This window comes from Oncorhynchus clarkii, chromosome 2 (assembly GCF_045791955.1).
Source record: "Oncorhynchus clarkii lewisi isolate Uvic-CL-2024 chromosome 2, UVic_Ocla_1.0, whole genome shotgun sequence".
Lineage (NCBI taxonomy): Eukaryota > Metazoa > Chordata > Actinopteri > Salmoniformes > Salmonidae > Oncorhynchus > Oncorhynchus clarkii.
In genome coordinates this window covers 27,869,616-27,941,704 of record NC_092148.1, presented here as the reverse complement: position 1 = coordinate 27,941,704, position 72,089 = coordinate 27,869,616, and the positions used below count along the sequence as shown (strand labels likewise).

At 41.9% G+C, this 72,089-nt stretch overlaps 2 protein-coding genes across 3 annotated transcripts in view; both read left to right on the top strand.

The window, feature by feature from the left end:
- Positions 1-13,278: 13,278 nt before the first annotated feature.
- LOC139380681 (diacylglycerol kinase, beta) lies at positions 13,279-64,243 on the top strand. Its single transcript, XM_071123615.1, has 25 exons — positions 13,279-13,351; positions 17,571-17,696; positions 20,034-20,110; positions 20,482-20,502; positions 20,611-20,758; positions 21,432-21,581; positions 24,916-24,965; positions 26,237-26,311; positions 26,502-26,621; positions 28,494-28,611; positions 28,833-28,921; positions 29,212-29,328; positions 29,797-29,895; positions 30,093-30,197; positions 31,145-31,218; positions 31,872-31,946; positions 33,552-33,637; positions 34,863-34,952; positions 35,256-35,416; positions 40,319-40,383; positions 50,389-50,479; positions 51,530-51,725; positions 57,847-57,967; positions 58,156-58,216; positions 62,198-64,243. The coding sequence occupies exons 2-25, from the start codon at positions 17,627-17,629 to the stop codon at positions 62,303-62,305; spliced, it is 2,367 nt and encodes a 788-aa protein (XP_070979716.1). The 5' UTR covers positions 13,279-13,351; positions 17,571-17,626; the 3' UTR covers positions 62,306-64,243.
- A 3,788-nt stretch (positions 64,244-68,031) lies between these two features.
- Positions 68,032-72,089, top strand: part of LOC139380671 (ETS variant transcription factor 1) — a 17,926-nt gene continuing 13,868 nt past the window's right edge. Inside the window, exons 1-4 of one of the 2 annotated variants that reach the window (XM_071123592.1) lie at positions 68,032-68,143; positions 68,582-68,672; positions 69,001-69,048; positions 69,748-69,813. In XM_071123592.1, the coding sequence (XP_070979693.1) occupies positions 68,099-68,143; positions 68,582-68,672; positions 69,001-69,048; positions 69,748-69,813 (250 nt within the window). In that variant the 5' untranslated portion in view covers positions 68,032-68,098. Of the gene's footprint in view, positions 68,144-68,581; positions 68,673-69,000; positions 69,049-69,747; positions 69,814-72,089 lie in introns of those variants that run through there. The other variant, XM_071123601.1, reaches the window with a different exon arrangement.

Below are 72,089 nucleotides of genomic sequence, written 5' to 3'. Positions count from 1 at the left end.
GTCTTCTTTGGTATGACACTACGAGCTTGGCACATCTGTATTTGGGGAGTTTCTCCCATTCTTCTCTGCAGATCCTCTCAAGCTCTGTCAGGTTGGATGTCTTGACTGTGTGCTTAGGGTCGTTGTCCTGTTGGAAGGTGAATCTTCGCACCAATCTGAGAACCTGCTCCAGAACCTGATCTCTCTGTACTTTGCTCCGTTCATCATTCCCTCGATCCTGACTAGTCTCCCAGTCCCTGCTTCTGAAAAACATCCCCACAGCATGATGCTGCCACCACTATGCTTCACTAGGGTTGGTGCCAGGTTTCCTCCATGCGTGACGCTTGGCATTCAGGACAAAGAGTTCAATCTTGGTTTTATCAGACCAGAGAATATTGTTTCTCGTTGTCTGAGAGTCCTTAGGTGCCTTTTGGCAAACTCCAAGTGGGCTGTCATGTGTCTTTTACTCAGGAGTGGCTTCCATCTGGCCACTCTACCATGAAGGCCTGATTGGTGGAGTGCTGCAGAGACGGTTGTCCTTCTGGAAGGTTCTTTCATCTTCACAGAGAAACTTTGGAGCTATATCAGAGTGATCATCGGGTGTTTGGTCACCTCCCTGACCAAGGCCCTTCTCCCCATGATGGCTCAGTTTAGCTGGGCGGCCAGCTCTAGGAAGAGTCTTTGTGGTTCCAAACTTTTTCCATTTAAGAATGACGGAGGCCGCTGTGCTCTTGGGGACCTTCAATGCTGTAGAAATTTTTTGGTACCCTTTCCCAGATCTCTGCCTCGACCCAATCCTGTCTCGGAGCTCTACAGACAGTTCCTATGACCTTTATGGTTTTGTTTTTGCTCTGACATGCACTGTCAACTGTGGGACCTTATATAGACAGGTGTGTGCCTTTCCAAATCATGTCCAATCAATTTAATTTACCACAGGTGGACAATCAAGTTGTAGAAACTTCCCAAGGAGGATCAATGGAAACAGGATGCACCTGAGCTGAATTTTGAGTCTCATAGCAAAAGGTCGAAATACTTATGTAAGTAAAGTATTTCTGTTTTTTATATTTAATACATGTTTGCTTTGTCATTATGGGGTATTATGTGTAGATTGATCAGGAAAAATGTATTTTAATCCATTTTAGAATAAGGCTGTAACGTCATTTTGGGGGGGATAAGTCAAGGGGCCTGAATACCTTTCGAATGCACTGTATGCATGCATGCATATGCGTGTGTGCGCTCATGTGTGTATCCCTGCCTGCGATTGAGGGAGTATGTGTTTGTGTGTGTCTAAGAATCTCTTAGCCCTGTTATGCAGATGTTTGAGTATTGCATCTCTCTCTCCTAATGTGGACTGTAGGCAGGCTAGCCATATGGATGGGAGGGGAGCTCTGGAAACATCCCATTACAAGTCATATATCACACTCCTGACAGCACCCATTCTGCGCTGTTTTCATTTCAATCATGAGTGCAGCTGCATGGGAGAACTCAGGGCTCCACCATGTTAACCCCCTACTGCCCAGGACAGCCACAGGTACCCCAATGTAGGGAGGTGGGGAGTCAAAGGTATAAGAAGAAAGGCTACCCTCTCACCTTGTGGCAGCTTTCTTGACTATTCAATATCTCACTTTATTTATAGTCAATGCAGTCTCAACGGTACTGTAGAAGTGTATCCTCCTTGCTCAGAAAGGTAGAACATTATGTTCTATGTCTTGATTTGGACACAAGTTAACGGAAACTACTCAAAAATAAAGATCTACCACATGCATTTCTATTTGTCCTGCTCTGAGCCCATTTGTTTAACTCATATTGGTCCTCTAATGAACTACCCTCTCTTGAAATCAAAACAAAGTGAGTGAGAGTGGATTTGTTGAGATTCCTACTTGGTGAACCAGTGTTTTCTGCTCATATTGCCTATTTACAGACGATCAAACCCCCGCTTCCGCATGTAATCTATTCCACGTGCATTATTTTCCCAGAGAAGTCTATTAAAATGTTGCGTAGTAAGGCCAACAGAGAGATGGGAGCAGAATAAATACAGTACCCCCGGTCGATCCAACATACAGCCCGGCCTTTTATGTGATTTGTGGGGTACTCCTGGGGCCTTGCTTCACTTTCGATCACAATCCATCTCAGGGATGGGTACAGCTCACATCACAACCTCATGTCTCTGTAAAGTGCTGCAGTGTAAAAACGTATGTCCAACCTAGACGTTGTGACTTTGGTCTCAGGCCCAGGTTGCCTCCCTCTCCTTCTTTTCTTCAGCCCCCCCCCCCCCCCCCCCTCCTTCCTTCCTTCCTTCCCTCCCTCCTCCATCCTCTCCTTCCCTCAGTGGGGAACCTGTTGCCAGGACAGGTAGTGAGGGGCGGAAAAGCGGGGGGACATTCCAGGCCCTGTTGTGCTCTCTCACTCCCTCCCACTCTCCCTCCCCTCTCGGAGGAAAACAGCTGTGGCGTCCAGAGGAAACGCTGCCTTTTTTCCCATCAGGCCGTTGCTTGTGATGGACAGGGGCCTGGTTTGGCTTGCGCTGCGAGGTAGGATGCAGTTTATGGGCCAGAACAGAGGGAAAGGGGGTCAGGGGAGGAGGGACAGGCGCCACAGGACAGCTTTTGGCCGAAATCTCTGGCATATTCCCCCGTGGCGTCCGACTTCTTGACCCCAACATGAGAGCATCATGGGAGATGACTTTGCCGTACTCCTGCCAGTCCTTATATATCCCGTGCTAATATGTTCTGGGTCGCAGTCTTTCTGTGTTTTCTTTCAATCAGGTATTAAGTGAAAGTTGATGCTGTGTTATTTCCTTTATCAATTGTGGGATGGATATAATATCTATCCTTCCTTAATATCCTATGTATCTAGCTCTGTCAATCTGACCATCAATCATGTCCAGTGCACATAAATACATACAATGGTGCACCAAAAAATGAGGGTAAGCGAATGAAGCAAATCAAATCTACTTAGAAGCAAACCAGAGTACTTTGGAAACATAGCTAAAAACAATGTAACGTTTGTTTGGGGTAAGTGCTCAAGAACAGCATCCAGTCACAACAAGATGTAGGTGTAAAATGAGTCAGTCAGTACTCACAGACACCTAATAAAGTATAGAGCACATTGGCCTAACTCCTCTCTCTCTCTCTCTCGCTCTCTCTCTTTCTCTCTGTCTCTCTCTCTGTCTCTTTCTCCGTCTCTCTCCGTCTCTCTCTGTCTCTCTCTGTAAGGCCTTTGTCTCCATCTCCCTGCTGTACTGGGGCCTGCAGACATTCAGCCAATTGATTGCAGTCAAGAAGAAGACAACATGAGATTGTCAGGTCCCATTGGCTTACTGTACCTGGCTTCACCAAATGTTCGAAGGACTTTAGCCATGACTTTAGGTAGCCACACTTTACCATGTATTAACCAACTTACAAGCTTCTATGAATCAAAGATGATATATAATGAGCATATCTTGCCTCATAACAATATTTGTTAGTGTTTTTAATCGGACAAGCATATTATGTATGAACGGCCATAGGCCACTATACCTACCGTTCATAGTGTTTCTATGCTTTATCTTATGGGAAGGCAGCTTTTCTGATTTTGTTTAAATTATACTGTTATATGCTGCTATTGATTGACTGATTGATTACAACCAATACAATACATTCCAGTATAGTGAGCCATTAATAATATTATGAATGACTTTTAAAACTTAACCTACACCTTTACCTGTACAACAAATACCTCCTAAAACTGCAGGATAACTTTTCCTAGGATCTCTTTTTTCATGAAATATAATACTTCTTAACTCTATATTTTTCAGTTCCATTTTTGACTAAACAGTTTTCTGTTACCAGTTTCACTCATCAATTTCAGAAATAAACGCTGTATTAGATATTCATGTATTTTATATAACTAAAACTGTGATTAATTTGTATTATGGTATCTGAATAAGTAACACTACTCTACTTCACTACCATGGGCTGGAAAATAGTTTCAGGATTCTGCACCAGGTGGCACTATTGTTGCCTTAAGACTGCATTCATTTTATAGATAAGGTTGCCCCTCGACTCTGGTCTTGGGTCAGTTTTGTATTTTCCCAAATAATAGTTACGGTAAGGATTGGAGAAGGAAGATCTGTACCTGGGGTTGCCTAATACAGGTAAGATGACAAAATATTAGAAACACTTGAGTAAACGAGGGACTCAAAGTATATTGAAAACAGGTGCTTCCACACAGGTGTGGTTCCTTAGTTAATTAAGCAATTAACATCCCATCATGCTTAGGGTCATGTATAAAAATGCTGGGCTGACCATTATTTTTGGCTTCCATGGCTATGCCCCCATAGGATGACAATGCCCCCATCCACAGGGCAAGAGTGGTCACTGGAGCGGTTCTGGGATGACACCAGAGACAGAGTTTTCCACCATCATCAACAAAACACCAAATGATGGAATTTCTCATGGAAGAATGGTTTTGCCTCACTCCAACAGAGTTCCAGAATAAATGCCAAGATGCATTGAAGCTGTTCTGGCTTTGTGGTGGCCCAATGTCCTATTAAGACACTTCATGTTGGTGTTTCCTTTATTTTGGTAGTTACCTGTACATCAGACCGTGGGCAGCTGGCCTGGTCATAGAATAAAACAAACAAAAACAGTGTAGGAAACATTAAGAAAACACCTGCTCTTTCCATGGCATAGACTGACCAGGTCAATCCAGGTGAAAGCTATGATCCCTTATTGATGTCATTAAATCCACTTCAATCAGTGTAGATGAAGGGGAGGAAACAGGTTCAAGAAAGATCTTTAAGCCTTGAGACAATTGAGACCTGGATTGTGTATGTGTGCCATTCAGAGGGTGAATAGGCAAGAAGTGCCTTTGAACAGGGTATGGTAGTAGGTGCCAAGAACTGCAACGCTGCTGGCGTTTTTCACGCTCAACAGTTTCCCGTATGTATCAAGAATGGTCCACCACCCAAAGGATATCCAGCCAACCTGACACAACTGTGGGAAGCATTGAAGAAGTCATGATTCCGCATCCCTGTTGAATGCTTTTGACACCTTTTGGGGTGGAGGATGGGTGGGGGGGAAATTCAATATTGCGAAGGTGTTCCTAATGTTTGGTATACTCAGTCTACGCACGTCCACAAAGACACACACATATACATTCATGCTATACACACATCACAACTGCTACTACCAGACTCTTACTAGGACTGCTAAATACTGCACAATTTAAACCCTTTTTCCCCCAATCCCCCCTTCCCTGAAACACGTGTAAATATTGGACTATAAATTGTGCCTTCCTGTATTATACTTAAGCTAAAATGTTTATTCAATTCTACTGAGCCATTTACTTTATGTACGTGTTCTTATACTTTATTATTTCTTATCGTTGCGTTGTTGTGTTCGTATCCTGTACACACGACTAATCAAATTTGAAACAATGTCTCTGCAGACATGACCATGGTAGGTAGAGAAGTGTATCAGAGTCACTAGCTGAGCCCTGGTCTTCTGATGCTACTGTTTGTTCTGTTGTTGTTGTGTGAAAACACTGTGAAGGATTCAAAACAAACAGGAGAGTCAGATGGCTTCTGTCTCACATATTCCCTCAGCACTGTTTGATATTGCACTGTCGCTTTCCAAAATGCCAGTATGTTACACAGCATATGCCAAATAAAGCTACACGAAAGACTTGTTCCATTCAGTCAGTAGTATTTACTGCAGGTTATTTTGGTGTAGGAAAGGATATCACATGCACTGTTACTTGGAGATACACAGTTAACAGGATTTTGCCTCTTACCTGTAAAGGTAGGCTTCGCCCAACATGCACTGTTATGGAGTGTAGGCGAGCCTCCTCCTCTGTACGTCCGAGGACTTTATTTGTTATGCAAATGTTGGCCCTGTGTTTTGGTTGATCATGTCACTCGACCTGGATTTTAACCTTTGATTTTAAGCCTTTTCCAGAAATGATAATTACACAAAAGATGTAAGCAATTGTCATAGGATGGTGCTGAACCATCTGATCCAGGTCATGTGACAGAGGTAAACTGGCTCTGGCAGCCAAAACAGCCAAATACTACATTTAAATGTGAATTGATTCTCATTGAGATACGGTTCTAGAAACATAAAACCCTTTACTTTCATTTCACAAATGCAAAATAAACAGTTACTGTACACGTTTAACTCTGTTTTAACAGTATTTATCAGTTACAAAACTTTTCTGACGTCTTTCCATTACACACAGGTGTTCGGAGGTTCTAGATATCTCATAAGAATAGCTGGTCGTCTCTGCTTTCGTAAACAAGAGCTGTAGCATGGACATATGGCCGTGTGGGGACCCGAACCATATAAAGGTGTGTAATAATTTAACATTTCGTTTATTGAAAATGATTTCTTGCCGATATGAAAGTATCAACGTTTAGACAGAGCATTTGAGCAGCGTCAGACCCCCCCCCAGCATATAGGTACTTGAAACATCAATGTAGTCAACAATGGACCCGGGCCCACCCACTGGGGAGCAAGGCCCATCCAATCAGATTGAGTAAATGAAGGTTAAACATTGGAGTAAATGTTTTGGGTTCTGATGGGGTACACTTATTGAACTAAACTCATGAGGCATTTCTAAGTTATATTCTTCAAGAATCAGTTGGTACATAATTAATTTATGAGTCCAAAAATAGATTTAGTATAACCGGTGTCAGTGTGCTGGCTTAGCATGTAGAGCTGCCTCACTGAACTTGAACCAGGGCCCTCTAACTCGCCAACACACATGACCACCCGCTTGACAACGTACGAGCCGTTTGAGCTATATAAAAGTTAGCTGTGGAGTGACTTGCACTTGCACCTGCAAGTTTCCGGACATTTCTGGGGGGAATGGCCCTAACCCTCACCCACCGATCCAACAGGTCCCAAACGTGCTCAATGGGATTGAGATCCGGGCTCTTCGCTGGCCATGGCAGAACACTGACATTCCTGTCTTGCAGGAAATCACGCACAGAATGAGCTGTATGGCTAGTGGTATTGTCATGCTGGAGGGTCATGTCAGGATGAGCCTGCAGGAAGGGTACCATATGAGGGAGGAGGATGTCTCCCTGTAACGCACAGCGTTGAGATTGCCTGCAATGACAACAAGCTCAGTCCGATGATGCTGTGACACACCACTCCAGACCATGACGGACCATCCACCCCCAAAATCGATCCTGCTCCAGAGTACATGTCTCGGTGTAACGCTCATTCCTTCAACGATAAACGCGAATCCGACCGTCACCCCTGGTGAGACAAAACTATGACTCGTCAGTGAAGAGCACTCTTTGCCAGTCCTGTCTGGTCCAGCGACGGTGGGTTTGTGCTCATAGGCGACGTTGTTGCCAGTGATGTCTGGTGAGGACCTGCCTTACAACAGGCCTACAAGCCCTCAGTCCAGCCTCTCTCAGCTTACCTGTCGCGCAGGTGTGATGTTCGGATGTACCGATCCTGTGCAGGTGTTGTTACACGTGGTCTGCCACTGTGAGGATGATCAGCTGTCCGTCCTGTCTCCCTGTAGGGCTGTCTTAGGCGCCTCACAGTACGGACATTGCAATGCATTGCCCTGGCCACATCTGCAGTCCTCATGCCTCCTTGCAGCATGCCTAAGGCACGTTCACACAGATGAGCAGGGACCCTGGGCATCGTTCTTCTGGTGTTTTTCAGAGTCTGTAGAAAGGCCTCTTTAGTGTTCTAAGTTTTCATAACTGTGACCTTAATTGCCTACCGTCTGTAAGCTGTTGCGTCTTAACAACCGTTCCACAGGTGCATGTTCATTAATTGTTTATGGTTCATTGAACAAGCATGGGAAACAGTGTTTAAACCCTTTATTAAATACTTAACAGTTGTCATAAGAAGATAGCTGGATCTGTGAAGTTATTTGGATTTTTTTAAAAGACAGGGTCCTGAAAAAGGGATGTCTTTTTTTTCTGAGTTTATATCTGAAATTGAATCCTAACTGTAGGTAGCTGTAGTAGAATTGGGCTTGTTGCATCTCTACACATAGTATTGTTAGGGGCGGCAGCGTAGCCGTCATTGAAAATAAGAATTCGCTCTTAACTGACTTGCCTAGTTAAATAAAGGTTAGAAATAATGTGGCGGCAGGTAGCCTAGTGGTTAGAGCGTTGGACTAGTAAGTTAAAGTTTGCAAGATCGAATCCCCAAGCTGACAAGGTAAAAATCTGTTGTTCTGCCCCTGAACAAGGCAGTTAACCCACTGTTCCTAGGCCATCGATGAAAATAAGAATTTGTTCTTGTTCCTAGTTAAATAAAGTAAAAATAAATCAGGGTGTGGGAGAATTCTCCCCCTGGGTTTACCCTAATGAAAAAGGAATGCAATGCCATTAGGAACAGTCCTTTTCCCCTACAAACATAATGAAGCCTCAGTATCTGTTTTCCTCCACTTCCACTCGTTTTGTCTCCGTCTTAATACTTCTGTACTAAATCATAAATGAATGCAATAAGACTGCATGAATGTCCACTTCACTGCATGGCACACCATGTGCCTCCGTCCCCTAGTCCCAGAATATCAAGTAGTGACATCAAAAATGAAGGATGCCCATAGGTGTCAAACCTAGTACACAACACCAATATTTGTGAGATTTCCTGTATGAGATACTATACAGTATTTGTACTGTACCGAAATTGTTTTGTTTTGGCCTCTTCAATAGCTGCACTGAGAGACAGCATACCTGTAAGTGATATCAACATCACAGTGTTTGGTGTTATGACAGCGTCATTTTGTCAGTTATCACACGTTGATATCTTCTTATGACATCTGTCATCTAATATGACACGTAGCTTTTATGATCGAAATTTACAAAAAGCCTTTTCTCTGACTATAGAAAACATTTGTTTCCTCTCTATCTCAGTCTAAAACGATCCAAACAGTTCCATGATATCATCCGACAAATTAATGTCTTCTACAGGCCCACGTGTATCACTTGCAGACAGAGTTATTGGGTGAGTAAAGCATCTCTGCAATCTCCCGCGGGGAACACCAAGCCTTCAACACAAGATCTCAGGCAGACATCAATAAGAATGCATAGACACTAATGCCTATTTACTGTCATAATGTCTTCCAAGAATGAATCCTTATTCGTCGGAACGCTTGATTCAATCTCTGTTCTATTCTTGTCTTAAACGTCCCCCACTGAAAAATACTACAGGATGAATTCTGAGTGAACGCCTATAGTATGGACATGGATGGCAGAGTATATTGTAATATACACTTTATGTACAAAGTATGTGGACACCCCATCAAATTAGTGGCTATTTCATCCTCACCCATTGCTGACAGGTGTATAAAATCGAGCACTCAGCCATGTCATCTCCATAGACAAACATTGGCAGTAGAATGGCCCTTACTGAAGAGCTCAAATACTTATTTTCCACCATAATTTGCAAATAAATTCATAAAAAATTATACAATGTGATTTTCTGGATTTTTTTCCCTCATTTTGTCTGTCATAGTTGAAGTGTACCTATGATGAAAATTACAGGCCTCTCTCATCTTTTTAAGTGGGAGAACTTGCACAATTGGTGGCTGACTAAATACTTTTTTGCCCCACTGTACAACATGGTGCAGAAGATGCCTCTTCAACGTCAGTTTCCTGAATAAATTTGTCATGTCACCTAAAACACTCACAAATTTTTACAGATGCACAATCGAGAGCATCCTATCGGGCTGTTTCACCGCCTGGTATGGCAACTGCACCACCCTCAACTGCAAGGCTCTCCAGAGGATAGTGTGGTCTGCACAACGCATCACCGGGGGCGAACTACCTGCCCTCCAGGACACCTACAGATGTCACAGGAAGGCCAAAAAGATCATCAAGGACAACAAGCTGCCGACCCACTGCCTGTTCACCCCGCTATCATCCAGAAGGTGAGGTCAGTACAGGTTCATCAAAGCTGGGACCGAGAGACTGATAGAAGCTGTTTATCTCAAGGCCATCAGACTGTTAAACAGCCATCACTAACATAGAGAGGCTGCTGCTAACATACAGACTCAAATCTCTGGCCACTTTAACCACTCAACCACTTTAATAATGTTTACATATCCCACATTACTAATCTCATATGTATATACTGTTCTATACCATCTACTGCAAGATCCATATATTTATATGTACATATTCTTATTCGCCCCTTTACATTTGTGTGATAAGGTAGTTGTTGTGAATTTGTTAGATTACTTGTTAGAGATTACTGCATTGTCGGAACTAGAAGCACAAGCATTTCGCTACCCTCGCATTAACATCTGCTGACCATATGTATGTGACCAATAAAGTGGTATTTGATTTGATTTGACTAGGGACCCATATTGTAGTTTCTGTAGTATACTGGGGATGGCACTTATGTAATATCCTATTATTATACACAGCCAACCAACCAGCCAGCCAGCCAGCCAGCCAGCCAGCCAGCCAGCCAGCCAGCCAGCCATACGAACTAGACTCCAACCACTATACTGTGGCTATATTTAGCATAGAGAGGGAAGAAGCTTTAGGTGGGGTAGTCATTATATGTGTTTGTTGAAATAGCATACTTCCTTCCATATGTACTATTTGTGAGACAACATGCTTTGCCATCCATTAGTGAGACTAGGTTATAGGATTACTATACAGATACCGTAAAAGTATCTGTCCAGGGAAAAAAGTTTAAAAGTGAATATTCTGTTAACTCACATCCAAATAATGTTGTTGACTCGTCCTATACTCACATTTGTGGACATAGAACATGATTTCATGTTGGATCATTGGCCGAGCTGGCCAATCAGCAGTCTACCCACATTAATATTTTGAAATACCGGTATACACACACACCATTCTATTTGTTGGAGTACTCCTACACCATTCCAACAGAGAATAGATGCTTTTTAACATATTTAATAAAAAATAATTCTAAAGGAAAATGATTGCACTCATATTGTAATTAATTATTGGTCATATTTCCTAGAAATCTGGAAACACTGGACAGTTATTTGAAATATAGCTTATATCTTTAGTACATAGTTTATATAATGTGTCTACAGTATACAGCTTATGTACAGTTTATAGCTTCATCATATATATTTGATAAGTAATAATATTTGATTAGTAAGCCCACAGGCTAAAGCCTCATCTGTGTGGTGGATGATCTACAGAAGACAACAGTCAATTATACAGTGATGCTAAGATCAATAACAATTGTGTCAGGAAGTGGAATGACGTAGGTCTCATCTATGCCCTGGTTCATGCTTTGTTTGAGTGACAATTCATCCCCACAGCGACTGACTGTTTTCATTCATAGTAGGGATGATGTAAGCACGGCACAACAGACAGACAATCTGACTCACCTACCTACTGCACGTTGATCATAACGCAATTCTATTAGCATTTACGTAGTGGTGCTTTCATGTCGTTCAGCCGCCATTGTTTTGGATGGGTGATGCGTGTGCGTGGATGCTCCCTCCCAAAAAAGAAGCCAGCCGCTACTACCCTACTATATACACTAATTGCACAGTCATGGGTTAGCACTAAAATACACTGTATAGTAAATCCATAGTGAATTTGAAACCTGGAGTGGAATATGACAAGTACATAAAATGTGATAAACAACTGCTAGGGAATGATATGTTCTCTACGTCAATGTGATGAGCATTCCCCCAACCCCCCCGACTGTCACATGGGAGAAAATGTCAATAACTAGACTGGAGCCAGGCCCACTGGCAAACAACACAAATACCCTTGGCCTCGGTCGACTAAAGACTGAGAGAGAGCCTGTAGGTGTTTCTGAAAACTTAAACAGTATTGGCAGATTTGGCCTCTATTTTTCACTCATTGTTTCAGGCATCTGATATTCAATTCAATACACTGAGAGCTTAGTGTCCATTATTTGGGAGGTTATGTGAAAGGTGTGGGGGCGATAGATAGCTGACTATGTATAATCCGGAGCTGTTAAATGAATTGGTGGGTATTAGCTTTGGTCCAAATAGCAGAGTAGACTGCTGGGCGGCGCAGTATTTTTTGTCCGACATGTTCTCTCTTTTGTGAGGCTGGTACATAACAGCAGCAAGTTGTACATTCTGTATGAGTAGAAATAATGTCACTGCTTTTCAGCAATAGCTGTTATTGTACTCATATGTTGTGTGCTTCTTTCGTGAACACATGGCGTCAAATTATAATATATTGTATCCCTCCAGTCTTTTCCCTTTGTATTTCAGCCACAGCCATAGAAAACACATAATGTATTTTAAGTATCTAAAATGTCAAGGACCCTTGCCTATCATTTTTCCTGTTGATTCTGAATGTAATTGGCCTTGGGCTGCTATCCAATAGCCCTCCACAGCTGCAGCACCACAGTGATGAGAGAATATTACTCCTGATTCATGTCTGTTGAACACGACACCCCCTCCCCGAGACCGCCGGCCCTTGCCCCTTTCACATCCCATCAGTTCAATCAAGAGGTGTTCCCACAGGTCGCCGCGGTTACCACCTGCCTGCTGAATGCTAATGGTGACAAGCGCCACGGCAACGGGAGAGAGAGAACGGAAGAGAGAAAGTGAGGGATAGGGAAAGCGGGAGCGAGAGAGCAGGTGAGAGAAAGAGTGAGGAAGAGAGAGTGAGCGGGAGAGAGAGAGCGAGAGAGAGCTGGAGAGAGAGAGAGAGGGAGAGAGAGCGAGAGAGAGAGGGAGAGAGAGCGAGAGAGAGCTGGAGAGAGGGAGAGAGCGAGAGAGAGCTGGAGAGAGAGAGAGAGCGAGAGAGAGCTGGAGAGAGAGAGAGAGAGGGAGAGAGAGCAGGAGCTCAGGACATCATCCTCACGAGGGAATAGTGGGGGAGCAGAAAGAGGAGGAGAGGAGGGATAAGGGTGACGTAAGCAGTGAGTATGGGAACTGATTATCATTGCGGATAAGCGAAGATCGTTCTTTGCTTTTTATTACTCTCTCCCTCTCACACAGACTCCCCTTTTTCTATTGGAGTTTCTATCCTCTTGCACTGACTGCTTTTAAACAAACACACACTTACACACACAAACACAGCCACACACGCATACTCTTACACACACAGCAGACGGTGGGGTCTAACACACACACACACACACACACTCACAAACACAGCCACACACGCATACTCTTACACACACAGCAGACGGGGGGGTCTAACACACACTCACATACACACACACTCACATACACACCATCTGATGACAAACCCTCTACGCTCTCCTCCAGTACATTCAGCGGGGACATGATGTGAGTGGGTGTGTGTATTTTGTATGTGAGAGTGTGAGAAAGAGCAAGATGCGTGTGTGTGAGAGTGTGTAAGCGTCATCTGTAAGCATCTGTCTGGAAGACTACTCCCTGCTCCAGGCAGTTTGCCTTGGCTCTCCAGCAGGTGAGTATCATGTTGATACTGCAGTCTATTGTTTGTTCGTTCATTGACCCTATGCGAGCGGGTATTTAGTGGGTGTCTAATGTAGTGGGTGTATTTGTTCATGTGTAGTGTCAGCTACTCTAGTCGTATCGCTGGTGTCTCTTGCAGTAAAATCCTCTACCGGGTGTCATATTGCCGATGAATTAATTGATAGATGCAGCAACAGTGTTTGATAACCTGCGGTGGCACCACTGGAAATGAATCAAGCCTATCGGTATCACAGTGCTGCTACTGCAAATACAGTTCACTACTCGTGGATTTAGACTCGCAGCATTGAGACATTTGCTAAAGGGTTACTGCTGTGATGCTGCTGTTGCAGTTCTATGGACATTATGATGAGGATTATGTGCATTATACTGTATGTATACCAGTGGAGGCTGGTGGGAGGAGCTATAGGAGGACAGGCTCATGGTAATGGAATGGAATGGAAAGGAAGAGGGAAAGGGGGTACAACTGAATGCCTTCAACTGAAATGTGTCTTGAATCAGGGGGGGGGGGGGGGCTGCCTTAATCGACGTCCACATCTCAGACTAGAGGAAATGGAGTCAAACGTGGCTGGAGTCAAATGTGGATTCCATATGTTTTATGTGTTTGATACCATTCCATTTATTCCATTCCAGCCATTACATTGAGGCCGTTCTCTTATAACTCCTCTCACCGACCTCCACTGATGTAAAAGGATTATAAACAATAGAGAATGAGAATCATTTTGATCATTTTGCTTTCCTGTGTATCTAACACTCGTAGGGAAGGGATTGTAAATGTGAATTACAAGACAAATGTAACAACTAGTATTTATGATAGGGATACGTATGTACGAGTCCTAGAGAGGGATTGCAGAGTAGCGATATGTATTTGTCACACAAGCAATTGATCAACGTTTATGGGAGGTAGTGCCAATGCCTGTAGCAAGCGATTCGATTGACTTCTGTGATTTTTCGCAGTCTAAATAGCATAATAATGCATACATGGCACCACATTACGGTTTATTTAGCCACAGATACTGAATGTATTTCAGATGTACAGTATATTATTCTTAAGTCTTCTGTCAGTACTGTACAATTGCATCAATAATATATAATATATAGCACTATATGTAGTGCATTCGGAAAATATTCTGGCCCCTTGACTTTTTCCACATTTTGTTACGTTATAGCCTTATTCTACAATTGATTAAACTGTTATTTTCCCTCATCAAGCTACACACAATATCCCATAATGACAAAGCAAAAATATTTTTTTGAAATGTAAATTAAATATCACATTTACATAAGTATTCAGACCCTTTACTCAGTACTTTGTTGAAGCACCTTTGGCAGCGATTACAGCCTCAAGTCTTATTGGGTATGACACTACAAGCTTGGTACACCTGTATTTGGGGAGTTCCTCCCATTCTTCTCTGCAGATCCTCTCAAGCACTGCCAGGTTGGATGTTGCACAGCTATTTACAGGTCTCTCCAGAGATGTTCGATCGGGTTTAAGTCCAGGCTCTGGCTGCGCCACTCAATGACATTCAGAGTAATCTCGAATGTCTTGGCTGTGTACTTAGGGTCGTTGTCCTGTTGGAAGGTGAACCCTTGTCCCAGTCTGAGATCCTGAATGCTCATGAGCAGGTTTTCATCAAGGATCTCGCTTCACTTTCTCCGTCCATCTTTCCCTCGATGCTGACTAGTCTCCCAGTCCCTGCCGCTGAAAAACATCCCCACAGCATGATGCTGTCACCACCATGCTTCACCATAGGGATGGTGCCAGGTTTCCTCCAGACGTGACGCTTGGCATTCAGGCCAAAGAGTTCCATCTTGGTTTCCTCAGACTCTAGAATCTTGTTTCTCATGGTATGAGAGTCCTTTAGGTGCCTTTTGGCAAACTCCAAGCGGGCTGTCGTGCCTTTTACTGAGGAGTGGCTTCCATCTGGCCACTCTACCATAAAGGCCTGATTGGTGGAATGCTGCAGAGATGGTTGACCTTCTGGAAGGTTCTTTCATCTCCACAGAGGAACTCTGGAGCTCTGTCAGAGTAACCATCGGGTTTTTGGTCACCTCCCTGACCAAGGACCTTCTCCCCTGATTGCTCAGTTTGGCCGGGCGGCCAGCTTTAGGAAGAGTCTTGGTGGTTCCAAACTTCTTCCATTTAGGAATGATGGAGTCCACTGTGTTTTTTTGGTTTGCTATCCTGTCTCGGAGCTTTACTGACAATTCCTTCAACCTCATGGCTTGGTTTTTGCTCTGACATACACTGTCAACTGTGGGACCTTATATAGACAGGTGTGTGCCTTTCCAAATCATGTCCAGTCAATTTAAGATACCACAGGTGGACTCCAATCAAGTTGTGGAAACACCTCAAGGATGAGCTTTGGAAACAGGGTGCAGCTGAGCTCAATTTTGAGTGTCTTAGCAAAGGGTCTGAATCCTTATGTAAATAAGGTAAAAAAAAATATATAATACCTTATTTATTATAAAAACATATTTTTGCTTTGTCACTCTGGGGTATTGCGTGTAGATTGATTAGAACAAAAATATAATTGAATCGTTGTAGAATAAGGCTGTAACGTAACAAAATGTGGAAAAAGGGAAGGGTTGGAAATACTTTCCAAACGCACCGTACGTGTCCATGCATATTCAAGTGTCTCAAGGGTTCCTTAAGTTTAGAACTGTGCAATTACTATGGGTATGTTCAGGACATCCACATACAAACTATGCCTGTACACAGATACACATATATGCACAGACACACACATACACGCACACAAATTCCTGCATACTAGTACACACACACACACACACGGATGACTTCATGCCAGCTCTTTCAGTATGAAAAAGTTGTGAACTGAGGTTGTAAAGTACTGTTACATGCATTTGTTGCTGTGAGGTTTTATAATTGGGTCAAAAAGGAAGGAAGCTGGCTCTGAGACTAACACAGGTTCATTAAGAGAGCAGGGGGGAGTGGAACATTTAGATTCAGTAGCCCACAGAGCACAATACCCCAGGCTATATAATGTAGCAACCGACTAACCCCAAAACACTCATTCTCTCTCTCACACACACACACACACACACACACACTCACACACACACACACACTATTTATTTCTCTTTACATGAATGTGTAATGCTTTTTAAACCCTTCTCAGTAGTTATAGTAGTTACAATGTAGAACAGATTAAGATTACAGTAAGCATATCTTGTATTGTGCTAACCTATTGTGTGTGTGTGTGTGGGGGGGGGGGGGGGGGGCAAGGGAAAAGTGGCACAACATCCCCTCTTTTCTGACACTGTCCAATCTTCTGTCACCGTGGCATTGTCCATAATCAGTGATGCCAGCTGGCCCATCATTCTGTTGTCTTCAAACAGCGTCAGCAGTCCTGGACAATCATGACTTAAACTCCTACATGTCCCTTATACTGTCTGTCATAAATGCTTCTTTACACATAAACTAAATGTTGTCCTAGGTACAGTTGTGGGGTCTTAATTTGAGCCAGTTTGCTCAAGCAGGCAACAGGAAATGTGAATTATTATGTGGATTATAATTGATGGACATTTTTGTAGGGGTTGGTACATTTTTGTAAGGGAAAATGAAGCCTGAAATGTCAGCCTTTTTAAACCTCAAATACACTACATGTTTTAAATGTCCTGCATTGCAGGAAAGTTCTCCTGAAAAAGGGTGATCAAATTAAGATCCTACGTCTGTAAGTAGGACAGACGTCAAATAATGCATTGAGTTGATGAGTTCATGTTGGACATTGACATGCCATTTAGCAAATTACGAGCTAGCTATAGCACATAGTGCTGGATAGGACAAGATAGCATTAGCTTGGTTGTCAGTCATACTAAGAGTCATGTACTTGTCTGATGTAATACTTATGATAGCATGAAAAATGCGTTCATTAGGGGGTTCAATACGTATTATGAATCAAAAAAAGTCCTCAGTCTCTAATTGACTGACAGACTGATATACTTTTTTTGGTTACAGATGGACATTTTAGTTTCATAGTTTCTGCTAAACTACGCTGTACTATACTATAGCAATGTAATGATGTGAGGATCAATATACAGTCATTCTATGCAATTTTATTACCGGAGATGATGGAATGAATGTCAGAACCCAAACCAAATCTCTTTCTGTTAACAGTCCGCCACTATGATGAAAGAGGCCTAACATGTTGTTCTGCGTTCTGTTCCAGAGAGTGGACTGTGGGATGATAGTTTGGGGATGTGAGTGAGAAGAGGACTCATCACAATGACCAACCAGGACAAGTGGGTCACTCTGACCCCAGCTGAATTCTCCCTTCTGCAGGAGTACGCTCAATGTAAGTCTGTGTCTCTGACAATGTGTGTGTGTGTGTGTGTGTGTGCGTGCGTGCGTGCGTACACCGTCGCTTAGGCTCTCACAATCAAGTTTAAACTTAATTGAAAATTGAATCTAGTCAGGTATAAAATGTGACACTGGATTAGTAAACTACTGTAGAGCCCATCCCAGCAGTATGTCCTAATCCATCTCACACAGAGAGAGATTTTCCTACTGCTTGACTACGGCAGGATAACAGAGCCCAGTTACTGTAATGGTGACTGCATAAGAGCAGAGAATATCTCCATGCACTGTCACTGCGTTCTGAAACCCAGCCTAATCCAACTAGATTTGGTGTAAAGCTCAAACAGTACAAAACCCCCTCTTTCTCTGATGACTTGGAATCATCCATATGTCTGTAATCTGTTATTTGGCAACCCGTCTGATTTTGCAGCATACCAGGTCAAGCATTAAATCTGTCTGGTGCTCTGGTGCTGTTTATGTTAAACCATTATTAATCATAACACAAAAGCTTCCCCTGCGGGCCAACGAGAGTTATGAACGTCTTGAAGTTATACTGCACGTATTCAGGTTTTTGGAAATGAAAAATTTGACTGTGCAAGTTTGAGATGGATGGTTTTGTTGCCTTTCAATGGGAATAGTGAGATATACTGAAGCCTTTCTTGCGTTGGTGGTTTCCAGGGTAACAATTAGATGGAGTAACATTATTTGCAATATTTATTATATTTTGGTTTTAAAATAGTTTTCGTAAAAGGAAGGAATCTCAAAAGACTTCCCACATGACCACAACAATAAGAACTTCATCCCAGTATAGTAGAGGAGAATAAAACAACTGAGCTCATTTCAGCAGCAATAAAGACCCTAAATCTATATAGTGTCTTGACTGGAGGTTATTTTATTACATATTCACAGACCTCAGTCCGAATCTAAATAAGGAATGCTTTTTTTTTGTTGCTTGGGATCTCTTCTGCAGGCCAAGGGTTTCACTTGGCCATGACGAGTTAATTGCTCTACGCGTTTGGACAACATTGTTCCGCCGACTGTAAGCAGTTCTCCAGCCTCTCTTTACCGTCTCTGACTGGGATCGTTTTTCTTCTTCTGCAGGGTTTACCAGGGGCGCAGCTTTGGTTCTAGAAGTGTGTGGGGGGGATTGAGGGATTGGAAATGATGCAGACAATTTACATCTGCAATATTAAAGCTCATCTACCCTCTAAAACAAATCCAGCTCCGCTATAATGTCTGAAAGTCTGAGAAGAGACGGGGTTTGGGACCAGGGTAAATGAGAAGGAAAGAAAGAGTGAGGGACAGTGTGCGATAGAGAGATTTGGATAACCGTGTATCAATGGGCTCACAGCTAGTCATTGTGCTCCGTGTGCAGCGACAGGTTATACAATATCCCATTCTCCGAGCTGCAACAATGGACCTTCCTCTGTTTCCACCTCTCCCTCCCTCCTTTTCAGGCCCTCCAGCTTACTTTAGCCCCTCCCCCCCACACACCCTATTCTCATTAAAAAGGTGAAGTGAACGATATTGCACACTTTCCTCACTTCAGATACCGCATGAGCACCAATACTCTACAGTCTACTAGTTATGACTTCACAATCAGAGACGATTAGTAGAATGGATTTTTTTTTTTGCACAGTGACGTTGCGGTTTGTATTTTCCCAGGTACTGTGTAGTAGAACACTGATGTGACATGCATTTTGGCCTAAAGTAACCTACACAAAGGCATTTCCTTTAAAGTATTAGCAATAAGACGAAAACGTGACCGTTTTTTGACCATGTAGAGGAGTGATAAAAAAACAGTGCATGAGTGAATAGTTAATACTTTACAACTTATTTTTGGTGGGTTTTATCACGCAGGCAACCAGTCACACGTTTCATGGTCTCACATGGTCATCCTTCCAAATCTAGTCTTGTTGCTCCAGAAGCTACAAATATCATAATGGAACAGCTAGAATAACATAATAAAACAATGTCTACACCAGGGGCCCAAATGGACCAGTCCTGCCAGGACACTCCTAGGGCTACACTCCCATAGTTTGAAAATACAGGAAGAGACCTTGACAGGAACCAGACCAAACGGACCAGGCAGAGGAGTCTAACCTCCTACTGGTTCCAGAGTCTGGTGATTCCTCCGGTAATTTTGATGCGGTCTGGTGGGTGTCCGATCGAATTCCTCCTGAGCTGTAGACTGGATCTTTTGCACTCTAACTCCAAGTTTAGAGATAATTGGATGAGATCCCGCAGTGGGATCTCCCTTCGCGGACACGATATCAATTGCTATTTAACGGGAAGCCTTTATGGTTATAACATCTGTTGAGTGTTTTTCTTTTAGACTCAACCAAGAAGCTGAAAGATGTGCTGCAGGAGTTCCATGGAGACGGAGTGCTGGCGAAATATAACCCAGAGGAGGTAGTCTTTCTTCCCATAAGACACTGTTCTGGTAGTGATGTGGCAACATTAGCATTGCTTGAACCATTGTAGAACTATTTTGAGACTTCTTCATAATGTAGAAAACTACCCTCACTTCAGACTTGCTACCAAGTCTTGGTCATTTTGGATGTCAACAACATTCAACACTGGTATCGGTCTATAGTCACCTCAGACCAATATATCTTGGTTTAGTTTTGGAATTTGAATGTAAGAGGCACTACTTACTTTGGTTGTAGTGGAAATGCCGAAAATGTCATGGTTGTTTGTGTGCTTTTCAGGATATGAGTAACTTACTTTTTTAAAAGTTTGATTTATTGAGATTCCCAATGTCTTTATTCAATGCTGCATAGAAGAAAGACATACTCAATCAGGTAATGCATTCCTTGTTCTCCCAGACATGATTTGGTAATGATATGGTAATCAAAGCTTCCTTCATGGGAATTATACCAACCAGGATCATGTTCTGTGTCTTGTTTCAGGAGATTGACTTTGAAGGCTTCAAGGTCTTCATGCATACGTTTCTGGAGAGCGAGCTGGCAGAGGAGTTCTGTCAACACCTCTTCTTATCATTCAGTAACAAGGGACCAAAACCCAGCCCCTCTTCAATAGACAAGCCCAGAGTTACTGGTAAGACCCTGCACTGCAGCTATAACCTTCAGATGATGTCCCTAAGGGGCAAAGTAGCTTTTATGTTGTCTGCGTGCGCTCTTACTGAATCTTTAAAGCTACTTTGCCCTTAGGACCACCGTACCTTCACTTCAGACAAAAGCAAAGGAACAGATCAAGAACGCATAGAAACTATGACCTCTATGACCTCAGCAGCAGACAAATAAAAGCCTAAAGTTGTTTAGGTCTGCTTTAGTTTTTACTCCTACCACAAAGAGCATGTTCACTGGGTGATAGGTACTGTTGTAATTGGTTCAGAATGGTTAACTCTGTCGTCAGACCCCCCCAGATTGCATTGTTGTTGTGGACTGTAGCTTACAGGCAAGTCATTGAGTGCAGTGTATGTAGCCACAGCTTGTACTTTTTCACAAATTGTCCAAACTGTACGTGTCCTGAGGTACTACCGACAATCATCATAAACTAAAACTGTGCTGTCTAGTCAACATTTACTACCGTAATATTGGCAAAGACCACACCTATATAACATCTGCAATCAATTTCACAACATGAATTTAGATTTATTGGTAGACAGTTTGAAAGACAGTTTGAGGTTGACATTAGAGGCATAAAGCTCAGCAATGATCCTAACCGGTCTACATTTTGACCTTCTTCTCTGGCCTTCTTCTCTCTGCAGGCCTCAAGCTGATCAAAGGGAACTCGACCCCTCTGAAGGTGCCCCCTCTACCCAGGACTCTGCCCAGACCTCTAGGCATGGTTCAACTGAAGGACATCGTCTGCTACCTCTCACTGCTGGAGGGTGGCCGACCCGAGGACAAACTGGAGTGTGAGGACTAATGATTGTTTTTCCTCTAAAAGGGGAATACAGTGGGGCAAAAAAGTATTTAGTCAGCCACCAATTGTGCAAGTTCTCCCACTTAAAAAGATGAGAGGCCTGTAATTTTCATCATAGGTACACTTCATCTATGACAGACAAAATGAGAGAAAAAAAATCCAGAAAATCACATTGTAGGATTTTTTATGAATTTATTTGCAAATTATGGTGGAAAATAAGTATTTGGTCAATAACAAAAGTTTATCTCAATACTTTGTTATATACTCTTTGATGGCAATGACAGAGGTCAAACGTTTTCTGTAAGTCTTCACAAGGTTTTCACACACTGTTGCTGGTATTTTGGCCCATTCCTCCATGCAGATCTCCTCTAGAGCAGTGATGTTTTGGGGCTGTTGCTGGACAACACTGACTTTCAACTCCTTCCAAAGACTTTCTATGGGGTTGAGATCTGGAGACTGGCTAGGACACTCCAGGACCTTGAAATGCTTCTTACGAAGCCACTCCTTCGTTGCCCGGGCGGTGTGTTTGGGATCATTGTCATGCTGAAAGACCCAGCCACGTTTCATCTTCAATGCCCTTGCTGATGGAAGGAGGTTTTCACTCAAAATCTCACGATACATGGCCCCATTCATTATTTCCTTTACACGGATCAGTCGTCCTGGTCCCTTTGCAGAAAAACAGCCCCAAAGCATGATGTTTCCACCCCCATGCTTCACAGTAGGTATGGTGTTCTTTGGATGCAACTCAGCATTCTTTGTCCTCCAAACACGACGAGTTGAGTTTTTACCAAAAAGTTCCGTTTTGGTTTCATCTGACCATATGACATACTCCCAATCTTCTTCTGGATCATCCAAATGCTCTCTAGCAAACTTCAGACGGGCCTGGACATGTACTGGCTTAAGCAGGGGGACACGTCTGGCACTGCAGGATTTGAGTCCCTGGCGGTGTAGTGTGTTACTGATGGTAGGCTTTGTTACTTTGGTCCCAGCTTTCTGCAGGTCATTCACTAGGTCCCCCCGTGTGGTTCTGGGATTTTTGCTCACCGTTCTTGTGATCATTTTGACCCCATGGGGTGAGATCTTGCGTGGAGCCTCTGATCGAGGGAGATTATCAGTGGTCTTGTATGTCTTCCATTTCCTAATAATTGCTCCCACAGTTGATTTCTTCAAACCAAGCTGCTTACCTATTGCAGATTCAGTCTTCCCAGCCTGGTGCAGGTCTACAATTGTGTTTCTGGTGTCCTTTGACAGCTCTTTGGTCTTGGCCATAGTGGAGTTTGGAGTGTGACTGTTTGAGGTTGTGGACAGGTGTCTTTTATACTGATAACAAGTTCAAACCGGTGCCATTAATACAGGTAACGAGTGGAGGACCGAGGCGCCTCTTAAAGAAGAAGTTACAGGTCTGTGAGAGCCAGAAATCTTGGTTGTTTGTAGGTGACCAAATACTTATTTTCCACCATAATTTGCAAATAAATTCATTAAAAATCCTACAATGTGATTTTCTGGATTTTTTTTCTCATTTTGTCTGTCATAGTTGAAGTGTACCTATGATGAAGATTACAGGCCTCTCTCATCTTTTTAAGTGGGAGAACTTGCACAATTGGTGGCTGACTAAATACTTTTTTTTGTCCCACTGTATACTGGAGCTCCTTTGGCTATAATGCAGAATTAGGATTTCCAGAACAAAAATGTTATTTTGTGGTTTACCCGTGAGAATAATGACATTTGTGTACCGTAAATACAGACACTCATAGCCAAACGAGATAGAGCTTCATCCCAATACACTGCTAGATATTTCCCATTACCTAAGCAGGAGTAGCAGTCTAGCCTTTTCACTGTAGTCTACTTGAATCATTATGTTTACTGAAAGCCCTTATTAGCGTTGCCATGGTATCTCTTTATTCTACTTAAACTTTAGATGTGTACTTATTTATTTATGAGATTATATTAGATAATTGAACATCAGACTTTTTATGTGTTCTTATAATTCTCATCCAACTGCTGAATAATTGAAGAACAGAGCCGTTCATTAAGAATTAAGTGTGTTAATAATTTAGCTGGTCTGGCCCAGGGAGCACATCATTGGTTTAGCCTTGGATGCTACAGTATCTCTCCTTGTAGAGAGAATCCCACTCTGCCCACCCTACCCCTCCTTCCGTCCAGCCTCAATGATGTCTTGTGGAGCTAAATAGTGCCCTCTGCTGGTTCTTCTAAGAATGACAGGTTTCAATTTACACGTACAGTACACTCATTTAAGCTGCTATATCTGTAGGTCTACATACCTTGTGCAAAGTCAGGGAATGCATGGCAAAAAGAGAAACATCTAAAACGTGAGTATTGATCATCATCAGTAGCAAGCTAAATTCCCTTGGTTCTTTATGGTTGAGGAAATATACCCTATGTCACCACAGTGAATTTAGTTATTGTTACTGCAACTAGTACTAGTTCAGCTTTGAAGAGGAGGTGAGGTGATGACAACGATAAATAACAGTCTTTATAATCTAGGTTCATAGGGTTAGACAATTTAGCTCTCTGCCTTTTCTGAGTGACTCGACTGTATGCTATTCCTCTCATCTCTCTCCACCACAAACACCTTCCCAGCTCCAGCAGAGTTCTCATTCCTCCAGGCATCTACCTCACTTCCCCTTCCTCCGGCCCCAGTGGACCGACGTGACCGCACCACAGCAGGAAGCTGTCAATTAGCTCCTAATTAGCGTCTGACAAACAGCAGCTTGACGTCAACCCCATATGAAATGAACAACCCCCCTCTTCGAGTCCTTAGTGAACTCACCAGCTCACCCTCTTCAATCCAGCTGGGTTTGTCACTAGCTGCACCACTACTGAGATTGAGGGAGTGGGTAGCGTCACGCTGAGACTGGGTTAAAAACACTTTTTCCATGTATTGGGAATATACATTAGTATGTAAATTACTTGGGGCAGAGGAGAGTGTTGTCACGATTATATTACTATAGAACTGGTGTGTGTGTGTCTGTCACTCTTGTATTAGATAGCCAATCACTGTTCTGGTGAGGGAGCTGTCTGTTTCCATGGTGATGGTGTTAAGTTGTGGCTGGGGGCTAGTGCAAGAACCAATCAGACTTCAATACTGAGATGCTAAGAACACTTTTATGAGGGGAAACATTGCTTTGAATTGATGGGAGTTCAATAGCTGATTGTACCCTTAAAAACTAAAGGAAGTTTTTGTGCTTCAACATAGTAAAGTGCATCCATGAAACTAAATTGGTAGTAAAAATGTGTCTCAATGACATGTATTGCATCTCAAACAACAATTGAAACTCATAAATGTTTGATCTCTTTCTCTACAGTTATGTTTCGTCTCTATGATACAGATGGGAATGGGTCTCTGGATAGTTCGGTAATCATTTTTCCTTCTTCATACATATTCAAAAAATATGCCAAGCATTATTTGAACACAGCCTTACATGAAACATCTTTGTTATTTTCTAAAGCCTATACCAGTGCCATGTTTGGTTCTGTCCTATACACGCCATGTTGTTTACTGTACTGAAAAATGATTTGGTGCTGCAACCTGAGCTCAAGGGTAGACTTAACATAGTAAATGTAAATCCAAGTGACACTCCAATTAGAATGATATGTTACGTTTCGTATGGCATGTATTCATTTGTGGATGTATGTCATCCATTTCATATGATATGTTACACATTTGCAATATGTATGATATGTTATGAATTCCAATTTGCTGTGGCTAACGTTAGCTAGGTGGCTAATGCTAACGTTAGCTAGATGGCTACCATTAGCTAGGCTAGGGGTTAAGGTTAGGGTTAAGAGTTAGGTTATTAAGGTTAGGACTAGGGGAAGGGTTGGCTAAAATGCTTGTAGTTGCAAAGTAGTAAGTAGTTGTAAAGTTGCAGATTAGCTAAAATGCTAAAGTTGTCCGTGATGAGATACGAACACGCAGCCTTTTGGGTTGCTAGACGTTCGTGTTATAAGTCTACCCATTCACCCCAACCAACCACCCTGCTTTCGTTTTTGCCTTAAGTAACCTGTATTATGTAACTATACCTAACATATCATACTAATTTGAGTGAAATGTAGAATATTTTGTACAATATAATCTAAAGTAACATTACACAAGCCCGAGTGGTGCAGCGGTCTAAGTCAGTGCAAGAGGCGTCACTACAGTCCCTGGTTTGAATCCAGGTTGTATCACATCCGGCCGTGATTGGGATTCCCATAGGACAGCACACAATTGGCCCAACATCGTCCGGGTTTGGTCGGGTAGGCTGTCATTGTAAATAAGAATTTGTTCTGAACTGACTTGCCTGGTTAAATAAATGTTAAATAAAATAAAAAAGCTTTGGCTTGTTGCGGAGGAGCAGGCGAGTGAATGTCTCATGTTCATTGCTCTGGCCTGCATGTGATGACTCTCCACTAGATGATAATTGCCCTCCCATAGGGCAACCATTGTAATTAAGTCATCAAGCCTGTATCAGTTTTCAAGCCGCTTTTGTTGTGCATTGTACAACTCTCCTTTGGAGAGGGAAGATTGAACCAACTGACTATTACATGCTGTTCATCTGTCTAAAACCATTGTTTGTCATCAACTGAAGAATGGCTATTGTACCATAGATGTGTTTTGACACACGATTTGTTTTCTACTTCTAGGAACTGGAGCACATCGTCTCTCAAATGATGCATGTTGCTGAGTACTTGGAATGGGACGTGACAGAATTGAAGCCGGTAAAATACATATTTTTCATAAACATTTAATATACTGCAGATCCATAGACCTAAAGATCTATGGCCCCCTAGTTTCGGTTATATCAATAACAGGAAAATACTGTAACTTTGTAAAGCTTGAATGAGAGTGTCATATATTTCATCTGTGTTGACAGATCCCACTGTACTGTCTCTGATTGGTTGTAAGTAGATTCTGCAGGAGATGATGCAGGAGATTGACTATGACCATGACGGTACTGTGTCTCTAGAGGAGTGGATCCAGGGAGGCAGCACCACCATCCCCCTACTTGTACTACTGGGACTAGAGACGGTGAGTAGTCAAGAAAGTGTTACCTAAACATCATCACTGTTACTTTCAATGGCAGATTTTCTAGACCAGAGCCATAGAGATGGTCTATGTATGGCTCTGAGGTGTCCAATTCTGGTCCTGGAAAGCCATAGTGTGTGCAGGATTTAGTTCAAGCCCAGTTAAAGGCCAAATGCAGCCATTTTTATTTCAATATCAAATCATATCTGGGTAACAATGTAGTACCTTACTGTAAAAAATAAACAAAAATAGCTTTTAAGCAAAAACTATTTCTCATGCTAGAACTTTGCTAGGACTTTCTGGTAGCAGTCTGAGGGGAAAACTAGCTGTTTTTGGCACACAGTAAAAAAAAGGGGTGTAAAAATTACAGTGTTGACTTATTTTAACTCCGTCCATGCAAAAACTGCTAATTAGGTCCTGTGTAGATTGTATTTTCAACCAGCAACTGGGTTGTTCCACAAAATGGGTGCCTTTTGCGTCCCTTTGATATTTTAAGTAGAAATTATGCACCAATATTGCATTTTAAAAGCATGTTATATTAAATGAAGTGCACTTTAATATAGACCACATTAAGAATTCAATGAATCTTGTTTTTAATATGAAGAAAGGCATGCTAAAGTGCCAAGATTTCAATCTACTTCATCCTAAAATGTATCCAAGTTACACCATCATTGTAAAGCCCTAGTTATTTTTCTTGCTTTGACAGTCATCTCTGAAGATTATGATTGATTTCACATGTGATTAGTGATTCATGTACGCATGTCCCTCATGTTCAGTGAGGTGTGAATTGAACTTAAACTTTAAATTTAAAACTTTAAATTTGCCGGTACTACCCCTTTAAAAATATGTATTTCAAAAGAAACGTTGAACATCTAATAGTCAGATCATAGTGCAAAAGCAGGTGAGCTGGTTCTACTCTTTTTGGCCATTTTCTGGTGTTTTGGGTGGAAAACTGTGCGGGTCGATCATAACACGTCTTCCCTGTTACCCGTAGATACAGGCTAGAAATGTTTAGATATGTAATTGTTTGTAAAACATGCATTCAATTGCTACCTGCCTGTTGCACACAACAATCAGGCAGTGTTAGTTTAATCAGCTGTTGTATAATATGATAGAAAACACAGACAAAACAGAATTTTGACCGCGCTGGGCCTTTTAAACCCACCATAGCCTGATTCACACTACCAAGCCAAACCGAGCCAAGGCGAGCTGTATTAGGCCAGCCTGGTTCCTCATCCAATATAGTTGCTGGAACAGTGCTGGAAAGGACAATGTGGGAAAACTATATTTGAGCCAGCACAGTATGGTTGGGGTGGGCCCTTTTGTGTGAATCAGGTACAAGGTCTGGACATTCCCACCACTTCCTAACTAGTCAATAGCTTCGTCAGACGGCACCACTAATGTCCCAGCTCTCCTTGTCCACTAGATGGAGTCATCTTTTCAGTTTTTTTGCTGCCTTTGTCTTCAATGATCTTGAACAAGTCGTCACTTATCACAGGCTAATGAGACAGTCTCTTACAGTGACATCAGACTGTCATTTTGCTGTGATTGACGTAATAGGTGACATGATTAATGACACAGGATTAAAGGGAAGAACCCAGGCAATCCTCCCCACTAAAGATGATGGCTTTGGAGAACAGTAAAACAAATATCAAAATCGTTCACATGGGCCACATTCAGTTGCCAAACGTTGTCGAACGCTGGAGATGAAAGTGCCACGAAAAGAGCCTGTGTGATTCCTTATTGTGCGTGTCAGAGAGGCATGTTTGTTTTACATGGCCTATTTATATCTGCCATGTAACGAATCACCCAACCATCAACTAGTCAATAATTAACCAATCAATCAATCAAACCAATCAGTCATCTTTCCTTTAGAATGTGAAAGACGATGGGCAGCACGTGTGGAGACTGAAGCACTTCAACAAGCCGGCCTACTGTAACCTGTGTCTGAACATGCTTATAGGTCTGGGCAAGCAAGGGCTGTGCTGCTCATGTGAGTATGGCAACGTCAACAGTTGTTTCCTCATGTCTACTCTCATTTTTACCATTCCCAAACGGTTTATTCCATTCATCTTTTCATCATTAAGAAGGCATTTTTGTGACCCAAATTGCCCCTCGGAAATGTGTCCCCAACCTCAGTTTAGTGTTTGCTATTCTTAGTTGTTTTTGTGATTTTTTTTTGAGGGGTCAAAATGTGTATTCCACCTCTCCCAGTCTGCAAGTACACTGTCCATGAGCGCTGTGTGGCCCGTGCTCCTCCGTCGTGCATCAAAACCTACGTGAAGAGCAAGAAAAACACAGAGGTGTGTCCAATTGGAGTGTTTACTAATCGGCACGCTCGGATCAGCGATGCTCCACGGAGCTTAGATCCAGAGCTCCTTCCTCACTAATGGAATTAAACAAGTCATTCTGATACTAAGCATAGCTAATTACAATATTTAGTCTGGTTTAAATACATGCCCAATACACAGACAGTATTGTTAAATTTTTGTTACTTTCTTTCTTGATTTCTTTCTTTCTTACTATTGTGGATTTCTCACTTGTTTTCTGTTCTGCTTTTCTCCTCTGTTTCTCTCTGTTTCTCGCTCCACAGGTGATGCACCATTTCTGGGTGGAGGGAAACTGCCCGACCAAGTGTGACAAGTGTCACAAAACCATTAAGTGTTACCAAGGTTTGACTGGGCTTCACTGTGTGTGGTGCCAAGTCACGGTACGCCCCCCCCCCCTGAGGAGAATCAGCCACCTCCTCATTATTTTCCACTGTTTCTTGCTGTTTATGATTTATTTTTTGCACCTTTTATCCGAGTCCTATCACTTTGCCAATTTACACCAAGTAACAGTTATTTCCAGTATTCTGCTAATAGAAAATAAACCACATTGAAAATGTGTTTTGATATCATTATTTTTTAAACAAATCCAGTGTTAGGAGTTGTGTTTTTGTAAATCACACAACGTGCTCTTACTTTTTACTCAACGGCACTTGATGTTTAGCTTAAAACAATTCTACATAGCTGATACAAACTGAACGTTATATTTTATGGCCCCCATACATTTTAAAGGAACTGAACTCTAATATCGAATTACAATCAAATGAAAGGTAACATTGAATAATATGTTATGATCTTGAATGTCACCCTAATACTAATATGGTTGTAATTGAGTGTTTCCCCTCATCCAGCTTCATAATAAGTGTGCCTCCCATGTGAAACCTGAGTGTGACTGTGGACCACTGAAGGACCATATCCTGCCCCCCAACACAATCTGTCCTGTCGTACTGGTGAGTTTAACTTTCAAAACGATGCCATATTCTGCTTATATACAAATTCACCATATGATAGCTTTATGAAAATATATGTATATTTCCTCATACATAGATCACGGTTTCCCATATTTATAGAGGCAATATCTTTTTGATAATGTCTATTAGATTGTTTTCAAGGTGCCCATTTCTACTGTCTGCACTTTGACCCCCAGGAAAGACACTCTACGGTGAGGAAAGATTCCAGATCCAGCCAATCAGGAGGCAGAGGGAAGATGCAGAGAGCCAACTCAGTCACAGTGGATGGCCAAGGACTACAGGTGACAATCCAATTTTTTTTTTTTTTCTTCAAAATTTTGTAGAAATTTGTGAAGAATGTGTACTGTAAATTGACATTTCTAATCTAACCACAATTTAGCCTTTGATGGGCGCAGGATAACATGAAATGACACTGGTGGGATTAATATGAGATTAGTTTCTACTGGTGAACAAAACAAGAATCAGATCCATCCAAATCCTCCCTAATATCTAACAGACAGACAACCGGTGACAATCAACCTGAATCATCTCCCCGCCACATCCATCTCTGCCTTCTCCGGCTAACCAGAGTAATAATCAGGATTATTATTTATAATTAGAGGAAGTAATGGATCACTCCTGGCTGGACAGGGAGCTCATTAATCCACCGCTCGGCCTGCTGGGATAGCAGACAGGGAGAGTTAAGAGCTTCATCTGTGTCAAGGAGATGCACGGGCGCACTGTCACCGCCGCCCGCCACTGAGCGGCAGGAAGGCCAACTCGTAGGCTTCAGCCCGCGATTAGGGCTTGTTTTGTTTATGCCTCGCCCCAGCCCTGGCTGCCTCCTCCGTGGTAGAGGCCTGCTGCTTCTCTCTGTCCACTGCTCTACCAGAGGTAGCAATGAAGAGGCTTGTCCCTAAGGATGGCCCCCATGTCACGCAAGACTCAAAGTGCTTCTCCCAATCAGGAGATGGTGATGGTTATAACTTGAATAAGGAGGGGTATCTTTGTTCAATTTCCTGGGATTTTGTTGGGTATTGGCTGTTGTTCACATGATAAATGTTTGAACCTTAACAGTAACAAGAGAGGCCAGGGTGAAGCAGCCAGGCATTTTTTTAAATAAATATGAATGTTTTTTTATTCACTGTTTATAATAATGATTTTACGCTATACTCTAACGTTAGATCAGCCTACTGCATTATAAGCAATTGGACTGAAATCTCTTTCTGTTTTGATATATTTTGCATAGATCACAACAATAGAGGGAACTCATCCTCTGCTAGTGTTTGTGAATCCAAAGAGTGGAGGGAAGCAGGGAGACAGGTAAGCACACTCTCACCCCACGCTCCACCTCTCTGTAAAAAGCCATTCTCAGAACTGCTCTTCAATCAAAGAGCTGCAAAGCCTGGCTGCACACAGAGTGCTCAAGGCTTAGTTAGTCAAATAGAAACACAATAACATTGACCTACAGACTCCTGGTTGATTTTGCAGAGGTTCTTAGATGGCACTGTCTTTGACTGTCACATCCCTGGTTGTCAGTGTATAGATTTAGACCTTCTTCTTTAACCCAACCCTGGGTTATTACTGAACACATTCATTCTACTCCTTATTACTCCAGTCCTCATTTGTTTAAATGATGAGATCAAAATATGACTTGAGCCAGTTGATATAATGAAATTGAAATGAAAATGAATTAGTCTTTCTAATGACTTCGTCCTCGGCATTGGAGCTGTCAATCATACTGTAGCAAAACGGCATACGGACTATGTACAGGGGTTCAGTTGATCACATTTCAATTTCTTCAAGATCCAGATGTTCTGTGGTAGCTGTAAGGGGGAGATGTTTCAGTAGGTTTCTGTGGGTCAACTCAACACTATATTGCTGGTTGACACAATTTCATCCTTTTCTTTCCTTGTTTCTCCTCTTTTTTCCCTCTTTTCTACTCTTCTCTTCTCTCCTCCGCTCCTCTCCTCTAGGATCTACAGAAAATTCCAGTACCTCTTAAACCCTAGGCAGGTATACAACCTGGCCAAGAACGGACCCATGCCTGGGTAAGTTCTGCTCTAATCATCTCACACAGACTAAGCAACATCACCTAAAGTGCTCTGAACACTCTACAGTCATGATTCAACTATCATTATTATCCTCAAGTTACATGTGGAATCAGAGTGGTGGATGAGCGACTGTTTACAAAGCCCTAATGTATTCCGCTGTTGCCCAGTCATAATATCCAACATCTCATGCAGGGGAGGTCTCTCAATTTGGGCCTCTCACTCAATCCGGATTCATATGCAGACGTGATTGAAAGGTGAGATCGGAGATCACAAACAGTGAGACAACAACACTGTGCTTGAGTCTAGTATTGGTTACAGTGTGTGGGAATAGTGATATATTGTGAGTGAGGCATGCTGATGTGTGATCACGTATACTGCTGTAGGCTGCACAGGCATGGGTCTGGGGTTGTTGGACTATGCGTGTCTATGATTAAGAAGATGAGCAGATCATCTCGATGCACAAGGTTCCGCCCCTTTTGTTTTAGACACACCAATTCCGGAGCATTCTGAAATGCAGGAACACGTCACTGCCGTGCTCTGATGTTGCTGGACTTTGATTATGGTTTTGAAAGCAGAATGTAAATGGTTTGCGAAGAGGAAAAGTCCAATATAAACTTTTGTAGACAGTTAAGTTTATGCTCATAATTACAGTGGCCCAGAGGGGCAAAATAATGGCTTTACGCCATATATTTATCTTACACAGTCGTAAGATTTGAAATTGACCTTGTCGGCCATATTGTGTCTTCAGTATTGATTCTCTGTGTTTGGAGCTTTGTTGGCTGGGAAGGCCATGTTTATTGACGAGGCTCTTAGAGACGTGTTGCACTCAGAAGAAGCCCCTCTCTATCTTTAGTTGGGAACATTCCAGATGACCTTGCCCGGCTGTAACCTTGTTAATATTTGGTGAAGTGTACGTAATGCGGTTGGCATTAGCAAGGTGACTGGTCACCGTGGTCACTAGCAGGCTGAGGCAGCCGCACACACTGCTGTCAATTAGCACTAGCGCTAATGCAATTAGCCCAAATGAAGTGTTTGTTTCTTGGTATTTAAATATCCCCAAAGTTGCCTTTCATGTTCGCGGCCGTCTGTTTTGCACCTAATGCGGTTTGCAGTCCCAGTTGGAGAGTAATTGAGCGAATCATTTATCCGCCGTATGAGGTTTGGAGGCTCCCTCATTCAGTTAGGGCTTTGTTATTGTGAAGGAACGGAAGAAGTTGGACTGAACATTGGCCATCTTGATCCGATTAGCCTCTGAACAGACTAGCTGGCTGAAGGAATAATTGTCAATGTGATATGTGTTATTTTGTGAGATTATAGGGGCCTTTGCAGAGCCGCTCCAGTGCAGCAGAGTTACAATATACTGTAGATGTGAGATAAAATAGGGATAAGTATGGAGATAAAACACTTCCAGTACCTTTGAATAAGGTAACCTTGAGTTCAATTTACTGTTGGACAAAATAGTGCATTTTCTCAGGGCAGAATGTCTGAAGATTGTTATTGAATTTATAGTAGATAAAGAAAATAATGTGTTTCTCTCTAAAAGGGGATTATTTCCTGCATTATGATGGATATTGTGTATATGATTTTTTTGTTGTGTTCAAGGTTGAATTTCTTCCGAGAGGTTCCAGATTTCAGAGTGCTAGCTTGTGGTGGGGATGGGACAGTCGGCTGGATTCTGGATTTCATAGGTGAGTGTGCACTTCCACTGCCACACCAGTGCTACATTGGTGAACAGACTGGTGAACACATCCTGGTAAATACTAGTGATTATACTAGTGGGATGAATGGAGCTAGGCCTAAGTATGAATTTGGTCCTCTCAATTCTAAATAAAACATAACTTTTGCATTATAACATTTTCCCCCTTTCCTTAACATTTCATTGTGCTTTCTTCAAAACCTGTACAATTGTGCCGTACAGTGACATTTTTTTGTGTGTTTCAATTATTATTATTTTGTATTACTTTGGTGAAATTAACAGTGCTCTTGTTATTTTGCAAGAAAACATCAAATATACTTTTATGATTTGTATATAAACATTTTCATTACGTCCAAGCCGGCGTGTTCAAGGGAGGTAAAACAGGATGATTATGTGAGTTCAAAATCGCCATATTAGTCGTCATTTGAGAAACAGCCTCAAGTCCATTTTTCCTTGAAGACGTATTCCTGGTTCTGCCTTTAAAAATTGCCTCCATTTTTTTATCAATCAAAACAAAGAGAAGTAATAACATGGACAGAATGAATGCTACTCCTGAAATAGCCTGTGAGACTGGACATTCACGTTGCCGTTTGTTGTTGCACAGATGTCAGAGTTTAGATTTGAGTGATGGTAGATAACCATGCTACACTGAATGGGATTTGTATTTTTTTTTACTCAGAGACCTGGGCAAATCAAAGTTAAATAAAAATGTATACAGTATATTAAAGTGGAACCGTGTTCAGTTTTGTTGTGGTCCGAATGTGGGGGTGAGGTCCTCTGTCGCTGGGCCAATTGTGCGCCACCCTATGGGGCGCAGCGGTCTTAGACACTGCATCTCTGTGCTTGAGGCGTCACTACAGACACCCTGGTTCGAATCCAGGCTGTATCACAACCGGCTGTGATTGGGAGTCCCATAGGGGGGATTGGCCCGATGTTGTCCCGGGTTTGGCCGGTGTAGGCCGTCATTGTAAATAAGAATTTGTTCTTAACTGACTTGCCTGGTCAAGTAAGGTTACATGGGACTCCCAATCACGGACGGTTGTGATACAACCTTGAATCGAACCGAGGTCTGTAGTGACGACTCTAGCAGTGTGTGTGCCTTAGACCGCTGCGCCATTCGGGAGCCCTGTTTGACTGTAAGTTGCTCTGGATAAAAGCGTCTGCTCATTGGCATAGTAATAATAATACAGTATGTTTTTGTTGTACCTCTTGTGTAGATAAGGCCAATCTGGACAGGAACCCCCCTGTGTGTGTACTTCCCCTTGGAACAGGAAATGACCTGGCAAGATGTCTGCGATGGGGAGGAGGTATGTTTAATAGCAATTTACTGACACAAAGTGTGCAATTTTTTCACAAATGTGTGTGGCCTAATTTTTTTTGTCCAATTACATGATTCATGAGATTGAATTTAGATTTGAACATTATATTAATTTTCTCCTTTGACTGTAAATGTTACCTATGTTTTCATGTAGGAATAAATCAGTAGGCATAAATAGTTAAAGAGAATAATGTTATAATAAAATACTTATGGCCTATACTGTAACAGGTTTTAGCTTATGTTCTGGGGTATTATCTACAACATAAGCTATCCTATGTTGTTTGTGTATTAGGTTATGAGGGAGAGAGCATTCTGAACATCTTGAGGGGCATAGAGAACAGCTCTGAGGTGATGTTGGACCGCTGGAAGATTAACGTCACACCCACGGACAAAGAAGAGAGGGGAGACCCTGTGCCTTACAGCATCGTCAACAACTATTTCTCTATTGGGGTGGTGAGTTACTTACACTAATATACAGAGCATATGTCACATTAAAGGCCTAGTTCAGCGATTTTAAATATTTGTTTCCTAATATTAGCAAATCTTGGCAGTGGCTATTTTAACAAAACAAAAGTGTGGATTGCAGTCACTCCTTGTCCATAGACCTGCTTTCAAGATAAGTAAACACATATCTAAATATCTAAAATGATCTATCCCTTTCAGCAAGAACGGTGGGTCAACAAACTGGACTAGTCAATAGGAGAGGGCCATGTTTGATCTAAGGCTCTCACCTAAAACAACACGACTGACAGCTTCATGCTTATCGTGGATCATCCATTTCAATCGAATAATCTATACAAAGGCCTCAATTGGATAAATTGGATACTGTATACCGAATTTAAAGAAGCAACACAATCATACGTTCTTCTGAGTAATCTTACTCATTTTGATCAAATGCTAGTTAATACGCCTTTATTGAGATGTGTTAAAGCTTCAACCACCTCTGATTGAAGAATATGTTGTATTTTGTGCATCTGCGTGGTGTTACACACCTTTAAACTCATCAACAGAAGAGTCGGGCCCATCTCTGTCCATCTTCAACATAATGACACTGATTACACCCAGCTCGTGTGGGTCATTACTGATAAATGTCAGGGGAAATACGGTAATTGACATTTGCAGGTTGGGAGACGGCGGCATCTTGGTGTTGTGACATTCGAACATGACGTGGAAATGAGGGATGCATGTCCTTAGAAATGTGAGTCAAATAAATACCTTGGCTTTGTCCCGTATTGATGAAGGTAGGTCCACTTAACAGACGGGGTGGTAAGCATTGGAATAAATAAAGATCATTTCTCTCATAATTCCTCAGTATTCGTCGTGGCTTGAGGCAAAACATGTATTCTGAATGTACGTACAGATATTGCAATAACCTTCAACCAAAGAAGGGTAGCAGCCTCAGCAGAAGTATTACTTTAAGCCATTGCAACCAATCGACTTCATTGTTATTGTTTTCATGGCCTTCTAACAGTGGGATTAGTATCTAACGAACGTGTTGACAAATGAAGTTGTTTTCCCAGGATTAGGAAGATTCGGAGCTCTCGATGGAATTGAGTGTGATATATTTTGCCACATTTCACATCAAATCTTGCTTTCCGTTGGAAAGAAACACTGAATACAATAAAGATTACAAAACAAGTCAAGCTAATAATTACCTCGGAGATTATGCAGATGGAGAAAGATTGTTTCTGTAATGACATTTCTGTCGAGTCAACCTCGGAGGATCAGTAGTAACCAAAAGGGTTCACTATGTCGAGCCACAGAAAAGTGTAATCATAAGCATCTTATTCTTGGATTTCAAACATTTCTTGTGCAGAGTACACATCTTTTTTCGTCTTAAAAATTCTAAGCATTACAACACAGGTTGGCATTCATTGTTGTTATTGCACTGGAGGCAGCTCTACAGAATGGTTCCTAGCTGGCACAGCCACCAAGTCATAAAATCTGATTTTAAACCTAACCTTAAATTAAGACCAAAATTACATTTTTGTTTTCCTGAATTTTGACAATATAGCCAATTTTTTACTTTGCTGCTGGCCCATCCAGCGGAAATCGCTAATTTCAGATTCATGACAATAAGCATCAACCTGCCATTGCATCAGGCGTTGAAGGTGGCTGGGGCTTTGCACAAACCGAAAGGCGTCTGTTTGATCTTGCACAAGCCCAGGGGTTGGGGAATGAACGGGTAACCGTGTTGGATGGGGAGAGTATATTTCAAAACATATTTTAAACCCACCATCCCTGTCAAACTTCACAAAGTACCAGGATCACCTACAACTTCCTCTTCCCCTTTTTACAAGATTTACAACAAACGCCAAGTCATAAAGTCTTCCCAATAGACCATCATCCGACCACATCGTCAACTATTTTAGCACACCTCCTGTTCCTATCCTTCCAATCCAGCCATTCCGTCCAGTTGAATGGAATTAATGTCGCCATCCCTTTATGAGGACGTTAAAGTGACGTGAAGTGTAATGATCTCAATCAGGGCTTAGTGTGCTGAAGGAGCAGACCTAATCACAGAGGAGGTCCTAAGATGATGCAGTCTAATGACCCAGGCTCGCATGTCAAAGTCATTACTCTCCCCGTGAAGGAGAGTCATCAGCTGCCTGAGCACCACTCATAATTGGACTAAACTTTGAGCTATGAGGGCACATTACATTACACACGTCCTGTATTAATTTGGGTGCCAGAGTTTTACAATGGTAATTATTTGAAGGCGTCCCCAAGATGAGTGCGAGGGAGTGTGAGAGTGAGACTTCATTGTCCTACTGCTGTTTGGGGATTGAGGTTGAAGATGTTTGTATCATCAGCTCAGATAATCTACTGTTAATGTCCTCTTATTGCACATATGAACTTGCGCTACATTAAATTGGCCCTGAGGAACAAAGTAGCTTTAGTGGAATGTAGTTGCAGTAGCAGTCCATCTAGTTACAGTTAAAGACTGACGGAACTTCTACAGGAAGGACAGGAACTTCTATAGATGCACCATTGAGAGCATTCTGTCGGGCTGTATCACCGCCTGGTATGGCAACTGCACCGTCCGGGACTGCAAGGGCTTTCCAGCGGGTGCTGTGGTCAGCCCCACACCACACCGGGGGCCCGCTGCCTGCCCTCCAGGTCATCTACAGCACCTGGTGTCACAGGAAGGCCAAGAAGATCATCAAGGACCTCGCCACCCGAGCCACGGCCTGTTCACCCCGCTACCATCTAGAAGGCGGAGACAGTACAAGTTTATCAAAGCTGGGACAGAGAAACAGCTACTATCTCCAGGCCATCAGACTTTTCAATAGTCACTACTAGCTGGCCTCCGCCCACTACCCTGCCCTGAACTTTAGTCACTTACTTGCCGGCTAACACCCGGTACTCAAGACTGCTGCAATATGTACATAGTCATTGAACACTGGTCACTTTAATAATGTTTACATACTGTTTTACCCACTTCTTATGTATATACTGTATTCTAGTCAAGGTTCATCCTATATAACTACTACTGTAAACACATTTTCCATTCATATACTGTCCATAATGTCTATACACACCAATGTCTATGCACACCGAACTCTGACGTTGCTCATTCTAATATTTATATATTTCTTAATTCCTTTATTTGAATTTTTTGGATTAGCGTGTATTGTTTAGTATTTCTAGGTATTACTGCACTGTTGGAGCTAGGAACATAAGCGTTTCGCTACACCCGCGATAACATCTGCAAAATATGTGTACGCGACCAATAAAATTAGCTTTGATTTGACGTATTGTATACGAGGTTATAGTGTACCTTCTTCAATTTGGAGGTTACTTGAAGTGGTTGCTCACTGGTTTCTGAGCTGCAGTATATTTTCACAGATTTCAAACCAAAAGGGAAACAACTCCTCCTTCCTTTCACTCTCTTGTTTTCAGTTATTGTCCTGTTTGTAAGAAAATCAAGTTCCAATCTTTCAGATATATCCATCATCTCACCTCTTCTGGCTCATGTTGAAGATAAATAGAGTCTGCGGGGATCTTGGAAATTCTTTGGTCTTTATTTAACAGCGTCTTGAAAAGACATCAAGAAAACGGCATTGATTTTTTTTGGTTTCTCCTACATGTTGTACTGCGAGCTAGCAGGGGGTCCTCCCTGTGGCTGGCGTTTCAATAGAGCCACTCAACATGGAGCGGGTCAAAACAGATTGCTCAAGTGGGGGGGATAGGAACAAACCCTAAAAGTTTCCTGAAGTTTTCCACCCCTTTTTGTGGTTGAAGACTATTCGTCAGTTGTTGTTTTTACTTGGCAATCATCATGACTCACAAAGACCATGGTCAATTCTAGTGAGGTTTCATCTTCAAATGGCCCAAGGGTAGTCTACTTTTTTGGTAGCATTTCATAGAATACACTGAATTTTCAGCAAACAGGCACAGATTTTCTTTCCTTAGATTCTCTTGATTAATAGAGTAGCTGCCAATCTTAGTCTGTCATTATCATCACACATGCCTGCATGCATGCAAACACACACACACACACACCCAACACTACCAGTGAGTCTACCAATGTGGTGCACTTCTAGCCCCGGGTCAGAGAGAGAGAGAGAGAGAGAGAGAGAACAAGTTGGTTGCCAGGGGAGCCGGCAGCATCCTGTACGTTGGGAGCTGTGATTACTAGCAATGTGTGTTTAATTAATTAGCCTGTGTGGAAAGACGGCGTGCTGTTCGTCAAGCTCTCTGTCAATACCCTCATCCCTGGCTCAAACCTCAACCACCACCCACCTTCCAGTTGGCCAGGAATTCAAAAACACCCTGGTTCTGTTTAGGCATATCAATATGCATCGGGCATATTTGTCGTTTTTTGGGTGCAATAGAAAGTTGGCTGAGATGCTTATCACCAGAGGGGAAGAAGTTGACTTTAATTGGTGTTAAAAAGCCATCGTATTGATTTTAGTACCAACATCTTGCCTGTATTTTGCGACATCTTTGTATCTCATAAATGAATTAATTTAAATAACAACATCCCACATGTAAAACAAAATGAAAATATGTATACAGTTTTATACCCCTAATATACAGTACCAGTCAAAAGTTTGGACACACCTACTCATTCCAGGGTTTTTAGTTAGTTTTACTATTTTCTACATTGTTGAATAGTAGTGAAGACATCAAAACTATGAAGTAACACATATGGAATCATGTAGCAACCAAAACATTTTTTTTTACAAATAAATTACAAAAAAATGTAATGAGTAGGTGTGTCCAAACCTTTGACTAGTAATGTACCCCTTATTTATACAGTCATTGTTTAATAGGCCTTTTCCACTGCATACATTAGTATACAAATCAAAGTCATTGCTGAATCCATGTTATTTTCTCTCCCATATTTAGGATGCTTCCATTGCACATCGGTTCCACATGATGAGGGAGAGACACCCTGAACGCTTTAACAGCAGGTATGTGTTGTTGGGTTTTAACCAACACTGCATGTTAACTCCTCCCCCCCTGTTGACTGTCAGCACCTGTGAAGCTGCCACTTCTTACTGGTATATGGTTAACTCTGGTATTTCCTCTCTCTCTTTCCTCATACTTTAGCCCATGTCTTACTGAATTTCTTTAGGAGTCAGGTGGATTTTGCATTGCTACATGGGGACTTTTAGATTGTTTGATTGGTCAATGTATACAGTAGGTTCTGTCAAAGTATACAGTTCAAACATACTAGGGATAGTTCTGAAGTGGATCCTTCATTTAGCAATATGGGAAAAAAAGTGGCATTCAAGACCTCTGGTAGTGTGACACCTGTGAACAGAAATACTCACCAAGTCAGAAAGCTCTATACAATACTGAACCTTGGTCCTTTAAAAACATGGCTGGAACCCTCCTGTTGCAATAGACTCTTTCTTCTTCTTTCTTTTCCAGTAGTCACTTGATGCAGTAAATGGACATGCCTCAAATTTTAGCATCTGTGATTATCTTAAATATCGTTGGAGATGAACAAATGTGGCGTCTATGTTCCCATCAATATTTAACACGACCAATACGTCTCCACTAGCAGTAGGGAGTAATGGCGTGGGTAATTGAATTTGCTTGGGTAGTTTGACATCGTGTATCTGTCGGAGAGATGACACACAGTCTCCTAATAATCCCATTTGTATTCATTTATCATATTTACTCTGACTTTAGTTCAACATTTAGCAAACTATTATCCAAAGGTTTGTTTTGGCTACGTGATCTGCAAGGGTTGCTGCAGTGCAAAATGATATATGGGAGAGTACTCAAATTTTCTTTGTATTGCAGTTTGTGATTTTTCTCTCCAGTATGTGTGTTTTAGGCATATTCCAATGCTAGTGTAGCCATACATTGAAGGTACAGGTTTAGCCACACTGCATCATTTTAAATCATTGTGTTAAATCTCAATTCCCAAACTGTTAATATCAATCAATAACACTATATGGCTATATATATTAATACACAGTACACAAAACATGTATACAAAGACATCAAATATATTGTTTTATACCATTTTAAGCCCATGTGAAAAATGATTGAGATATTTTAAGAAAATTATACCATCTGTTATTTGAATTCAATGAATAATTTACAGGAGGGAATGGGTTTAGGATCTCTCTATTACACACTATCCTTGCCAATTGAATAATGCATGGTTATAGTTTTTCAAGGTAGCATATATTTTGTTGGATTTGTCCAAGGGGCTCATGTCCATTGCAAGTAGAATGCAACTTATCATGGAGCCATTTCCTTCCGAGTGTATGAACAGTGTTCAATAGCGGGTGTAAGGCAGAGTCTGTGTAAAGCCAACACCAAGACACATTCAAAGTTCACAGCAGCCCCAACTCAAAAACACAGCCTGACACACATTCCCACGTGTCACAGTTGAACTGCATATACATGTCTGACTCTTCCAAATCAGATAAATTCACCATCTCTCAGTTACTGTATTACTGTCTTTCAGCAGCCATCAGGCCTGGCATGAGAGACTACTAAATTACAATGAATCCCCCCACTCCATTCCTCCCTTCCTCCCCCATCGAAATCACAACAGAGACTGCACTACTTTCTTTCTCTCTTTCTCGCAGACTTTCTCTCTTTCTTCAGAGGATATCAATTCCATTTGTCGTCGGGTTGACCTTAAACAAGACATACATATTTGATCAGGTTTAATTAGCAACAAAATAATGGCATATTGTGTTTTAAATTATGAAACGAGGGGATTTGGTTGATGAATGTAATGAATACTGGGGCCGGGCCGGGGGTGACTCCCTCTCTGTTTTGGCACCTCTGGGCGATTATGAGGAAGAATGTGTGAAGATTTGACACGTCGGCAGATAGATTCATTTACTGACTGCAGCCTGACCAAGAGGTGATAATGAGGTCGAGGATTAAAAGTAAGACAATCAGTCGACCCGTGACGACGCCACACACTACCTCCCTCTGCCTAGTTAAAATATACTGCTCCTTTTCCTCTCTCTTTGTTACTGATCTCCCATGTAATTACACACTAATCTCTGCCTCAGAAAGAGAGAGAGAATGTAAGGGAGGGAGGGGGGAGATGGAAAGACAGAAAAATACGTGATTTATAGCCAGATAGAGATTTTCTCATCGTTTTTGCCTTTGTACCCTCAAAAAACAGTTACACTTTCAGCCAATTTCAATAACCTGTTAGCAACAGTTCAATGGCCACCAACACAGGTCTGTGTTCTAAGCCTGAGGTATTGTATTTGATGTATGGCAGTCTTACTATTACTACTACTGTCTTAAGCACTGGTTATATTACCACTCTCCCTCATGTAGCCTGTGGCTGTTCTGTTGAACCACTCTGGCGTTAACCTTTCCTGGAGGCACAGGGAAGCCCAGGCATGGAGCGCTCTTTAGCATAATGAGTGTGTTCATCAAAGCGCGCAGAGCCCACTGGATCCACTCACACACTGCCACACACACTCCCAAACCGCTTCCCCACAGGGCCCCTGTGGACCCGGGCAGGGGCCGCCCTCGGACCTCATTTGAGGATGAAATCGTTTGTCTGACCAGGATGTCATCTATAATTAATGGCCACTTGTGAGTGTAATTTAGAGAGACCTCACCTGTGGCCCTGTCCCCAACCCAGCGTGAATGTACACACAGTCACACACATACGCATACATATACTGTACACGCAAAAATGAACAAACGCGCACACACTCACTAATGAATGGATACACACACATACAGCCGTATCGTATATAAACATAGTTTCACACTTGTCTGGACCTCAGAAGTGAGCCACCAGTCTTGTTCAGTAAATCCCATAGACTCTAATTCTAACTGGTTGGTATGTAATATTTAATATGACACTTATATACAGGCTTAGAAACAAAAGGTGTAGAACCCTTTTGGATTCCAGATATCACCCTTTTGTGTTCCAGATATCACCCTTTGGGCTTCCATGTGGAACCGTTTCCAGAGAGGGTGATACATGGAACCAAAAAGGGTTCTACCTAAAACCAGCTGAAGAACCCTTTTGGATACCTTTTTTATAATATTGTAGATGAAAGCCCTATAGTAGTCTCAATGCCCTCTGATTTCTCATATTGTAGCAGCAGCTCTTACTGTCCAAGATCCCAGCCACATATTGACTCCCCACCACTCCTCCAAAAGTCTCCTAGTCCCTGTTGTGTCCCCCATCCTCTGTCGAGCCCCCATAGCCCCTGCAGAGCCACCAGCTGGCTACACCGTTCCCTTCTCACACCTTCCCACCAGCAGTATGTTCACGTCTAGGGTGAGAGATAACAGACAGCAAATAATATACATTAGATAGATAGTTTTTAGATTTTATGTGTCTGATTATTGTAGTCCCTATATAACAATTGATAGGACCATATCTCTTACAAGCCATTCAGTATATTTACTGTGATGAATCTAGGATTATTTCTATTTCAATATTGGACAAAAAACACACAAAGGCCCCTCCTTATAGTATGAGCTGAGCTTTGTAACAGAAAAGTTCCAATGACAAGGAACATTTTTTATAAACTCAAATAAAATGATTCGAGCTATCCCAGGAAACCAGGAACATTCCCAGAACATTAGCTAAGATTCCCAGTTAGGGTTTTATTAACATTATGATGATAACATCCCAAAAACATTAAAATATATATTGTGTAAACCTAAAACAAAGTAAAACAAGTAATAAAAACAGACTCATTTGGAAATTGTGGAACATTGTGGGTATGTTCTTAAGTACAATATGAGAATATTCTTTCTTTTTTAAAAAAAATAACCCATTTTTCTCCCCAATTTCGTGGTGTCCAATTGTTGTAGAATCTTGTCTCATCACTACAACTCCTGTTGAAAGTCATGCGTCCTCCGATACACAACCCAACCCAACTGCTTCTTAACACAGCGCGCATCCAGCCAGCCGCACCAATATGTCGGAGGAAACACTGTGCACCTGGCAACCTTGGTTAGCGCGCACTGCGCCCGGCCCGCCACAGGTGTCGCTGGTGCGCGATGAGACAAGGACATCCCTACCGACCAACTAGGCCAAATGTGCGTCGTCCCATGGACCTCCCGGTCGCGGCCGGTTACGACAGAGCCTGGGCGCGAACCCAGAGTCTCTGATGGCACAGCTGGCGCTGCAGTACAGTGCCCTTAACCACTGCGCCACCCGGGAGGCCCACAATATGAGAATATTCTTGCAACATCCAGACAACTCCCATAACTTAATTAAATGTTCTGGGAACCTTTAAAAATGTTGGACCAGGTGTTCTGTCAACATTCTTAAAACATTAAGGGAATGTCGAGAGCAACCTAACTTAAACATGGAATGTCATCACAACAGAGCATATCTTGTACCCACACTGTTCACATAACCTAATTAAATGTTCTGGGAACCTTTAAAAACTTAGAAACGCTGTTCTGTCAATGTTCTTGCAACATCAAAGGAAAGTTTTGTGCACCCTGATACAAGCATTATCTGAATGTCAGCACTGGGCAGTTTTAGTGTTTTGGGAACCTTGTCATATCCCCACAATGTTCCTACAATCTAATGAAACATTCTGGGAACCTTTTAAAGAACAGACTAAATGTGTCCTGGGAACGATCTTGCAACATCAGGCGAATGTTTTATGCAAACATTGTCTAATAATTAGCAAGACTGGACAGTTTTTGTGTTATGAGAACATTTGCAACATAACAAATGTTCTGGGACATTTGACAGAAACACTTTTGGTTTGCTGGGAGGATACTGATATTATAAATACACCCAGGGATCCTTTGCTTGGAGTTCAAACAAACCCATTCATTGTACTGTTTTATTTGGCATGTCTCTTTAAGAAAGGGGAGAAAACACGACACAGGCCATTTTTCAAGCTGCCAGTCAGAGTTGTAGCACTCGGGGCGGTGTCATGTTAAACAAAACAGTGCATTGATGCAATGCACAAAGAGTTGGTTATGTCAACGTGATATTTATCACCTCTGATCAAAAATAAATTAGTGTGAAAATAAGGTCATAGATCATGGGGGCTTAGATTAAGTGTCAGAGGGAAAAAATCAATGGCTCTGTGCCTCATGCTAACAGTGGACAGTAGAAAGATCATTGAAGAGTATTGCAAAGTGCTGTGGCCTGGGGAGAGCCTAGCCATGCTACACTGAAGCCCGTTTGCCTTTGACACTTTTTAATACAGTGACGAGACAGGGGTTTATAAAGTAGATGAGTTGACTGATGAGGAGAGAACAGGGGCATAATACTGTGCTAAGTCTGCGCAGGGAGCTGCTTGCTTCACTGGTTGGTGAAACCTGAGACAGTGTTGTCTTTTGACATCACAGTTGTAGCTACATATTGTCTCTTGTGTACTCAGTGGTGGAAAAAAGTACCTTTCTTTGTTTATCTGATCTTCAAAATGAACTTGCAATATACTATAAGTTATGATATTTTGGACACACTCTGGTTAATGAAACCCCTTTATATTCACTTTTATTGCAAAGTCAAATCTCTTGACCCACATTAAAAGTATCAATGTGTTCAGATGATCATCATTTTCAGTTGATTCTCCATTGATCCTCAATTGCCATCTCACTGGAGCCTCTCCTGTTCCAGCTGTGTTTCAGATCAGGGTGCTGAGCGCCAGTCTATCAGCACATAAAGGATGGGAATCCGATGGGGCCAATGGGATGCTCCTAATTATCTCATGAACAGGGAGATAAGGCCGTGATTTGTTTCCATGGCTCTCTTGTTAGGTTAAGTGGAGGGAATCGACAGGACAGTCAGATGTCGACTCTATCAGTTCTACTTGTTCCTATGTTTAACTACTACACAAAGTTGTAGACAAAAAAGTGCTGCGTTTTGGTTATGTTGTACTGGAAAGAAATCAATGCTGTAGCAGTATTGTGTTGATTTTGACTGTCTATTCCCTTCTACGTTAAGTAGACTTGAGAACGACAAAGTGCTGTGTTTTGGTTTAGTTTACAGTAAAATATAACCTTGATATTGTACTGAAAGAGTGAATTTGCTGTATAAACTACTGTATGTTTTACACATGTTTCAGACATCCTACATTTAAGTAGAGGGAACAATCAGGACATTCAGATGTCAACTATCTATTCCCATCTTTAACTACTACAAAGTCGATTTGAGACTGTCTAGAAGGTCCTGTGTTTGGTTTTGGTTATATTGTACTGTATGTGCTGTGTGTACTGTATGTTATGTGTTTTAGACATGCTGTATTAAGCCTATTACTGTGGTGATAAGTGGTGCACTGTACAAAAGGTACTGTACATCAGAGGAGAGTAATAGCCTCTTGAGTTTGCCTCTCATGTAAACAGAGAGGAACTTTCCGCCTGGCAACCAAATAATACAGCTGCTTGGAAACCTGGGTAGTTCCCCTGTGACTTAAAGGTCGCAGTGCTTCAGATGTGCTAGAGCCTCTTGAAAATAACAAAAACAAACCAAAACAATTTCACCTCAGCGAGTGCTGCAAATTATTCCTCCAACAGCTCACTGCAGGTGTAAAGGCTGCACATCATTTAGTTTCAGTCACACCACAAGTTGCTTTGTTTTTTAATAGACTCGCGAATAGGCCACCACATTTGTTTGTTTGCAAATGATGCTCATGTCTGCATTTGTGTTTTGTCTGCGACAGGAGTGCTTGTGTGTTTTCGTTCTCGGCTGCCATAGACAAGTCTCTCGTGAGAAGGAACCAGACCTGGGTTCAAATAGTATTTGAAATAGCCTACATTGCGCATTTGCTGTAGCCGGCCTTGTGTTAGGTCTGCTAAGCACACAGATTTATGGTGAGGGTTGCACATGGAGCCCAGGGCAGCTGTTGGAAGTCATGTTTGAGAGATGCTAGATGTGTCATTGTATAGTAGGCCCTCTCAGCACGCCCCATTTCTTCCCCCACTGTCTCTCGCTCTCTTTTGCTCTCGCTTTCCCTCTCTCGCTCTCTCCCTCTCTCTCCTTACTCCTCTCTTCCCGCACCTATTGACCATCTTGCACATTATAAATCAACATTGAGCCCGGGCTATCCTGCAAGTGGCTAATGAAAGCTAATTTATAAAGCAGCTAAATGGCCCTGACAAAACTCCTAATGAGGAAATCAATAATTTAGTGATTGTTACTCTGCTTACACTAATACATCCCGCTTGTAAGGCTTTGATTCCAGCAAAAAGAAGGCCATTTTTTATTGTCTTCAGTTCTGCATGTCAGCACTGTGGTAAGGTTGTTTTTTCTCTCTCACGAAAGCCCCATGATGATAAATCTTCTGTTGGCTGTATGGTGTGCTTTCAAAGAAATCTCTAAAGAAAGTCAAGCATTTAGCTGTAAATAGACATTGATGCTCATAAATGTTCTCTATACGGATGTGATGTGATGCTATGAATGTTAGAGCAGCATTTAGTCCGCCATCAAATCAAATGTTATTGGTCATATGCACATGTTTAGCAGATGTTATTGGTCATATGCACATGTTTAGCAGATGTTATTGGTCATATGCACATGTTTAGCAGATGTTATTGGTCATATGCACATGTTTAGCAGATGTTATTGGTCATATGCACATGTTTAGCAGATGTTATTGGTCATATGCACATGTTTAGCAGATGTTATTGGTCATATGCACATGTTTAGCAGATGTTATTGGTCATATGCACATGTTTAGCAGATGTTATTGCGAGTGTATCTAAATGCTTGTGCTTCTAGTTCCGACAGTGCAGCAATATCTAGCAAGTAATATCTAATAATTCCACAACAAATACCTAATGGAATAAGGAATGGTATGGAATAAGAATATATAAATATAAATATATGGATGAGAAATGGCAGAGCTGTATAGGCTAAGATGCAATAGATAGTATAGAATACAGTATATACATATGAAATGAGTAATACAAGATGTATAAACATTACTAAAGTGACTAGTGTTGCATTTATTCAAGTGGCCAATGATTTCAAGTCTATGTAGGCAGCAGCCTCTCTGCGGTAGTGATGGCTGTTTAACAGTATGATGGCCTTGAGATAGAAGCTGCTTTTCAGTCTCTCGGTCCCAGCTTTGATGCACCTGTACTGACCTCGCCTTCTGGATGGTAGCAGGGGAACAGGCAGTGGCTCGGGTGGTTGTTGTCCTTGATTATCTTTTTGTCCTTCCTGTGACATCGGGTGCTGTAGGTGGAGGGCAGGTAGTTTGCCCTCTGGGATGTGTTGTGCAGACGGCACCACCCTCTGGAGAGCCCTGCGGTTGTGGGTGGCACAGTTGCCGTACTAGGCGGTGATACAGCCTGACAGGATGCTCTCAGTTGTGTATCTGTAAAAGTTTGTGAGGTTTTTAGGTGACAAGACACATTTCTTCAGCCTCCTGAGGTTGATTAATACCTCATTAAATTCACTTAAACTGAACTCCAATGTGTACTACATGTACAATACAGAATCTACAAAGAGTAGCTAATATTCTTCATTCAGATACTGCTCCATCTGTTTTTGCCAAGCGAAAGATGTTTGAACATCTTTCTTAACACATGTTGATAGATATCTTCTTTCTCCCACTTAATTCATGCTCAAATGGCTGTGAGTTATTATGACTCTTTCAAGGCTCACCAACTCTATGGGCAGAGTGCAATAGGTTGAGACAAGTCATCTTTGCTGGCCAAACTGTGGCTACCAGAGCGTTTAGTAATATTGATTCACCTTGTAGGCCTTTTAAACCAGGAGAGTCTAGAAGAAATCCTGTCTTCATAGATATTTTTGTTCTCTGTTCTGTATAATAGTTTCCCTTTGGGTATTAGGCCTACAGTTATTAATTCTCACTCATCGGTCCACGTGGAGTATTTCAGAGTTTCCATTTGCTTTGTTTCAAAGCTTGCTCTGTCTTAAGGTGTAGCCTACATTCTGCACCAATCTTCAGATTAACACCTGGGACAGTATTCAGAAAGCATCTCGGGGTAGAAGTGTTGGTCTAGGACCAGTTTGACCTTTTTAGATTGCAATGAATGGACAGCGGGGACCTGATCCTAAATCTGCACTCCTGCTCTGAGACGCTTAATAAATACAATCCGGCTCAGTAAAGTAAAAGCATATAGGCTCTATACAGAGTATCACACTGTTATAACAACAGATGGTGACTCTAACTAGCAGGGTCATTGATCATCAGGCTTAGCTCTGGGATCATGTGCCCCTAGGAAACCAGGGGAGCAGCACCCCAGTCCTCAGTTAAATGAAGGGCCAGTTAGATTACCCTCTCTCACCCCTTGCTGTGTTTTAATGCTAAGTACCCACCCCACATACTCTAGTGGTTATTCGGCTTTACGTTAGTCTTTCGGCTTCTACGTGTGTGAGACATTATGATTAATGAATGACGCATGTTTTCGGAGATTGGATTTTGTGAATATGTTTTAAATCCAATATCAAATGTATTTTAAATTCTCAGACAATAGTGGATGGTATTCACTGTAGCGGGTTATAGGGCAGCAGGTAGCCTAGCGGTTTTAGTGTTGGGCCAGTAACCGAAAGGTTGCTGGTTTGAATACCCAAGCCAACAAGGTGAAAAATCTGTCGATGTGCCCTTGAGCAAGGCCTTTAACCCTAATTTGCTCCATGGGTGCCGTACTACTATGGCTGACCCTGTAAAACAACACATTTCACTGCACCTCTTGGGTGTATGTGTCAATAAAACTTGTTGTATTATTATTGATTTTTTTGTTGATAAACAATGGTGGAGAATACTTCCAAGTCAATTCTGAAAAGTCTGAAATAAATACATGTAAATAAAAACTCTACATGAATTAAAGCTTTTATAGATAGAGAGCTATTCCACAAACCCCAGACTAACTAAAAGAGAGGATTGCGAGAGAGAGGGAAATCGCTTCATCCCCTTTTTGTATTGCTGACTGTGGGAGAGAGATTTTGATGTGGGGAGAGAGAGATTTTTGTTTCCTCCTAGTCCCCTTACACTTCTTATTGTCTTGTTTTTCAGAACAAAGAATAAGCTGTGGTACTTTGAGTTTGGCACTTCTGAGACCTTCTCGGCCACATGCAAGAAGCTCCACGACTTTCTGGAGGTTGAGGTAAGTACAACTGCCTGCTTCCAATTTTGGGAGATTGGGACTAAGTCTTTTTATGCTATTTAATGCTATGACTTGTCACCATTTGATTGCACTACTGTGTAATGAATAAGCAATAATTCAACATAAACTACTCTCACTTGTACTGCTCTCTGCAACAAGAACACCTACTGTTAACATGCAAAATTAAGTATTTTGAAAGCAGACACAATGCATTGGGAAACAAGAAGCAAAATGTATAACGCCTAGGTACAATCTCCCGGGGAGAGAGAATAATGCCTCTAATCTAGTGCACACCATTTTAAGACACTGAGCACCAGCCACCTCCTGATCCACAAATAGCCTTCCATTTGTACCAATTTCAGTCTGGAAGTGTTGAGGAGGGAGGGAGGCCTCCCCTCTCCCCCTCCCACTCCCCTAACGGATCCTCAGCCCAACACACAGGTAATTATCCCGGCACGGTCCTGCTGTGTGTGATATTGAGGGATAATGAAGGTGGTGTCTAGCCGATCCATCTCCCCTCCTCAGAGCCATCAGCGGTGGTAGAGGTCTTCATTAATTAGCCGTGGATGTCTACTTAGTATGGTACTGAAGGGGAGCAGGTTCGGTGTGGAATTACAGGCCATGTATTTAAACTCCACTGAGAGAGGACCGAGAAGTGGCCTGTTATTATACAGCTGGCAACTGAGGGAATTCCTAATATGGATGCCGTACTGGTATACGTTTGTTAGGAGTCATGGCTGGTGGCAGGTCCCCTTCTGGTGGACATTTCCAGCTTGTCAAAGATCAAATGGCTTCGACATAAACTGTTAATTATCACTCAGCAGTGAAGGCTGCCAGATGAGCATGGGCAAGTTTTGATAACACCTAACTGAGAAGCTCTGGCTCATGCATAATTAGCATGATCTACTTAATGTTATTTAATTGCTACACAAATGTTTCAAGAGGAACATTTTGATTATTGATTTGATGTAATCCCCCTCTCTCTCTCTCTCTCTCTCTTGCTCCCTCCCTCTCTCTCGCTTTCTTTCCTGACCCTTGTCCTTTGTAAAGTGTGACGGCATCACTCTGGACCTAGACAGCATCTCTTTGGAAGGCATCGCAATTTTAAACATTCCCAGCATGCATGGCGGCTCCAACCTGTGGGGTGAGAGCAGGAAAAGGCGGGGCAACCGCCGGGGAGGGAAGAAGACCCAGGATAAGAGGACAACAGTGCTGGACCCCAAAGAGCTTCAATTTGCTGTCCAAGGTAGCTATTGTAATGATGGATACTGGTGAATTTGAAATGTATTTATTGCAATTCCAACTTTGAGGAAACATTGTTCACATTGCCACATTTATTTTACATGGGGTATTTTACATAGGTCCTTTAAGGTATTTTAAAATGTCAAAGGCTTGCTCATATTCAAGTGCCTCTTACAGATCAGTACTACAACCAAACGTACACAGGATAACACCAGGCTTGAAATACTACAACTCAATGGCTGATCGGCTGCCATTTTGTGTATAGATTTTTTAGCATAGAAGATCCTTTCTCCTAATAACCTGTGACACTAAGAGGCAAGACCTTGTCCAAGCTCACATTAGACAGATCAGAGACAAACTTTGGGACAAAGTTTTCCCTGGCCGCTGGTATGAATATTTCACCAATGACAAGTTGAATCACAGTGCTTAGATTTGGTTTGGGATGAAGGGGTGCGGTTTAATGTCACTGTTTCGCACTGTCACTTGACTGGTAATGGCTTGTGTAGGCAGAAGTGGACAACCCGGCTTAATAGGAGCAGACTGAGGGAGCTCAGTGTCAATTCTGCCGCCTTTATGGGCCCCTAACACAGAAATATGTCACATGGGAGCTCATCAATGAGGATCTATGAATTAACACAGATGATTGTTTAGGAGGAGTTAAGGTCAGCCGGTAAACTGGTAAATTGTCTTCAACGGAACGCTGCGTTTGCTTTGCAGCATCCCATTGCAGAGGCAGTTGCAGTGAGTTCTGTGAGGTGCATGCTTTGGATTTATCAAACAATATCATCAAGTTGTATGCGTAGACCGCTTGACAGAAATGGTGAATGTTAAACTTTTGTTGCACACATGTCCAGATGATGCCGCGTACCATTTTGCACAATGACACTGTAGCTGTGATCAAGGTGTTTGTATTAGAAGGTGTACAGTATTTTATTACAAGGGCATTGTACAGATATAGGATCTTAATTTGACCAGCATTGTTGTAGCAAAATAATAGCAACAAGATTTAAACGTTTAGTACGTAATGTTGCTTGATTGGTGGTTAGGCTATTAGCTGGACAAAAGTAGGCCACATGAAAAGTGCAATACTGTTAACACAACCGTGTTTTAGTGCGGGTTTTCAGTGAATTTATGTCAACCACGAAACTAATCTGCCTTCCCTGCACAGCAGGAAGATTCTCAGCAACAAAAGAGTGATCAAATTAAGATTCTACATCTGTGGTATGTGGTAGTGTTTTGCTGGTGTATTATGTCCAGGCTTGATTAGATCATAGATCAACCAAATCAGATTCATACTGTGTATAGTGAAAGTCAAATCATACATGACTGGGCATGTGACAATTTCTCACAGTCAAATGTACAATCATACCAAGGATGTTTTCATGAATTAGTAACACTGCGATGTACACGGCACTGTATAATAGGCAACCCATTGACTACATACCAAATCCATTATCTGCCAGTGTGCTCCCATTATCTGCCAGTGTGCTCCCATTATCTGCCAGTGTGCTCCCATTATCTGCCAGTGTGCTCCCCATTATCTGCCAGTGTGCTTCCCATTATCTGCCAGTGTGCTTCCCATTATCTGCCAGTGTGCTTCCCATTATCTGCCAGTGTGCTTCCCATTATCTGCCAGTGTGCTTCCCATTATCTGCCAGTGTGCTTCCCATTATCTGCCAGTGTGCTCCCCATTATCTGCCAGTGTGCTCCCCATTATCTGCCAGTGTGCTCCCCATTATCTGCCAGTGTGCTTCGCACAGTGGAGTATCGAGGAGATTCCACCTGCTCTTTAATTTCAGTCAATACGAGTCAAGCACTGATGGATGAACCCATTTGGATCATGCATGTTCTTTCTAATAACCTAGGGCATCATCCATTTCACTGAGTTCTACTCTTATAGACTGGGAGAGAGGCAATGGACAGAGCCCAAGAAATGTCAGCTTTGGCAAGGAGTGTTAAGATGGTAGTGGTGGTCAGAGATGATCAATTCACACACTGTTGATGCACTACAGTAGTCCCTCCCTTCCATTAATTCACCCAAAAATAATTTGATTTGGTGCAACGGATTTTTTTTGTTTTATCCTAACCCTCAGCCTGAACCTGAAAAGGCACTTAGTGGCCAGTGAGTGAGTGCTGGTTGCCCTTGCTGAAGGTGTGCTCAAGATGAGAGACCCAACTTGTCAGATCAGAGAATGGCGTATTAGAGGGGCCCGTAAACACAGAGTGCATTAGCCTGGGGGGCCTTGGGGCTGGGGGCAATGGGGGCTGGGGGCTGTACGTGTACCCAGAGCACGGAGTGCGAAGTGCAGATCAAACTGGGAAAAAACGACTGACCTTTCTGGAACTGTTAAGTCGTCCCGCTGTTGACGCCAGGAGACAAGCCCCTCAGGTGGAAGGGAATGGCTATGGGTGAATTATTTAGAACGGGGACGGAGGGAGGGATGGGGGGGACGGGGGAGGGATGGGGGGGACTGATGCCCTGAGACATGTACCATGAAGATTCTAAAGGTGGTCTCAACGTCGTTCACCCACTCCCTCTCTGTCACCCTGCATATTGTCAGTGGAGTAGAGACTGCCATGGACAGGTATTTGACAATGACAAGGATGCTGGGACTAATCTTGCACTGTGACAACTCGATTATGAGGCGTGGGCTGCCTAATATAGGACTTGGCTGTGTGCGTAAACCACTGTAACATCTCTGTGACTCGATCTTGTCTTCTATCTGAAATAAGTGATGTTGATGTGCGAACAGGAATGATTTGGTCTTTATTTAGTCCCCTCTTTTAAAACTGATTGTTTTGAACACTATGAGTGTAAAACTAAATTTGTATTATTTGTATGACTGTATTTTCCATTTATCTACGATAAGGGGTGTTGATGTATGAAAATGACAAGTTGTAGTGATAAGTGATTAACCAAAATGTATTTTTTCCACCCCAGTTATTAAACTAATCAGTTAAATTACTTGAATTCCATTTAGTTCTGTTTTTTTGTGAGACCAATGTGCCGTTTTCCTAGAGCAAAATCAAATTATTCATGAGAGAAATCAAGTCAAGTCAAACTATGTGGGATGCTGGGCTGAAGGGAGTTGTAGTTTTCATTAAGCAAATATTTAACCTAGTTCAGTGCAGACACGTGGTAATTAACTACAATGGCCATGATCTATTGCACCTGTTCTTTCTGGCTCAGACAGAGATGGATACACTTTATGCCTGCTACATTAGGTTAAATACACAGAGACCGCATAGACCACATGAGAGAGGAATGTACACAACACTACGAGTGAGAGAGATAGAGACAGTTTGTGAAAGTATGCCTTATCTACCTTGAAGAACTAGTAAAATGGTTTCTTCAAACAGCTTCGCAGCATACTTAGGCAGGCTAGCCTAGCTAAATAGGATGACTACAGACAGTACAGTATGGCTTCGACTGCCAAAGCAGAGATGAGATGATGACTTTAAGGAATGAAAATGTAATATACACAACTGAAATATTGTATTATTTCATAGTAAATTTCTATGTTTCTATTGATATCTACCCAGTGTGGACCTGACCGAGACAATGGAACATTTTCCATATTTTGGCGATTGAATGATCACTGTTTTTGGCTTTGGAATTTCTATTAAAAAGCTCTAAAATCATTTGAATGTAAATGCAATCTAAACCAATTCTTTTTTACTAATCGAACCGAAACCAAACCGACCTATAAAAATCACTAATCGCTCAACACTAACAAGTTTTTATTTTTGCCAGATCTATGTTTCTACTTCACCCTCCACCTTTCACCCCTTTTAAACACTGCATGATGAGTGAATGTGGGTCTTCTCTCAGAGTACAGCGCCAGAATGTAGTAGATAAGTGAGAGCACAGCCATATATTTACATGGCTTTGAGTTAGAGAAACCTGTCCGGAAGTGCTGGTGTCACTAGTGTTCTTCTTTAAAAAAAATATATATATATATATAAATCTTTAATCGGTCTCTCTCATCTGACAAGTGTAACCAGTGCTTCTGAGCTCACATGATTTTCTTTTCAAATCTGGGAAAACCGGAGTCTGTTCTTTCTTCCATGACTATAGACTTCAGACCAGGCTGTGGTTATGCATCCATCACTATTATTAAACGGGCACTGCACTGGTTGTAACAGTCAGCTAGTATTAGACACGCATTCATTCATCCACCCGTGCCTCAATCTAAGAAACATAATCAAAATATCCCCATCAAAATCGGTCAGTTTAAGATAGAGATAACCGTTTTTTTTGTATGGGCTGCTTCTCAATCCGCCTCATTTGCATGTGTCGGCCTTGGAAGGTGGCAGAGCTACAGCAGTGTTTGTCAGACCAGGAGACATGCCGGAAATCGGTCTTCTCAAGAAAACGTTTGTAGCGTCCCGAACAGTTTGGCCTACAAAACGAATATTACACCACTATGGAAAAGGGAAACTCTCCCGAGTGCAATGTTCTACATTTTGCTCTACGAACCCCACAAGTGTCACAGGACTCGTCTGAAGTACAAACAAATGGATGTATGGAGGTAGTTTTGTGTCCCAAAAAATACAATGTTAAATATTTTTGACTGTTTATTTTGACATTCATGAATGTGTTATTCAATGCATTTCTATGGGCTATAGTAGTAAAGGCCATATTCAATATTTTCTCAAATAATTTCACTTTATTTTTTGGGGATATCAAATAGCTAAATAATCCATGGTATGACCATCTTAAAATAATTCCAAATGTTGTCTTAGTCTCCCACCCCTCCCCCAACGGCTTATACTTAAACAACTAAAGTAGCCTCACTAATACAACCACCACTGTTTATGATAATCATATACCAATCATTTGTTATTTTCAAAAATAGGCAAATTCATGAAGCCTTATGTCCATTGATGATCTCCCTGCCCTGACCTTGGTTACTGAGAGCAGAGCACACTCCTGGCCTTGCCCACAGTAAGCACTCTGGGGTATACAATATGACCTGTGTGTAGCCCCGGGCAACCAGGAAGCTCCACACGTTTAACCGTCGCCGTGGTGATGCTGTCCATCATACATGTCAGCCAGGGGCTGTGTGAGCCAGCAGCGCTAACGTGAGAAGGCATGTTGGGAGGGAGGGCCCAGTGTCAGGGGGCTAGCACATTGTGTACACACACACACAGGCACGGACTCATACACACGCACATGCATACACACACACACACACACAGGCATAAACACACACATACACGCACAGGTGTGAACACACAGGTATTCACAAACAAGCACGCACGTGCGAACGCACACAAACTCTCTTTTTAGCTCTCATGCCATGGCAAGCTTTCCATTAACACAGAGGGTGCCGACCCAGCCTGTTGCTATAGTGACAGCTGGACACTACCCCTCAACAGTAACATCCATAGAAATACAAATATGGTTGATTTATATACTGTGTCTAAGGCACCACTCGCACATCTTAGAAGCCCTGAACATCAGCCTGGCCCTAGCAGCAGCAACCTAGCATTAGCAACAGCACCATACAGCAGCACGATCAATGACAGCATGCTAGTTTGTTCTACCATACCCACCAAGTCCCTAAAATGGGTCTTAGTTTCAATTAGTGTCTCTCTGCACTCACAACAGGGCTTAATTTGCGGAGGGACGAGTAGTCTGAGAGTAGGAGTAACAGGCCCGCTGAAACAGATGGGCTCAGCGCGACACTGGGCTTCCAGCAGGGGCAAAATCAATGCTCATAACTTCAAAACAGAAAATAAATTAATAATTATAGGAAGACAAGATTGCTTTGCATTGCCGGCGCAATCTAATTAATAGGTGTTTTGTTTATGGCTGCTGGTTGTTGTTCTTGTTGCTTCTTTTTTTCCTTGCAACAGTGAATATTCAGGCTTTGGAGAACGGAAGGCAAACTGTGCACCTTGAAAATGAAGCACACCTCTTTTTCGCCTCTTTTATCCCTCCTGTTCTCGCCATCTTTCTTCTCCTCCTTCTTCTTTTTCTTACTCAAGGTGCGTGGATTCCCGAGTTAACCAATGGCTTGATTTAGGATCCATTCAAACCTTATTGCTCAGCTCAACAGGATGGTCGAGAGATGGTCTGAGCTCTATGTGTGGCTGTGTTTATGTCTCTGTGTCTGTAGACCCGTCAGACCAGCTGTTGGAAGTGGTGGGTCTGGAGGGTGCCATGGAGATGGGACAGATCCACATCGGCCTGAGGAGCGCAGGAAGACGCCTGGCCCAGTGCTCCTCGGTCACCATCAGGTCGGTACCCCTTGACCACAACCACTGATCACGATCTGACCACAGTCACCTTCTTTTAACCCTTCCATTCAACATTCTACCTTTTTGAACACTGTTTACCATCTAACAACATAGAAACAATCTAGATGGATGACATAACAGAAGTCAAGAATCATGTTTTAAGAGGGATTTTTGTTTGTGGTTGTCAGGACCACCAAAGCCCTCCCCATGCAGATTGATGGGGAGCCATGGATGCAGACTCCCTGTACTGTAAGTCATGTCAATGTTCCGTGCATTGTGGTATTATTAATGCATGTACTGTACAGTACAATGTGCTACACACAGGTGGTTCATATGGAAAGTTCATCATCTAGGTGTCTCTATGCTCCCACATAAGATATTAATGCTTTAAAGTACCCCGGCAGAAGTTCTCGAGAGTGAAGCTGCGCTGTTTTAAATATTTGTAATTTATCCTAACTGATATGTAATAACACAAAGCTTTATTTTAATGTGTTCACCTGGTCCCTCAAACTACTCCCCTGCACAAGTACAAGTGTTTGTTTTGTTTTACATTTTGTTCGCTTTTCAAAATGAAATGGCTCAACTTGTGCTGATTTAAACCAGTGTTTGCTTTTAATTACAATGTGACTCCTCTGACAGCAGCATCACAGATGAAGTGGAGCCAGAATTTACATACAGATCTTTCAGTCGTTATGGGAGAATCTAGTGCATGACAAAACAAGTAGTTTATAAGTGCACTTGTGTCTGTTGGCAAAACTCCACAAATCAAAGTTAGGCTCTGACAATATACACTGCTCAAAAAAATAAAGGGAACACTTAAACAACACAATGTAACTCCAAGTCAATCACACTTCTGTGAAATCAAACTGTTCACTTAGGAAGCAACACTGATTGACAATAAATTTCACATGCTGTTGTGCAAATGGAATAGACAACAGGTGGAAATTATAGTCAATTAGCAAGACACCCCCAATAAAGGAGTGGTTCTGCAGGTGGGGACCACAGACCACTTCTCAGTTCCTATGCTTCCTGGCTGATGTTTTGGTCACTTTTGAATGCTGGCGGTGCTTTCACTCTAGTGGTAGCATGAGACGGAGTCTACAACCCATACAAGTGGCTCAGGTAGTGCAGCTCATCCAGGATGGCACATCAATGCGAGCTGTGGCAAGAAGGTTTGCTGTGTCTGTCAGCGTAGTGTCCAGAGCATGGAAGCACTACCAGGAGACAGGCCAGTACATCAGGAGATGTGGAGGAGGCCGTAGGAGGGCAACAACCCAGCAGCAGGACCGCTACCTCCACCTTTGTGCAAGGAGGAGCAGGAGGAGCACTGCCAGAGCCCTGCAAAATGACCTCCAGCAGGCCACAAATGTGCATGTGTCTGCTCAAACGGTCAGAAAGAGACTCCATGAGAGTGGTATGAGGGCCTGACGTCCACAGGTGGGGGGTTGTGCTTACAGTCCAACACCGTGCAGGACGTTTGGCATTTGCCAGAGAACACCAGGATTGGCAAATTCGCCACTGGCGCCCTGTGCTCTTCACAGATGAAAGCAGGTTCACACTGAGCACGTGACAGAGTCTGGAGACGCCGTGGAGAACGTTCTGCTGCCTGCAACATCCTCCAGCATGACCGGTTTGACGGTGGGTTAGTCATGGTGTGGGGTGGCATTTCTTTGGGCCGCACAGCCCTCCATGTGCTCGCCAAAGGTAGCCTGACTGCCACTAGGTACCGAGATGAGATCCTCAGACCCCTTGTGAGACCATATGCTGGTGCGGTTGGCCCTGGGTTCCTCCTAATGCAAGACAACGCTAGACCTCATGTGGCTGGAGTGTGTCAGCATTTCCTGCAAGAGGAAGGCATTGATGCTATGGACTGGCCCGCCCGTTCCCCAGACCTGAATCCAATTGAGCACATCTGGGACATCATGTCTCGCTCCATCCACCAACGCCACGTTGCACCACAGACTGTCCAGGAGTTGGCGGATGCTTTAGTCCAGGTCTGGGAGGAGATCCCTCAGGAGACCATCCGCCACCTCATCAGGAGCATGCCCAGGCATTGTAGGGAGGTCATACAGGCACGTGGAGGCCACACACACTACTGAGCCTCATTTTGACTTGTTTTAAGGACATTACATCAAAGTTGGATCAGCCTGTAGTGTGGTTTTCCACTTTAATTTTGAGTGTGACTCCAAATCCAGACCTCCATGGGTTGATAAATTTGATTTTTGTGTGATTTTGTTGTCAGCACATTAAACTATGTAAAGAAAAAAGTATTTAATAAGAATATTTCATTCATTCAGATCTAGGATGTGTTATTTTAGTGTTCCCTTTATTTTTTTGAGCAGTGTATAATTGTGTGTTGGGTGATTTCCATGGTGAGTTAGACGTCTCAATGCTGAATTTTGAATCAGTCAACCTGTTAAATGTTCATTAAAATGGGATGTTATCCAACTAATTATTAACAACAACTGTTATGCAAATCATGTTTTGCATACATAAGATAATTAACCCAATTCATTTGCACTTATATCATGTATGACTACATCTCTATTGTACACTGGCATAACCTTTTAAAGGGCCATGCATTTTTTTTAAATGATTTATAACCATTGATTATTGACAACTATAACTTATAAATTCCTTAATTATCTTAGTTAAACTGTTGTACCCTATCAGGAATCAAGGTAAGACCCAGATGCAGACACGTCAAATTAACAATGGTTTAATATTCCAACAGGGGCAGGCAATAGACAGGTCAAGGCAGGCAGGGGTCAGTAAACCAGAGGTGAGGCAACGGTACCGGACGGTAGGCAGGCTCAGGGTCAGGGTAGGCAGAGGTCAACAATCCAGAGGTGGGGTAAAGGTACAGGTCGGCAGGCTCAGGGTCAGGGTAGGCAGAGGTCAACAATCCAGAGGTGGGGTAAAGGTACAGGTCGGCAGGCTCAGGGTCAGGGTAGGCAGAGGTCAACAATCCAGAGGTGGGGTAAAGGTACAGGTCGGCAGGGTCAGGGTAGGCAGAGGTCAACAATCCAGAGGTGGGGTAAAGGTACAGGTCGGCAGGCTCAGGGTCAGGGGCAGGCAGGCAGGCTCAGTCAGGGTCAAAACCAGGAGGGCGAGAAAAAGAGAGACTGGGAACAGCAGGAGCTGATAACAAAAACGCTGGTTGACTTGAACAAACCAGACAAAATGGCAACGGACAAACAGAGAACACAGGTATAAATACACAGGTATAAATACACAGGTATAAATACACATAAATACACAGGGGATAATGGGGAGATGGGCTACACCTGGAGGGGGGTGGAGACAATCACAAGGACAGGGTGTGACAGTACACCATCAGAACCCCATAATATTTGTTTTACTCCATTGTTTGTATACCATCCAATTGTAAACAAACACTGACTGTGTAGGTTTAAAACATGGTTAAAACTATCATTTTGATCTAATGGATGGTTAGTCCCAGTATTGATAGCTTTGTTCTCTAGCCCCATCCCTCAGCTATTTACCAAATCAGCGCTAGGGTAGCCGCTTTGTTGTGCTGTGCAGATTTCCCCTTTTAATTAATCTATTTGAAAAATCATATACATTTCTTTATCATAAAATACAAACTTTTTTAGCCATTTAAGCTTTCAAACACGGCCAGCTTCTCTTTCAAGTCCTTATTTTGTGCTGAACCTTTTTTTTGACCTCATTTCTCATGAAAGGTTAATTTGTCAATTAAATGATACTCCAGTAACATTAAGTTCAATCATGTTGAATATAATTTGGACATCAAGCCCACGCACAATAGCGACCACTACAGCGTTAGAGTTCATGAACGATGAACGGCACGCTTCTCTTTGAAGTAAAAAGGGTTTCTTTAATACTGATGATACCATTTACCTTGCTCATTATTCTTGTTTGTACTACGAGGGCTATAGTATAATGAGCTAGGTACAGGTCAGGGCATACCTTGAGGGTTGATATTTACCATTTCATTGATCTGTGGTAATTTAACTTTTTCTTCTTCTGAAATACTACTAGCGTCTAATACTCATAGACTTCAAGCATCAAGCTTTTCTCAGTGGTCTCTTATTGGAATGGCATGATTACATTATTACACAGGCCATGACCTCCCTTGCTGTACAATGAACAGGTATTTTCAGTGGGTCCATGTGCTCCATGTTATGAAAGCATTATCATATCACCATGTAACTCTATCCTGTTTCCTTCACTCTCTGTCCACACCAGATTGAAATAGTGCATAAGAACCAGGCACCGATGTTGATGGGTCCCCCACAAGGCAACAGCTTCTTCTCCTCTGTGATCCGCCGAACATGCAGCGAGAGCAAAGACTGAGTGAGAGACTTAGCCTTTGGGCCTCTTCTCCAGAGAAACGAGCGATTTTACCCATGGAAGTCTCTAGGTTTGATGCCAGAATGCTAATTTATTAGCTCCATTTGGGTTACTAGGTTATGATGCTAGGATTCCAATGTGTTAGCCTAGCTCCATTCAATAGCATACTGTAGCTGTGCATGCTATTTCTGCCATGGAAATGTCAGCGCTCCCCTTTCTTATTTAGAGTGAGGAACTACAAGGACAGAGGCTTTGGTTCATGATGCAGTGCCACTCCACAATGCCAACGCAGTGGCATTGTCCCTCTGGAGCAGTTGTTTACCTTTCCAGATTATAACTTTATACTGTTACAATGGCATGTTTTTCTAAATGTCATTTTTATAGTGGTCTTGTGCAATGTGCCATGTGGATCAAGTCCTTTGAAGGAAGCGACACATTTCTGTCAATCATTGAAAGTCATTTGTATGGTAAGATAGTGATTTGATCTGCATCAATATTTTGAATGTGTTTGCATTTGAACACCCCAATGCATGATGGACTTTGGATTACTGTTTATGAAGTGAACATATCTTTCAGGGTGCATAAGGACAGTGATGATATTGAGTCAACATATGGTATAAGCTTTTGGTCTAAGGTAAAGTTTCAGGTTATTTGCTTCACAATTCAACGGGGCACTGACTATCTCTTCAATGTTGACTTCATCCGTGAATGGATTTAAGAATCTCAAAGGCTCTGTTAGGTTTCTCGCTAAACATGTTTGACGGGTTAATGCTCAAATGTCTTGCAGCTGGATCATAGAAACTATTTCCATTAAGGATCATAAACCAATTAAGGAAAATGAATTGGTAACAAACGCATGCACACGTCACATGACATACACTTTTTTTATATTGCACGGGATATCCAGACAATTTCTTCTAATTGTGCAGTTGCACATCTTGAGTTGCATGGATAACCAAGATCTACTGTATTCTTGAACCTGTGGAATTGTACTGTGTTGGTCATTTTGGAAGTAAAACACTTTGTCAGGGTTCAACTACTGCCTTTCTCTCACAATATATGAAATCATATCAACCTGAAATCAACCTTTTGTGTTCAGGGAGTCCTGTTTTTCAAGGCCAGGTACTCAGGTATTTTTAAGATATAATATTGCTCAAAGGTTTATACACTAACTATTATTATAGAAAAACCTTTCAACAAATTGAATTGAGTACACCATGTTGTACAATCATCACAGTCAAGACTCCAGAGCAGGGTTTGACCTCCTTAGGTTATTGATTTGTTCAGTCTTTTTCAGCTGTTTGCATTTGAGAATGATTCAAATACATCACTGATACATGCATACATTAACCGATTAGAACTCAACTCCAAATGTGAAATTACTATTGACATACTTGAGCTGGAATTGAAGAATCAATCATGAGAATCAGTCTAATCAATTTGTATGACTGGGTTATTCAGAGACGAGAAGAAGTTCTGTATTCTCCCTCTAGATATCTGCAGAGGCTATTTGGTCTTGCACATGATATGCATATAAGTAAGACTAACCATAAGAATGACCTGATATTGTTAACCTGAACAGTATTTTGAATTTCAGAAATCTATATAGACTTTTTATTATATTGACATCATTCGTCCAGTTTTCACCTAAACCACTGACCCCATACCTCAATATAATATACTACCAAAGATAAACAGAACGAAAGGCCATATTCAGATCAGATCCATACACTATATGAAATTCTTAAAATCTGTTACACAAGAATGACAGTCAAACTGTACATGAATAGATGCAAGTTTTCAACTGAAATGCATTCCTGCATGTTTTCTAAGTACAATTCAAGGATAGAAGATTACTGTATTGGATTTCTGTCTCTGTTCAAAGTGCCATCCTGCCTATGGAAGATTTGGGTCTGCTAACTTTTCCATTACTTTGCTTTGTAAGTGCAGTGTTTGTTTTGTACAGTGAAGTTGTATTTTTGTACACAATGTTATTTTTCTGCTCTTCTCTGTAAATCACGCCAATGTGTAGTTCTGTTCAAAAGCTGAACAGAACACGAAAACAATTAAATGTTGTTGTCGTTTGACATGCTCATCTACACGTGTTTTTACCTTTGACCCTGTTGACACCTAATGGCTCTCAATGGCACAATGTCACCTGAGACGGGTTGACTGTCACCGACAGGACACTCACTATCCTGTTAGTGTTCTTACACCTGCTCTAAACACCTGCTATTTATACAGTGGATACACTCAAGCCCATGAGAGATGCCTGTCAAACTGTTTACACCCTGATCCTGCGATGACCCTTCAATGGCCCTTTAGCATGCTTTTTTCTTGTTGCTTGATTCAACTAAATCAATATATGATTAGTCTTAAAAGAAATGCCCCTTACCAAATCTAATCATTTCCTTTAGCCTATATTACTTTTAAAATAATGAGAAGAATTTTGATTGTATTACATCATTTCTTTCATAACTCCTCATTCATTATGATCTCATTTATATCTTTACTGTAGGCTTATGTGACACATAAAACAATCAATGCCTTCTGCACAAAGTAACTACATGGTGTTGCTACTAATTCAATACAATGTAAAATATCAACTGGAACACATGCTTGTTTTCCTAACTCTCTAGGGATGTTGCAAATGAGTGTGTTTACCTCTTCGCTTGGTGTCAGATGGACAGGACACCTACGCTCGACCTGTGTTTCTCAGGCCTCCGGGGGGGTTCCACAGGAGTGACAAGATAATTCACTTCCTATCCCCATCAATGTCTTAGGCATCAGGTAGCTTAGCAGTTGGAGCTTTGTGCAAGTAACCGAAAGGTCGCTGGTTTGAATACCCGACAAGGTGAAAAATCTGCCGATGTGCCTGTGATCAAAGCTCTTAGCTCTAATTTGCTCCAGGGGTGCCGTACTTCTATGGCTGACACTGTAAAACAACACATTTCACTGCACCTATCCAGTGTATGTACAGTTGAAGTCGGAAGTTTACATACACTTAGGTTGGAGTCATTAAAACTCGTTTTTCAACCACTCCACAAATTTCTTAACAAACTATGGTTTTGGCAAGTCAGTTAGGACATCTACTTTGTGCATGACACAAGTCATTTTTCCAACAATTGTTTACAGACAGATTATTTCACTTATAATTCACTGTATCACAATTCCAGTGGGTCAGAAGTTTACATACACTAAGTTGACTGTGCCTTTAAACAGCTTGGAAAATTCCAGAAAATGTACCTGTGGATGTATTTGAAGGCCTTCCTTCAAACGCAGTGCCTCTTTGCTTGACATCATGGGAAAATCAAAAGACATCAGCCAAGACCTCAGGAAAAAAAATTGTAGACCTCAACAAGTCTGGTTCATCCTTGGGAGCAATTTCCAAACGCCTGAAGGTACCACGTTCATCTGTACAAACAATAGTACACAAGTATAAACACCATGGGACCACGCAGCCGTCACACCGCTTAGGAAGGAGACACGTTCTGTCTCCTAGAGATGAACACACTTTGGTGAGAAAAGTTCAAATCAATCCCAGAACAACAACAAAGGACCTTGTGAAGATGCTGGAGGAAACAGGTACAAAAATATATATTCCACAGTAAAACGAGTCCTATATCGACATAACCTGAAAGACCGCTCAGCAAGGAAGAAGGCACTGCTCCAAAACCGCCATGAAAAAGCCAGACTATGGTTTAAAACTGCACATGGGGACAAAGATGGTACTTTTTGGAGAAATGTCCTCTGGTCTGATGATTCAAAAATAGAACTGTTTGGCCATAATGACCATCATTATGTTTGGAGGAAAAAGGGGGAGTTTGTATAATATTAGGAATAACTGTTTAGAATTTTCCCCCAAATCGTTTGATTTTTATATTTACATTTTAGTCAGTTAGCAGACGGCTTATTCAGAGCAACTTAGAGTTAGTGCATTCATTTAGTGCATTTATAGCTAGGTAGGACAACCACATGTCATAGTAAGTACGTTTCCTCAATAAAGTACCTTTCAGCTAAGTCGGAGCTAGTAAGGGGGGTCAGGTGTGAGTGTTAGTGGTATCTCTCTTTTGTAAAGCCCCAGACTGCTCTCACTGTGTGTTAGTGTCCCATTGTTTGTGATGCAAACCTGTCCTCAGTTGCCCGGTGACCTGTGATTTGCTTACAGGTCAGTGCCTTCTGCAGGTCTGAGGCACACAACAATGTATCCCTTACATTAGGGGAGAGCTGCAGCTTTAGCAAGTCCCTCTGGAACCACTTCAAAACGCTGTTTCCATGGTCACAAAGTGTGTGTGCTCACGTCCGTCCGTGTGTGTTACCTCTGAATGAGAAAGGACAGAGGGAGCATGTGTTTGTGCGAGCGATTGTGTGTGTGCGTGGATGTGTTTAACTATACTTGTGGGGACAAAAATTTGACCAACTGGGGACATTTTGTTAGTCCCCAAAAGGTCAAATGCTATTTCTAGGGGGTTTAGGGTTAAGGTTAGAATTAGATTTAGGGTGTGGGTGTGTGTGTCGGTTATTCTATCCTCGTGGGGACCTAAAATCACAAGGATAGTAAAAAAAATAATTGTGGGGACATTTCCCATGTCCAAATGAGGACAAAGGCTATTTTAAGTTTGGGGTTAGGGCAAGGGTTTAGGTTTAGAGTTAGGAGTAAGGTTTAGGTTTAGAGTTATGGAAAATAGAAGAACATAAGGTGTGTGTGTGTGTATGTGACTGTGTGTGTATGTGACTGGGGGTGTATGTGATTGTGACCGTGTGTGTATGTGACCGTGTGTGTATGTGACCGTGTGTGTATGCGACTGTATGTGTATGTGACTGTGTGTGTTTGATCAAGAACATGCTCTGAGAAACGTGCTCTCAAACAAAACAGGTTCTGTACACAGGTAAGCTATTTCCTTCTTTCAAATGTAGCATAAAGTAAAAGTATAGTGGCTTTTTAAGAGCCCAATTTTTGAGAAACATTGTGCAAAGTGATAAAAGTTTAAACCAACATGACATGCACACGCAAGCACACACACACACACACACACACACAGAGAGAGAGACATGCACACAGTTCTGACAGTTGTTTTCTTTAGAAGTTAAACACACATGATTAAAACTGTGCCTGATTGAAGGGTGGAAATCGGATCCAGTGAAAGACATTGACAACCAATAGGAAACGGAGAGCCTTCTTTTTCCACCGGAGGCCCCAGGAGGCGAAGCCAAGCCGCGCGAAAGCAACACTAGAGCAGAGTGTGCGCAAGCTTCAGCCGGCAGATTCAGCAGCGGGCTTCACGTCGCTGACTTCTGTTTCTTACTAAATACAGGCAGAAACCCGTGAATGAATGCGGCGCATGTTAATTAGGTGAGTGTCCCTGTTCTTTTATTTTCTATTTTGTGTTTCCCTTTCCCTTGGAATATTATATAGAGCTTTTGGTCACGTTAGGTGGTTGTTCTCAATGTATCGCCAACCTTGGCACAGCCTATAGCTAGAAGTGGACCGTTTGTCAACAACCTTATGCATAGCCTACCTCTTTACAAAGGTGAGTAAATACAACTCATTGTGAGCTATGCAGCTAATATATCAATTATGTACGTTTGTAGTGGGATAATCGTAGTGCAAGTTTACTGCGGAGGTGTTTGTACCTTTATGAATGAAACTGTTTCAGGTCGACTACCTCGGTAGGTTTAGACGGTCCATTCATTTTATTCTTCCCCCAATCCATCTTGATATAGGGTCGGACGGCACATCTGCGGACAATTCTGGCTAATTGCTTATCAATTAAAGTAGAGCATTAGCGTTGCAGAATGGATGGGATTCAAGACCAACAAGTGCCTTATATTAAATCCAATGTGAGTGAGAGACAAGTTTTTTTTTTTTTTTTCACGTATAATCCAAGACCAAATAACAAAAAAAACAGCACTTAGATATCATGACATTGTTATTCATTATTGTGTTATTAAGTTCCTGTAAAACCTGCAAGCTGGTCACTCAGTTGGTCGCTCAGCCACCTCCATGTAAGATAGCATAATATTTGAACTATTACTGTGTAATACATGATGTTATATATTCTAAGAAATATTGTAATAACGTTATTACTAGTAATCACTAAAGTGTTGCATTTCCTCTGTAGTTATGGGTAAAGAAAAGGGACAGGGTCAAGTTTAAAAGTGTGTGAGCTGTGTGATTGATGGACATCCATTGCCCTCTCAGCTGTCATCTGTGTAAGTGTGCTAGTACACAACAGAATCACTCCAGTGGGAAACATTGATTTATTTTCTCCCTTTTAGAGGCCACAAGGGAAGACGTCTTACAGCGAGAGACCAGCAAATGACAGAAAAATAAAATTCATTAACTCTGACCTGGCCCTGGACACTGAAGGTAGGTAGAGCAGAGGGGACGAAAAGGTTAATTTCACGGCTTCTTAACGTTTAGCAAAATTCAATTGGTTTGTGGCCACCTGCACTCTTAAGTAAAATCTCAATTACAACACTTTCACCTGTGAAGATTGCGAGTAGCGTCTATCAGTGGCTACAGACCCAAACTGAGTTGTTATTAGTTACACACGTGCCTCTGAATCATCTAGCCAAGCCTCCAATGGCATTCTAAGCCTATCAGCCTGTCATAGTGGAGGGAATTGTTTCTGAAGCTTTTTTGTCCTGTTTTTTCTTCCCCTCCATGATTGTCCTTTATTGTTTTATTCTCCTAGAACTCTTCCAGGACCTCAGTCAACTGCAAGAGACCTGGCTGGCGGAAGGTATGTTTTTACCCGTTTACTGTAGTGTCGAAGCTCAACAAGCTCACTTGGTTTAAAATACAGAGTAAGAGAATTGGAGAGAAGGAAAGGGAAAGGTAGAGATGTAGACAAAAAAATCAGCCCCAAGTTCCATTCCTACCAACGTGCAGTCCAATTAAAGCTTGTGTGGAAGAGGCACCTTGTGTGTCATGCATACATGAGAGACTGTGATGAGCATGGTCTTGAGGGAGACTGAGGAGGCTCTACTCTGTGTCATCACAAATTACCAGGAGAAAGCTGTCCGCTGCTCACTGTCTCTTCTGCTTTTGGCAAGAGCTAAACGCACACGAGCCGCCACCACCGGCACCAACTCCACCGGTCGTCTACCATCTCCTCACTCTCACTCTCTATCGCTCTCTCTCTCTCTCTCTCTCTCTCTCTCTCTCTCTCTCTCACACTCCCTCACTCAATCCCTTTCTTTTCCTCTCGGCGCATCTCTCTAAAGATCATCCTCCATAGCTGTAGTATCGTCTGTCTTTTCCGTTTCTTTCTTTTTCTCTTTGGAAGAAAAAGAACGGATTTACTTTTGACTTAGAAAAATCAGTTGGTCTGTGATCAGCAACTGAGATTTTTTTTTTGGTTTGAGAGTTCATTTTTTTGTTTTGTTTATTTAATACTTTTTTTCTAATGGCAAGACTTGCTCTGTGTGGTATAACTCAGACGTGATGCTTCAGGATTTAAGCGCGGGTGTCTTCTTTCCACCCTGTTTGCAGCACAGAATTTTTGGTCAGTAAAGAATATTGATCATATTGTGCCTGTACCATTTTCGTGAGATGCCTGTGTTTGTGCATGTCTTAGTTTGTAAACGTGTTAGTCTGCTGCTTGTATCTACATTTGATCTTCTCTTGAATATCATTTACATGTTGAAAATGCTTTTCTTTGCATGGGACATGCAAAGAAAAGTTTGCAATGTTTATTCCTTACAATTGATTGCCAATAAGCTGCAGTGTGCGTTAATAGAAAAACATGGCCTTTTATTCTTGAACTTTTGTTGGTACATTTTGGATGTTACTATTGCTTTGATTACCTTTAGAGTTACCTGTAAATTAAAATATGCAGTTTGTCCAATCTATGTTATTGGCATTAGGTTTTAAAACTTGAAATCAGAAAGGTTCAGACTCTGAGTAAATAGTGGTGTAAATATGAAGTAGGATGTGGATTCAACGTGCGAGTTCTTTGTGGCTTCTATAAAAGTCCTCTACATTACTTTTGAATCATTATCATTTCCCTTGTCGATATGATGGTATGCATGCGTGAAGTTTGTACTTGCCTCTTGCTTAGGGACCAAAACAAGCCCACGACATTGTGTGCTGTATAATTTGGTCCCATCACCTTAACTCGTATTGTAAATGTACCATGAGTTCCCTTTCTACACATAGTATAACAGCGTTGATCTCTGTATGTGGGACATCCTTCTCAATGCACTGCATATTTATTTGTCTCCTTAAATGCACTACACATCATTGATTTATGTGGACTGCATTATGGAAGACAAAAACATGCCAACATCTTGTGTCAGATAACTATTTCATAGAAATATTGTTTGGATTAGAATTAGGCTACATTTGGTATAAATAATGCCATCATTCTTTTGTGGTTCAATCTATGTCAGTGTCAGGACTTTTGCCCTTTGGTCTCTCAAGCTTTGAGGGGGAATCGACGTTTGATGACAGATTGAACTTTTGATGTTTTATATTCAGACCAGATATTTCAAATTCAAATAGAAAAATGTATACTTCTGGTAAATTGTTTAGATATTCAGCTCTACTGTTACATTAGTATTGAACAAGACAACCTGTTCCTTTATCCAGTAGGCCTTAGTCTCTACTGGCAGATGATTCTAGTCGTAATGTTAAGGTCTAAAGTATACAGCAGATCGTTAACCAATAATATACATTTTTATTCTACTCAATCAACTGTAATGTTTTTCTGGTCTTTTTTTGTCTTCTCGGTTATCTTATTACATTTTCCACGGAGGTAGAAACATATTTCTCCCTGCTTTGCACAGGTGGATAGGCAACTTAATCATTGATGAGATTCATCTATTCTTTAATACATTTAAAAATGCTTGCAGTGTAATTTAGGGGTTTTAAAAATGAAAAGTATGCTTTGAAATAGATATTGGAATACTTTACCAGCTACTCTCTGCCAGTTAGATTATGAAGTATATACCGCAGGGCTTGTAAAAGAGTAAGATGTCGTTTTAATATTTTAGTATTTAAGTGGGGAAAAAGGCCTTGGTTCCTGATATAGATATTACTGTAAGGAGTACAGTTCTGCATGTCATGGATCAATGTGATGTACGTTTCAAGATTGAAGTAGATTTAATAAATTACTTCCTGTCCATTAAGAGAAAAAAGGAATACCTAGCTACCTATTTCAAAGATTTATTCATTCAGGTAATTGGAAATAAGAGGAGGAATTATGGGAGACAGACTGAATTTCCGTCATCACAAACCGAGAGGTTGAAAGGTTCTTAACCTGGCCATTTTGGCCAAGGCTTTTTTTCTCTCTCTTTTTGGGAGTTCTTCAAGTATCAATTTCACTTTGAGATCTATTTGCTGAGGTTGCCACAATTTTAGGATACTGTAATTTTTTTAGAATAAATTGTTGACACAAATGTGAAAAGGATAGTTGACGTAGTCTGGCCTATTGAATTGAAAGTTTTAAAAGGAGACGGTAAATCTTTTCCTCAACCCGTTCTTTTCATCTCAGCCCTGTTGGCGCGCTAGCTAGATTTGTTTGAAACCAAACACCATCAGACACACAGCACTTGTAGGTACAGGGACCATGATGGTGTTGGGTTTCAAACAAATCTAGCTAGCGCGCCAACAACAGGGCTGAGATGAAAAGAACGGGTTGAGGAAAAGACAATGGATGTGCCACTACTGCTCAGGGCCTGTGTATGGGGCTTTGCGGTTTTTCTTTTCTCTCTTCTTTTCTCTCTTCTTTTCTCTCTTCTTTTATCTCTCTCTTTTTGTGAATGGCGGCAGAGTTCCAGT

Coding starts and splice junctions, on each gene's coding strand:
- LOC139380681 (XM_071123615.1), top strand. CDS start 17,627: ATGACCAACCAGGACAAGTGGGTCACTCTGACCCCAGCTGAATTCTCC. Junction 17,697..20,033: donor TCTGCAGGAGTACGCTCAAT/GTAAGTCTGTGT, acceptor TTTTTCTTTTAG/ACTCAACCAAGAAGCTGAAA. Junction 26,312..26,501: donor ACGTGACAGAATTGAAGCCG/GTAAAATACATA, acceptor GGTTGTAAGTAG/ATTCTGCAGGAGATGATGCA.